Here is a 72,089-nt window from a genome sequence, read left to right as displayed (position 1 = left end):
GGGACTTCAGTGACGTTTTGAACGTCATGGAGCATATGAGATGTTCCAGAAGTTGAAGTTAATATTTCAAGCAAATGCCCGAATTGAGAGATATGAAGTCTCCAATAAGTTCTATAGCTGCAAAATGGAGGAGAATATTTTTGTCAGTGAACACATACTCAGAATGTCTGGGTACCACAACCACTTGACTCAGCTAGGAGTTAATCTTCCTAATGATAGTGTCATTGACAGAGTTCTTCAATCACTGCCACCAAGCTACAAGAGCTTTGTGATGAACTATAATATGCAAGGGATGGATAAGACGATTCCCGAGCTCTTCGCAATGCTAAAGGCTGTGGAGGTAGAAATCAAGAAGGAGCATCAAGTGTTGATGGTCAACAAGACCACCAGTTTCAAAAAAAGGTAAAGGTAAGAAGGGGAACTTCAAGAAGAACGGCAAGCAAGTTGCTGCTCAAGTGAAGAAGCCCAAGTCTGTACCTAAGCCTAAGACTGAGTGCTTCTACTGCAAAGGGACTAGTCACTGGAAGAGGAACTGCCCCAAGTATTTGGTGGAGAAGAAGGATGGCAAAGTGAAAGGTATATTTGATATACATGTTATTGATGTGTGCCTTACTAATGCTCGCAATAGCGCCTGGGTATTTGATAGTGGTTTTGTTGCTAATATTTGCAACTCGAAACAGGGGCTACAGATTAAGCGAAGATTGCCTAAGGATGAGGTGACGATGTGTGTGGGAAATGGTTCCAAAGTCGATGTGATCGCCATCAGCACGCTACCTCTACATCTACCTTCGGGATTAGTTTTAGACCTAAATAATTGTTATTTGGTGCCATCATTGAGCATGAACATTATATCTGGATCTTGTTTTATGCGGGACGGTTATTCATTTAAATCAGAGAATAATGGTTGTTCTATTTATATGAATAATATCTTTTATGGTCATGCACCCTTGATGAATGGTCTGTTTTTACTAAATCTTGATAGTAGTGATACACATGTTCATAGTATTGAAGCCAAAAGATATAAGTTTAATAATGATAGTGCAACTTATTTGTGGCACTGCCATTTAGGTGATATTGGTGTAAAGCGCATGAAGAAACTTCATGCTGATGGACTTTTGGAATCACTTGATTATGAATCATTTGATGCTTGCGAACCATGCCTCATGGGCAAGATGACCAAGACTCCGTTCTCCGGAAAAATGGAGCGAGCAACAGACTTGTTGGAAATAATACATACTGATGTATGTGATCTGATGAGTGTTGATGCTCGCGGAGGGTATCGTTATTTCCTTACCTTCACAGATGATTTGGGCCAATATGGGAATATCTACTTGATGAAACATAAGTCTGAAACATTTGAAAAGTTCAAAGAATTTCAGAGTGAAGTGGAAAATCATCGTAACAATAAAATTAAGTTTCTATGATCTGATCGTGGAGGTGAATATTTGAGTTATGAATTTGGTCTTCATTTGAAACAATGCGGAATAGTTTCGAAACTCACGCCACCTGGAACACCACAACTTAATGGTGTGTCCGAACGTCGTAACCACACTTTATTAGATATGGTGCGATCTATGATGTCTCTCACTGATTTGCTGCTATCGTTTGGGCTATGCTTTAGAGACGGCTGCATTCACGTTAAATAGGGCACTGATACGTCTCCAACGTATCTATAATTTTTGATTGCTCCATGCTATATTATCTACTGTTTTGGACATTATTGGGCTTTATTATCCAATTTTATATTATTTTTCGGACTAACCTATTAACCGGAGGCCCAGCCCAGAATTGCTGTTTTTGCCTATGTTAGGGTTTCAAAGAAAAGGAATATCAAACGGAGTCCAAACGGAATGAAACCTTCGGGAACGTGATTTTCTCACCGAACAAGATCCAGGAGACTTGGACCCTATGTCAAGCAACCAACAGGGAGGCCATGAGGTAGGGGGCCCGCCTACCCCCCCCCCCAGGCGTGCCCTCCACCCTCGTGGGGCCCCTGTTGCTCCACCGACATACTACTTCCTCCTATATATACCTACGTACCCCCAAACGATCAAAGACGGAGCCAAAAACCTAATTCCACCGCCGCAACCTTCTGTATCCACGAGATCCCATCTTGGGGCCTGTTCCGGAGCTCCGCCGAAGGGGGCATCCATCATGGAGGGCTTCTACATCAACACCATAGCCTCTCCGATGAAGTGTGAGTAGTTTACCTCAGACCTTCGGGTCCATAGTTATTAGCTAGATGGCTTCTTCTCTCTTTTTGGATCTCAATACAATGTTCTCCCCCTCTCTTGTGGAGATCTATTCGATGTAGTCTTCTTTTTGCGATGTGTTTGTTGAGACCGATGAATTGTGGGTTTATGATCAAGATCATCTATGAACAATATGTGAATCTTCTCTGAATTCTTTTATGTATGATTGGTTATCTTTGCAAGTCTCTTTGAATTATCGGTTTGGTTTGGCCTACTAGATTGATCTTTCTTGCAATGGGAGAAGTGCTTAGCTTTGGGTTCAATCTTGCGGTGTCCTTTCCAAGTGACAGTAGGGGCAGCAAGGCACGTATTGTATTGTTGCCATCGAGGATAACAAGATGGGGTTTTTATCATATTGCATGAATTTATCCCTCTACATCATGTCATCTTGCTTAAGGCGTTACTCTGTTTTCATGAACTTAATACTCTAGATGCATGCTGGGTAGCGGTCGATGAGTGGAGTAATAGTAGTAGATGCAGGCAGGAGTCGGTCTACTTGTCTCGGACGTGATGCCTATATACATGATCATACCTAGATATACTCATAACTATGCTCAATTCTGTCAATTGTTCAACAGTAATTCGTTCACCCACCGTAAAATACTTATGCTCTTGAGAGAATCCACTAGTGAAACCTATGGCCCCCGGGTTGTAACACTCGAAAAAATTTAATTTGGTTTTTTTTTCAAATTCTTTATTTAAGTGGAAGGAGGTCATTTAAAAAATTCTAAAAGGACTCTCCTTCTCAAAATTTTCATTTGTGACAAGCATTTTTTATGGGTTCTTCCAAATCTTGATCTTTGGTCTTAAGGGTTTTTTTCATCTTATGTTGGCTCAACACAAATAACTTTGGAGGGTTTTTACAAATCATTTCCATTAAAAAGAATTCCTATAAAATTATGGATTATTTCTTTCCTTTTAAAAAAATTCTCTTTTGCCATGGCCTATGTAGAATATTTTTCTTCCAAAACCCACCTCCCCACTCTGGATCAAGCCAAGCATCCTATTGCAGCAAGTCTCAACCTCTTTTAAATTTTATTTCTATTTATTTTCACCTCAAAATCATTTTCTGTCATTTATTTGGACTATGGTGGTTTACAAAGGAACTACCAAATTTCTTTTGAATCTTGATCCCAAATAAACTCCTCTGGCTAGTCCTTAGTACCCTCAACCTAGATCCATCAAGATCTGCTAGTCCATAGTTCAAATTTTTCAAAATTTGCTTGCTGCAAGTTTGGACCAGATTTGCCATTTTTGGTGAAATTCATTCTTTTCTTATTCCTAAAATGCTGAGATAATTCACGCAGTCTCTAAATTCTGAGATAATTCTTAGATAAATTCCTCACCAAGTCCCAGCTCCAGAAAAATTTTCCACATGCCTAAATCATTTTGTCGAATAGCTGGCATGCACTGTTTCTATTCAAATTCAGATTTCAGAGTTTTAGTTTCAGAGTGTCGTTTTCATCAGTCCACGGCGTCAATCTCGCCAGTGCACGCGTTGGCACCTTGCTCCCTGCTCCTCCTTCTTATCCAGTGCGCCGCACGGTCGTTTGGATGGGCGCAAGCATTGGTGGCGACGTGTCTCACCAACGCCGGCATCTTCCACGGTGGCAGAACCGCCCGTGGCGGTCAGCAAGGGCCAGCCCTGCCATACGGCACCGTCCAGCACTGCCCACACCACTAGAAGCCTCCGTGTGGCCGTCCTTTCCCCCTATGTGTGCTGCAGAGCCGTCGCCGTGGCCTGAGAGGCGCAGAGCGCGCTCTCTGCCGCCGACGAGCCCGTGAGGCTGTTCTGTCGAAACCACGAGAGCAGATCAAATCCAACCAAGGTTAGCCGTTGGATGGTGCCAGTGGACCAATCCGCAGCTGCCCAGTCACCTAAACCGCCTGCCCGACCGCTGCCTCGCCATAATCAATCGCCGGAGTAACCCCGTTCTCGGCAACCGCCTTGGACCAGCTATAAATGGAGGCCCCGAGCTCGTTCTCGACCCAGCACCCCCCCCCCCTCCTCGCCTCAGAACCACGCCACGCTCATTAGAGGGCCTCGGGAGAGCCTTCTTCCCCGACTCCGGCCGCCCCGATCCGCTTCGGGCTCTAGCAAGATTCTCTCTGGTGAGAGCACCCTCGCCTCCCAGACTGTGCCAGCAGCCTCCTAGTGCACCCACTCTTCTAACCCGAGCCCCAATTTGACGTTTGCAGCCCTCCTCGGTAGGATCCATCACCGCCCGAACCACAGTCCGCCGGAGTGGAGGCCGCCGTCGACGTGGTGCTCACCGACGACCAACTCCACCACCCACAGACGCGGAAGAGCTCCGTGAGTCCGTAGGTACTTCCCGTTTTCCCTACCTCACCGGGGATCGACGCCGGTGACCACCGCGATCCTCGGGCGCCGGTGTGCTCTGTTCTAAAATTCAAACCTGACGGGTGGGACCCCCTCGTCAGCCTCTCCTCCTTTATTCGAACCGTTTTCTGAAAACGCCTTCGGGCAGAGTACGTGTTTCTTTTGGGTTGGCGTATTTCTAACGGAAGCGTTTTCTGTTTTTCTAAACTAGCCCCTGGATAGTTTCTGTTTCATCACAGATTAGTCCCTGGACTAAAACCTTTATAACTTTTAAACAAAAGATGATTTTGAGTTGATTCTTTTTCTGTCATCTTTATTTTTCTATCTAGTTTTTTATCATATTTATTTGAAAAATATTTGGAATAATTTTATTGCACGCACGGTATTCACGTTAGTATCCGATTTTTTTATACCGTAGATACCGAAGGAGGTGACGGAGCCACAAACTTCGCCGAGCTAGACTCCGACTACTCCGAACCAGGCAAGCATGTTTGAACCTTTGATATGATGAGTGTTTTGCATGTTTTCTTGAGTAGTTTTCTCATGGCATGTTTATATAAGCAATTGTGAATGTTATATTGCATGCAAGGCAAGCTACAAGTGGACTTCGAAATATGATGTGTTCATATGATGGTGATATAACCTGATCATGTGGTGGCATGATAGGTGGTAAGTTGGTATTGTTGAAGCATGCCAGTCTTATGTCAACCGTTTAACTCCGGTATTAACATGGATCAAGTCATGTCCCGTTCGTCCCCTTTTTGTGCCGCCAGATGTCTTCTGCAAAGAATGCGGTCTAATCAGTTGCTAACCTCTTTCCTTGTACACACCAAATAGAGGGGCCGTGATGAGGGTTCCATGGCCCTGGATTAAAGCCCGTCATCCGGTCAGGGGGCATGGGTGTTTCCGGTTGGGACCGAGAGGGGGGGCACCCCTTAGAGCGCGCGAATATAAATTTGATCCCATGCTACTCGAGGTTGTAGCCTCCCCGTCTCAGAGTTTTTCTTGAACGTTTCCTAGGGTGATCCCTGGCAGCAGAATGTGGAATGGGTGTGTACTGGTTAGATGTGTTTCTTCTAAAACACCGTAAACAGAACTAGCCCTTTGTGACTACTGAAATCCGTTGGCTGTGGGTGAAGAGTACAAACTCTGCAGAGCCAAAACCATCCGAGTAACCGTGTCCATGATCAAGGACTTTGATCAACATATTAGTGTCAGTCTCAGTGACAGTCTCCGGAGGATAAACATGAAACTGAGAGTGGTAATCCCCGCTGAAAGTTATTCGCGTGGACGGACTAACCAGTTTATTATTATGTGCTGAGTATTTCTTTGGGATGATTTAAATTCATGAGCTACTTGAATTCAAATGACGAAATATAAGCCCTTTATGTGATGTCGCCCAGACGTCCGACTATGGCATTCTCGTTATTTACTTTTAATATAAGCCCTTTATGTGATGTCGCTCAGACGTCCGATTGTGGCATTCTTGTTATTTACTTTTGATATAAGCCCTTTATGTGATGTCGCACAGACGTCCGACTGTGGCATTCTTGTCATTTACTTTTGATATAAGCCCTTTATGTGATGTCGCTCAGACGTCCGACTGTGGCATCCTTGTTATTTACTTTCATTATAAGCCCTTTTCGAGATGTCGCTTAGACGTCCGACTGTGGCACGCACTGTCATTTACATTTCAGTATAAGCCCTTTATGTGGTGTCGCCTTGACGCCCGACTGTGACATGTTAATTTATTTTTCCTTTCTAGGCGTCGCTTCAGACACCCGATCGGTCTTCAGCTATTTTACTAGGATTTCGGGAGGACTACCGCCCGACTCCCTCTCATTTATCATGCAGTGCAGATTTATTACCTGAGTGTGCATTACTAATCTGCTCATGTGCCTCATGTTTGCATTTGTTATATCTTATGTCCAAACAGTCTTGCGAGTACATTCAAAGTACTCACCTGGCTTGTTGATTTGGCCAGTTGTTGACGAAGGCGATCTTATGGATGAAGAGTACGATAGCGAGTCTGACGCCTAGAGGAGTCCCAGTCAGTCCCGTGCGATCCTGGAGTTGGTCACTTGTATTATATACGCTTCCGCTACCCAAATAAAATCATCAAGCCTCACTCCGACGCTTTACGAGCTATAAGATGTTGGAGTCATGTCTGTGACATTTCCACCACCACTTTTATTATGAGTCAGTAGTTATGCCACCATACCCCTTTGTGTCATATCCGCCTTTATGTATAATATCGGCGTGCTTGTAATAAAATTGTTGAGCAGCCTCAGCTCAACCTTGTATAATATTTAGTACTTCTGGATTTCTGTATCAAGGATTTGTCTACCAGTAAGGAGGATTCTTCTATACTGGTCTGATAAAATGGTCGGTTTTTCAATAAATGTTTTATTGGAAAACCGGTCCTGACACGGGTCTATCTTCATCATATTAATCTTCCAATACTTAGTTATTTCCTTTGCTTTTTACTTTGCTTTTATTTTACTTTGCATCTTTATCACAAAAATACCAAAAATATTATCCTATCATATCTATCAGATCTCACTCTCGTAAGTGACCGTGAAGGGATTGACAACACCTTATTGCGTTGGTTGCGAGGAGTTATTTGTTTTGTGCAGGTACGAGGGACTCGCGCGCAGCCTCCTACTGGATTGATACCTTGGTTCTCAAAAACTGAGGGAAATACTTACGCTACTTTGCTGCATCATCCTTTCCTCTTCAAGGAAATCCAACGCAGTGCTCAAGAGGTAGCAAGAAGATTTCTGGCGCCATTGCCGGGGAGGTTCGCGCAAGTCAAGATTTGACTCCCGACAACGAGCCATTTCTGGCGCCGTTGCCGGGGAGTCTACGCAAAAGTCAACATACCAAGTACCCATCACAACCCTTATCTCCCGCATTACATTATTTGCCATTTGCCTCTCATTTTCCTCTTCCCCACTTCACCCTTGTCATTTTATTCGTCCTCTCTCTCTGTGTCCTCCCTCTCTTTCTCTATTTGCCTCTTTTTCCCGCTTGCTTTTTGTTTGCTCGTGTGTTGGATTGCTTGCTTGTCGTTATGGCAAGTCCTCTATCTTCTCCGTTATCTCCCGAGAATGAAGTTCTAAATTTTAAGCAAAGGGAGGGAGAAAATCTAAAAGACGCTTGGTATAGAATTTGCAATGCTCAAAATAGATCTACCAGGAAGCAATCTACTTCCGTTCTTCTTCGCAATTTTTATGTAGGCACTACTCCTTGGCACAGATATATCCTTGATACCATTACCGGAGGGAACTTATTGGGTAGCCATACTTTTTCTTCTTATAATGCTATGATAGATTTGTTTGGCTCACCACCTCTTTTGGTTAATGGAACTATGTTAACTTTGGAGCATGTAATGCAAAAACTTGAAATTATTGAAAATAAAGTTGCTACCGTTGAGTTAATTGAAAATTTCGATAAAAAGATCCACAACCAAATTACCCAATATGGATCTAAAGTAGGAGTAACATTGAAAAATATTAAAGAGAAGGAACCTATAGTTAATGAAAGAATAAATCATGATTCCACTAGAATCGATAAACTTGAGGGTATCATTACCAACTTGGGGACCGCCTTTTCTTCCATAAAGAATACTCCAAGTCCTCCAACTAAAATTGCCAAGCTTATGTATGTTCCTAAAAATAAAGGTGAATCCTCTAGCAAAGAAACTGCGGATCTCAAATCTATAAGTGTTCATCCTAATATTTTAGCTATCATTAAGGAACCATTTGCTGCTAATGATTTTTTCGATCTTGTGCCTAAAAGTTTGATAATAAGTAAAAAGAAAGAAATTCCTAAGGACGGTAGATGCCTCATTGAAGAATTACCTACCAAAGATGACAATACCTAGATCTATCCTTGCTTTTTATGCCTAGCTAGGGGCGTTAAACGATAGCGCTTGTTGGGAGGCAACCCAATTTTATTTTTATTCCTTGCTTTTTGCTCCTATTTAGTAATAAAAAATTTACCTAGCCTTTGTTTTGGTTATGTTTTTTGTGTTAAATTAGTGTTTGTGCCAAGTAGAACCGTTGGGAAGACTTGGGGAAAGTCTTGTTATCTTGTTGTAAAAAACAGAAACTTTAGCGCTCACGAGAACTGCTGCCATTTTTATTTGCAAAGTGATATTGTGACGCCCCAAGACCGGAGCTTCAGATGCCTTCCAGGGTTTCCGGGTTTCGTCGTGTGTTTTGTTTGGTTCGTTGCATCATGTGCATTGCATCATGTCATCATGCCATCATCTCATAAATCTTTTGCAACTCAACTAAATAAATTGCATGGATCTTCGGTCCATTTAAATCGAGGGAATTCACATGGTGATTCTCTTTATAACATATCCTCCCAATATTAGGGAGCTAAATAAAAATATTCCACTCGTTTGGAATTACCGCAAACACACTTGCAAAATATTCCATGCTTTTCTTACTATATTCCTCGTCTCCAAACTTTGCCCTAAATTCTTTCTTCACTTTCTGGAGGTCTACCAAAAATCTCAACATTTTGGGACCTTTCTAACGCCCACTTCTTATTCGAACTCATTTGAATTTAATTCAAACGAGTTCGAATCCAAACTTTGTACACATGCCCATTTATACTTTTATTGGATCAAGATCTTTATTGCGAGTCCAGTAAAATTATCCCCATGCTCAAAATCCTTCCCTAACCCTCTCTTTCTTTTCCTCTCTCTAATTTCTTTTCTGTTAGAGGATTAAGTTTTAAAGAGGGAGAGGGAGAAGAGAACCCAGGCCCATCTTTTCCCCGCAGTCCAACCAGCCCCTAAGGCCCACCTAACTATACCTCGCGGCCTGACCTAGATGGCCCGAAGCCCAGCTCCCGCATCGCACTTCTCTCCCTCTCGATCCCTCCCTCATGCCGCCAGGAAAGGAGGCCACGCGCTCGACCCCTTCTCTTCCCGATCCCACTTCTCTCCCTCTCGTTCTCTCCTTCTCGATCCTCATCTCCTTTCCCTCGCGCCGCCACTCACTCCTCACGCCACGAGAGCCCCGTGCTCGATCCCTTCTCCTCCCTCGCGCGTCACCACACGCAGGAGAGGGCGCGTCGCCGTCTTCTTCCCCCATCTCCATCGATCCCCACTCAGAGGAGCCCCTCTGCCTCGCCGTTGCTCCTCCACGCGCCGACGAACAGGACCACGTCGCGGCCATGGCATCACCGTCCTCCCAGCGCCCCCTCTCTGTCGGACCAGCGCTCATCCACGCCGGATCCTGCAGCCCCGCGCAGTCCTCTCCTCCGCTCCTTCTTCGTCCTCCCGGGCGAGCTGCTGCGACGCCGCACCCCCACAAGTCTAGCTGCGCATCTCCTCTGCGCCAACACCACGGCCTCGCCGGCCGGCCATCGGAGTTGTCGACCCGACCTGCCCTACCGCGCTCTACCCCTTTCCTGCGTCCCCGTCTCGCCGGAGCGCACCACCACCATCACAGTCCTGCGCCACCTCGCGAGGGACGGCCTCTTGGCTGCCCGTGGGAACCTTGCTCTGCTCTGGCCCCGACCTCCGCTCGTGACAGTTGCTGCTGCCGCGACTCGAGCTGTTGATCCCTGCTTCTCCACTACCGTCGCCTCTTTGCCATGGCCATCGCCGAGTTCCCCCCCAGGACCCCCTGCAGTCATGTACAGAAAAAAAAAAACAAGTCTGAAGACTGACTGTGGACGTGTGCCTGGTGCTACTTGGATTCATCAAGACCGCCTACCTGGCTCGTCAACTACCGTCTCCGGGATTTACCAAGTACCACGACGTACGGTGCCCGAACGTCCACCACAACAGCGCCAAGTTCCACCACCGACGACCATTTTGGATACGTCAAGACCCGGACCGACAAGTACCATGGCACCGAAGACCTTTGATGCGTCAAGTCCCTTTTCGAAAGTGTACCACTACCGCCGTCTTCGGAATCACTAAGAACGACAAGTACCTTGATGCCCGATTCATAGAACAACTACCGTCGCCGACGACCCGAGTACCACTACCGTCGACCCTCGAAGACCCCGTGGACGTCTAGTTCCATGTCGCGACCCCGAACATCTACGGACGCGTACGACTTCCGTGGCCGAAGACCCGTGTACAACTACCGTCGTCGTGTATGACTACCTCCACTACGAACGTCCTGAGAACGTCTACTTCCTCTGCTTTGCACCGAACGAAAACCGTCCCTTTTGCACGCTTCGAAGGTATAACCCCGAGACGATCGTCCGAGAACGTTTGCATGTGTTGTATGAGATGCACTCGTTGTCTGCACCGTGTCCGAGTTGTCACTTGCTCGGTCCTCCTCTTTTGCCGCTAACACGTGGGAACCCGGTTACCGGGAGCACCCCACCGTTCATCACATGACACTCTCCCGTCCCTTTCTTTTGCACCGACGTCTCAATGAGTTGACGGAACCGGAACGTTGCCGTGGCACTGTTTCGTTATCGTCGCCGTGGCACCCCTTTCATTTCCGCCACGATGAAAATGTTTCATAATGCTGTTGTCAACTTTTAATAAAAATTGCATAAACTTGTTCATGTCATCCGCATCATGTAACAACAATTAAAATGTTTAGATTATTGTTGCACCAAATTACTAATGCATATGGGGATTTACCGGATTTGTTGTTTGTTATATCCGGCCCCATTTAAATGGTTTAAATGGTATAGTTTTGTTATGCTTCACCTCTTTCCATGTTAACCAACATTTAAATTTGTTGAGTACCTAACCGGGAGAGAACTAAATAATTAATGTGGTGTTCCGTCAATATGCAGCTCGTTGCATATTGAACTCTACTTAATTTGTAGGATTGTTTGTGCTCTTTGCCATGCCATGCTTCATTAAACCGGACATGCATCATACTTGGTTGCGCATCATGCCATGTTCATGTCGTGGTTGTTTACTATGTTGTTTGCTTTCTTTCCGGTGTACTTCTTCTCGGTAATCCGGTAACGTCGCGTTTGTGAGGACTCGTCCGTCTACGTTCGTTTGTCTTCTTCATGGACTCGTTCTTCTACCTTGCGGGATTTCAGGCAAGATGACCATACCCTCGAAATCACTTCTATCTTTGCTTGCTAGTTGCTCGCTCTTTTGCTATGCCTATGTTGCGATACCTACCACTTGCTTATCATGCCTCCCATATTGTTGAGCCAAGCCTCTAACCCACCTTGTCCTAGCAAACCGTTGTTTGGCTATGTTACTGCTTTGCTCAGCCCCTCTTATAGCGTTGGTAGTTGCAGGTGAAGATTGGAGTTTTGTTCCTTGTTGGAACATGGATATTTTGTTGGGATATCACAATATCTCTTATTTAATTAATGCATCTATATACTTGGTAAAGGGTGGAAGGCTCGGCCTTATGCCTGGTGTTTTGTTCCACTCTTGCCGCCCTAGTTTCCGTCATATCGGTGTTATGTTCCCGGATTTTGCGTTCCTTACGCGGTTGGGTCATAATGGGAACCCCTTGACAGTTCGCCTTGAATAAAACTCCTCCAGCAAGGCCCAACATTGGTTTTACCATTTTCCACCTAGCCTTTTTCTTTCCCTTGGGTTAGGCCAGCCCAGGGGTCATCTTTATTTTTAAACCCCCCAGGCCAGTGCTTGTCTAAGTGTTGGTCCAATCGAGCGATGTCTGGAGCTACCAGGGGCAACTCTGGGCTGGCCCACCCGACGTCTTGCTCATCCGGTGTGCCCTGAGAACGAGATATGTGCAGCTCCTATCAGGATTTGTCGGCACATCTGGGTGGCCTTGCTGGTCTTGTTTACCATTGTCGAAATGTCTTGTAACTGGGATTCCGAGTCTGATCGGGTCTTCCCGCTAGAAGGAATATCCTTCGTTGACCGTGAGAGCTTGTGATGGGCTAAGTTGGGACACCCCTGCAGGGATTTGAACTTTCGAAAGCCATGCCCGCGGTTATGGGCAGATGGGAATTTGTTAACGTCCGGTTGTAGAAAACCTGAAGTTGACCTTAATTAAAATACATCAACTGCGTGTGTAACCGTGATGGTCTCTTCTCAGCGGAGTCCGGGAAGTGAACACGGTGTTGGAGTAATGCTTGACGTAGGTTGTTCTAGGATCACTCCTTGATCATAGTTTCTCGATCGTGCTTTGCCTTCTCTTCTCGCTCTCATTTGCGTATGTTAGCCACCATATATGCTAGCCGCTTGCTGCAGCTCCACCTCATACCACTACCTTACCTTTAAGCTTAAATAGCCTTGATCGCGAGGGGGTGAGATTGCTGAGTCCCTGTGGCTCACAGATACTTCCAAAACCAGCTTGCAGGTGCCGAGGATACCGTGCGGATGACGCAACCAAGCTCAAGGAGGAGCTTGAGGAAGATCTTGTCTTTTATGTGGTGTCGTTCTAGTTGATCAGTAGTGGAGCCCAGTTGGGGTCGACCGGGGATCTGTGTAGCATTTGGGGTAGTCTTCTTTTATTTTGGTTTCGTAGTCGGACCTTGATTGTATATGGATGATGTAATGCTTTATTCATGTATTGTGTGAAGTGGCGATTGTAAGCCAACTATTATCTCTTTCCCTTATGTATTACATGGGTTGTGTGAAGATTACCTCACTTGCGACATTGCTTTCAATGCGGTTATGCCTCTAAGTCGTGCTTCGACACGTGGGAGATATAGCCGCATCGAGGGCGTTACAGATATTTAGTTAATTATTTTTGCAGATGATTAATAGATAAATTCCTCACGTCCAGCAATTTATTTTAGAATTTTTGGGGTTCTAGATCTTGCGCTAGCTACAGATTACTACAGACTGTTCTGTTTTTGACAGATTCTGTTTTTCGTGTGTTGTTTGCTTATTTTGATGAATCTATGGCTAGTAAAATAGTTTATAAACCATAGAGAAGTTGGAAACAGTAGGTTTAACACCAATATAAATAAAGAATGAGTTCGTTACAGTACCTTGAAGTGGTCTTTTTTTTTCTTTCGCTATCGGAGCTCACGAGATTTTCTACTTTAAGTTTTGTGTTGTGAAGTTTTCAAGTTTTGGGTAAAGATTTGATGGATTATGGAACAAGGAGTGGCAAGAGCCTAAGCTTGGGGATGCCCATGGCACCCCCAAGATAGTCTAAGGACACCTAAAAGCCAAAGCTTGGGGATGCCCCGGAAGGCATCCCCTCTTTCGTCTACTTCTATCGGTAACTTTACTTGGAGCTATATTTTTATTCACCACATGATATGTGTTTTGCTTGGAGCGTCTTGTATGATTTGAGTCTTTGCTTTTTATTTTACCACAATCATCCTTGTTGTACACAACTTTTGAGAGAGCCATACATGATTTGGAATTTGTTAGAATACTCTATGTGCTTCGCTTATATCATTTCAGTTATATAGTTTTGCTCGAGTACTTCCCTTATATTTTTTTAGAGCACGGTGGTGGAATTGTTTTATAGAAACTATTGATCTCTCATGCTTCACTTAGATTATTTTGAGAGTCTTAAATAGCATGGTAATTTGCTTAAATAATCCTAATATGCTTGGTATTCAAGAATAGTAAAAACTTTCTCATGAGTGTGTTGAATGCTATGAGAAGTTTGATGCTTGATAATTGTTTTGAGATATGAAGATGGTGATAGTAAAGTTGTGCTAGTTGAGTAGTTTTGAATTTAAGAAATACTTGTGTTAAAGTTTGTGATTCCCATAGCATGCACGTATGGTGAACCGTTAAGTGATGAAGTCAGAGCATGATTTATTTTCTGATTGTCTTCCTTGTGAGTGGCGGTCGGGGACGAGCGATGGTCTTTTCCTACCAATCTATCCCCCTAGGAGCATGCGCGTAATACTTTGCTTTGATAACTTGTAGATTTTTGCAATAAGTATATGAGTTCTTTATGACTAATGTTGAGTCCATGGATTATACGCACTTTTCTTCCTTCCACCATTGCTAGCCTCTCTAATACCGCGCACCTTTCGCCGGTATCATACACCCACCATATACCTTCCCCAAAACAGCCACCATACCTACCTATTATGGCATTTCCATAGCCATTCTGAGATATATTGCCATGCAACTTTCCACCGTTCCGTTCATTATGACACACTCCATCATTGTCATATTGCTTAGCATGATCATGTAGTTGACATCGTATATGTGGCAAAGCCACCATTCATAATTCTTTCATACATGTCACTCTTGATTTATTGCATATCCTAGTACACCGCCAGAGGCATTCATATAGAGTCATATTTTGTTCTAAGTATCGAGTTGTAATTGTTGAGTTGTAAGAAAATAAAAGTGCGATGATCATCATTATTAGAGCATTGTCCCAGTAAGGAAAGGATGATGGAGACTATGATTCCCCCACAAGTCGGGATGAGACTCCGGACGAAGAATAAAAAAAAGGGAAAGAAAAGAGGCCATAAAAAAAGAGAAAAGGCCCAACTAAAAAAATGAGAGAAAAAGAGAGAAGGGACAATGTTACTATCCTTTACCACACTTATGCTTCAAAGTAGCACCATGATATTCATGATAGAGAGTCTCTCATTTCGTCACTTTCATATACTAGTGGGAATTTTTCATTATAGAACTTGGCTTGTATATTCCAATGATGGGCTTCCTCAAAATTCCCTAGGTCTTCATGAGCAAGCAAGTTGGATGCACACCCACTTAGTTTCTTTTGTTGAGCCTTCATATACTTATAGCTCTAGTGCATCCGTTGCATGGCAATCCCTACTCACTCACATTGATATCTATTGATGGGAATCTCCATAGCCTGTTGATACGCCTAGTTGATGTGAGACTATCTTCTCCTTTTTTGTCTTCTCCACAACCACCATTCTATTCCACATATAGTGCTATATCCATGGCTCACGCTCATGTATTGCGTGAAGATTAAAAAAGTTTGAGAATGTCAAAAGTATGAAACAATTGCTTGGCTTGTCATCGGGGTTGTGCATAATTTAAATACTTTGTGTGGTGAAGATAGAGCATAGCCAGACTATATGATTTTGTAGGGATAACTTTCTTTGGCCATGTTATTTTGAGAAGACATGATTGCTTTGTTAGTATGCTTGAAGTGTTATTATTTTTATGTCAATATTAAACTTTTATCTCAAATCTTTCGGATCTTAATATTCATACCACAATTAAGAAGAATTACATTAAAATTATGCCAAGTAGCATTCCACATCAAAAATTCTGTTTTTATCATTTACCTACTCGAGGACGAGCAGGAATTAAGCTTGGGGATGCTTGATACGTCTCCAACGTATCTATAATTTTTGATTGCTCCATGCTATATTATCTACTGTTTTGGACATTATTGGGCTTTATTATCCACTTTTATATTATTTTTGGGACTAACCTATTAACCGGAGGCCCAGCCCAGAATTGCTGTTTTTCTACCTATTTTAGGGTTTCGAACAAAAGGAATATCAAATGGAGTCCAAACGGAATGAAACCTTCGGGAACGTGATTTTCTCGCCGAACAAGATCCAGGAGACTTGGACCCTACATCAAGCAACCAACAGGGAGGCCACGAGGTAGGGGACGCGCCTACCCCCCCCCCCAGGCATGCCCTCCACCCTCGTGGGCCCCCTATTGCTCCACCGACGTACTTCTTCCTCCTATATATACCTACGTACCCCCCAAACGATCAGAGACGGAGCCAAAAACCTAATTCCACCGCCGCAACCTTCTGTATCCACGAGATCCCATCTTGGGGCCTGTTCCGGAGCTCCGTCGGAGGGGGCATCCATCACGGAGGGCTTCCAGATCAACACCATAGCCTCTCCGATGAAGTGTGAGTAGTTTACCTCAGACCTTCGGGTCCATAGTTATTAGCTAGATGGCTTCTTCTCTCTTTTTGGATCTCAATACAATGTTCTCCCCCTCTCTTTTGGAGATCTATTCGATGTAATCTTCTTTTTGCGGTGTGTTTGTTGAGACCGATGAATTGTGGGTTTATGATCAAGATTATCTATGAACAATATTTGTATCTTTTCTAAATTCTTTTATGTATGATTGGTTATCTTTGCAAGTCTCTTCGAATTATCAGTTTGGTTTGGCCTACTAGATTGATCTTTCTTGCAATGGGAGAAGTGCTTAGCTTTGGGTTCAATCTTGCGGTGTCCTTTCCCAGTGACAGTAGGGGCAGCAAGGCACATAATGTATTGTTGCCATCGAGGATAACAAGATGGGGTTTTTATCATATTGCATGAATTTACCCCTCTACATCATGTCATCTTGCTTAAGGCGTTACTCTGTTTTCATGAACTTAATACTCTAGATGCATGCTGGATAGCGGTTGATGAGTGGAGTAATAGTAGTAGATGCAGGCAGGAGTCGGTCTACTTGTCTCGAACGTGATGCCTATATACATGATCATACCTAGATATTCTCATAACTATGCTCAATTGTGTCAATTGCTCAACAGTAATTCGTTCACCCACCGTAAAATACTTATGCTCTTGAGAGAAGCCACTAGTGAAACCTATGGCCCCGGGGTCTATCTTCATCATATTAATCTTCCAATACTTAGTTACTTCCTTTGCTTTTTTACTTTGCTTTTATTTTACTTTGCATCTTTATCACAAAAATACCAAAAATATTATCCTATCATATCTATCAGATCTTACTCTCGTAAGTGACCGTGAAGGGATTGACAACCCCTTATCGCGTTGGTTGCGAGGAGTTATTTGTTTTGTGCAGGTACGAGGGACTCGCGCGCAGCCTCCTACTGGATTGATACCTTGGTTCTCAAAAACTGAGGGAAATACTTACGTTACTTTGATGCATCATCCTTCCTCTTCAAGGAAATCCAACGCAGTGCTCAAGAGGTAGCAGGCACCATGAAAATCCGTTGAGACGGCACGTTATGAACTGTGGTTTGGCAAGAAACCCAAGTTGTCATTTCTTAAAGTTTGGGGCTGCGATGCTTATGTGAAAAAGCTTCAACCTGATAAGCTCGAACCCAAATCGGAGAAATGTGTATTCATAGGATACCCAAAGGAAGCTGTTGGGTACACCTTCTATCACAGATCTGAAGGCAAGATATTCGTTGCTAAGAATGGATCCTTTCTAGAGAAGGAGTTTATCTCGAAAGAAGTGAGTGGGAGGAAAGTAGAACTTGACGAGGTAATTGTACCTACTCCCTTATTGGAAAGTAGTTCATCACAGAAATCAGTTCCAGTGATTCCTACACCAGTAAGTGAGGAAGCTAATGATGATGTGAAGGAAATATGCCCTAGAGGCAATAATAAAGTTATTATTTATTTCCTTATAATCATGATAAATGTTTATTATTCATGCTAGAATTGTATTAACCGGAAACATAATACATGTGTGAATACATAGATAAACAAAGTGTCACTAGTATGCCTCTACTTGACTAGCTCGTTAATCAAAGATGGTTATGTTTCCTAACCATGAGCAATGAGTTGTTATTTGATTAACAGGATCACATCATTAAGAGAATGATCTGATTGACATGACCCATTCCATTAGCTTAGCACCCGATCATTTAGTATGTTGCTATTTCTTTCTTCATGACTTATACATGTTCCTATAACTATGAGATTATGCAACTCCCGTTTACCGGAGGAACACTTTGGGTACTACCAAACGTCACAACGTAACTGGGTGATTATAAAGGAGTACTACAGGTGTCTCCAAAGGTACATGTTGGGTTGGCGTATTTCGAGATTAGGTTTTGTCACTCCGATTGTCGGAGAGGTATCTCTGGGCCCTCTCGGTAATGCACATCACATAAGCCTTGCAAGCATTGCAACTAATGAGTTAGTTGCGAGATGATGTATTACAGAACGAGTAAAGAGACTTGCCGGTAACGAGATTGAACTAGGTATTGGATACCAACGATCGAATCTCGGGCAAGTAACATACCGATGACAAAGGGAACAACGTATGCTGTTATGCGGTCTGACCGATAAAGATCTTCGTAGAATATGTAGGAGCCAATATGGGCATCCAGGTCCCGCTATTGGTTATTGACCGGAGACGTGTCTCGGTCATGTCTACATTGTTCTCGAACCCGTAGGGTCCGCACGCTTAAGGTTATGATGACAGTTATATTATGAGTTTATGCATTTTGATGTACCGAAGGTTGTTCGGAGTCCCGGATATGATCACGGACATGACGAGGAGTCTCGAAATGGTCGAGACGTAAAGATTGATATATTGGAAGCCTATGTTTGGATATCGGAAGTGTTCCGGGTGAAATCGGGATTTTACCGGAGTACCGGGAAGGTTACCGGAACCCCCCGGGAGCTAAATGGGCCATGATGGGCCTTAGTGGAAAAGAGAAGAGGCAGCCCTACATGGGCTGCGCGCCTCCCCCTTCCCCTAGTCCTATTAGGACTAGGAGAGGTGGCCGGCCCCCTCTCTCTCTTTTCCCCCTCCGCGAATCCTATTCCAACTAGGATTGGGGGGAATCCTACTCCCAAAGGGAGTAGGACTCTCCTGGCGCGCCACACCTTGGCCGGCCAGCCTCCCCCCCTCTAGTCCTTTATATACTAAGGCAGAGGCACCCTAGAACACACAAGTTGATCCACGTGATCTATTCCTTAGCCGTGTGCGGTGCCCCAGCCACCATATTCCTCGATAATACTGTAGCGGAGTTTAGGCGAAGCCCTGCTGCTGTAGTGCATCAAGATCGTCACCACGCCGTCGTGCTGACGGAATTCTTCCCCGACACTTTGCTGGATCGGAGTCCGGGGATCGTCATCGAGCTGAACGTGTGCTCGAACTCGGAGGTGCCGTAGTTTCGGTGCTTGATCGGTTGGATCACGAAGACGTACGACTACTTCCTCTATGTTGTGTCAACGCTTCCGCAGTCGGTCTGCGTGGGTACGTAGACAGCACTCTCCCCTCTCGTTGCTATGCATCACCATGATCTTGCGTGTGCGTAGGAAAAATTTTGAAATTACTACGAAACCCAACATGATGATCATGGAACTTCTGATCAAGTTACTACCGAACCTCGTAGTTCAACCAGAATAGGATCCACACCAGAGTGGTACGATAATCCTGTTCTGGAGGTCATGTTACTTGACCATGACGAACCTACGAACTATGAGGAAGCGATGATAAGCCCAGATTCCACAAAATGGCTTGAAGCCATGAAATCTGAGATGGGATCCATGTATGAGAACAAAGTGTGGACTTTGGTTGACTTGCCCGATGATCGGCAGGCCATACAGAATAAATGGATCTTCAAGAAGAAGACTAACGCTGACGGTAATGTTACTGTCTACAAAGCTCGACTTGTTGCAAAAGGATTTTGACAAGTTCAAGGAGTTGACTACGATGAGACCTTCTCACCCGTAGCGATGCTTAAGCCCGTCTGAATCATGTTAGCAATTGCCGCATTTTATGATTATGAATTTGGCAAATGGATGTCAAAACTGCATTCCTTAATGGATATCTTAAAGAAGAGTTGTATATGATGCAACCAGAAGGTTTTGTCGATCCAAAAGGTGCTAATTAAGTGTGCAAGCTCTAGTGATCCATTTATGGACTGGTGCAAGCATCTCAAAGTTTGAATATACGCTTTGATAGTGTGATCAAAGCATATGGTTTTATACAGACTTTTGGAGAAGCATGTATTTACAATAAAGTGAGTGGGAGCTCTGTAGCATTTCTAATATTATATGTGGATGGCATATTGCTGATCGGAAATGATACTGAATTTCTGAATAGCATAAAGGGATACTTGAATAAGAATTTTTCAATGAAAGACCTCGGTGAAGCTGCTTATATATTGGGCATCAAGATCTATAGAGATAGATCAAGACGCTTAATTGGACTTTCACAAAGCACATACCTTGATAAAGTTTTGAAGAAGTTCAAAATGGATCATGCAAAGAAAGGGTTCTTGCCTGTGTTACAAGGTGTGAAGTTGAGTCAGACTCAATGCCCGACCACTGCAGAGAGAAAATGAAAGTCATTCCCTATGCTTCAGCCATAGGTTCTATCATGTATGCAATGTTGTGTACCAGACCTGATGTGTGCCTTGCTATTAGTTTAGCAGGGAGGTACCAAAGTAATCCAGGAGTGGATCACTGGACAGCGGTCAAGAACATCCTGAAATACCTGAAAAGGACTAAGGATATGTTTCTCGTTTATGGGGGTGACAAAGAGCTCGTCGTAAATGGTTACGTCGATGCAAGCTTTGACACTGATCCGGATGACTCTAAGTCACAAACCGGATACGTTTTTTATTGAATGGTGGAGCTGTCAGTTGGTGCAGTTCCAAGCAGAGCGTCGTGGCGGGATCTACATGTGAAGCGGAGTACATAGCTGCTTCGGAAGCAGCAAATGAAGGAGTCTGGATGAAGGAGTTCATATCCAATCTAGGTGTCATACCTAGTGCATCGGGTCCAATGAAAATCTTTTGTGACAATACTGGTGCAATTGCCTTGGCAAAGGAATCCAGATTTCACAAGAGAACCAAGCACATCAAGAGACGCTTCAATTCCATCCGCGATCAAGTCAAGGAGGGAGACATAGAGATTTGCAAGATACATACGAATTTGAATGTTGCAGACCTGTTGACTAAGCCTCTCTCATGAGCAAAACATGATCAGCACCAAGACTCCATGGGTGTTAAAATCATTACAATGTAATCTAGATTATTGACTCCAGTGCAAGTGGGAGACTGAAGGAAATATGCCCTAGAGGCGATAATAAAGTTGTTATTTATATTCCCTTGTATCATGATAATTGTTTATTATTCATGCTAGAATTGTATTAACCGGAAACTTAGTACATGTGTGAATACATAGAAAAACAGAGTATCATTAGTATGCCTCTACTTGACTAGCTCGTTAATCAAAGATGGTTATGTTTCCTAGCCATGGACAAAGAGTTGTCATTTGATGAACGGGATCACATCATTAGAGAATGATGTGATTGACTTGACCCATCTGTTAGCTTAGCACTATGATCGTTTAGTTTATTGCTATTGTTTTCTACATAACTTATACATGTTCCTATGACTATGAGATTATGCAACTCCCGAATACCGGAGGAACACTTAGAGTGCTATCAAACGTCACAATGTAACTGGGTGACTATAAATATGCTCTACAGGTGTCTCCGATGGTGTTTGTTGAGTTAGCATATATCGAGATTAGGATTTGTCACTCCGTGTATCAGAGAGGTATCTCTGGGCCCTCTCGGTAATGCACATCACTATAAGCCTTGCAAGCAATGTGACTAATGAGTTAGTTACGGGATGTTGCATTATGGAACGAGTAAAGAGACTTGCCGGTAACGAGATTGAACTAGGTGTTGAGATACCGACGATCGAATCTCGGGCAAGTAACATACCAATGACAAAGGGAACAATGTATGTTGTTATACGGTTTACCGATAAAGATCTTCGTAGAATATGTAGGAACCAATATGAGCATCCAGGTTCCGCTGTTGGTTATTGACCGGAGATGAGTCTCGGTCATGTCTACATAGTTCTCGAACCCGTAGGGTCCGCACGCTTAACGTTCGATGATGATCGGTATTATGAGTTTATGTGTTTTGATGTTCCGAAGGTAGTTCAGAGTCCCGGATGTGATCACGTACATGACGAGGAGTCTCGAAATGGTTGAGACATAAAGATTGATATATTGGACGGCTATATTCGGACACCGGAAGTGTTCCAGGTGGTTTCGGATAAAACCGGGGTGCCGGAGGGTTACCAGAACCCCCCCCCCCCGGGGGGAACTAATGGGCCTAGATGGGCCTTAGTGGAGAGAGAGAGGGGCGGCCAGGGCAGGCCGCGCGCCCCCTCCCCCTTGAGTCCGAATTGGACTAGGAGGGGGGCGGCGCCCCCCTTTTCCGTCCTCTCTCCCACTCCTTCCTTCCCCCTCCTAGTAGGACTAGGAAAGGATGAATCCTACTCCTACTAGGAGGAGGATTCCTCCTCTCCTTGGGCGCCACAAGGGCCGGCCAGCCTCCCCCTTGCTCCTTTATATACGGGGGCAAGGGGGCACCCTAGAACACACAAGTTGACATTGTTTAGCCGTGTGCCGTGCCCCCTCCACCATAATCCACCTCGGTCATATCCTTGCAGTGCTTAGGCGAAGCCCTGCGCCGTTAGCTTCATTATCACCATCATCACGTCGTCGTACTGACGAAACTCTCCCTCGACACTCAGCTCGATCTAGAGTTCATGGGACGTCACCGAGCTGAACGTGTGCAGATCGCGGAGGTGCCGTACTTTTGGTGCTAGGATCAGTTGGATCGTGAAGACATTCGACTACATCAACCGCATTGTCATAACGCTTCCGCTTACGGTCTACGAGGGTACATGGACAACACTCTTCCCTCTCGTTGCTATGCATCACCTAGATGGATCTTGCGTGTGCGTAGGAATTTTTTTGAAGTTACTGCATTCTCCAACAATGTATTCACACATGTACTAAGTTTCCGGTTAATACAATTCTAGCATGAATAATAAACATTTATCATGATATAAGGAAATATAAATAACAACTTTATTATTGCCTCTAGCGCATATTTCCTTCGGAGTGGTGGTCGGAATAGGGCACAACAACATTTGACGCTGGTGGGAGACTACTCTGCCCTTGATGCCCAATTCGCAAACCATTTTCGCTGGCGCTTTTGGATGCGGAAAAATGTGTTTGATCGCCCTTACAATGGCGTCGGGGACTACGATGGCTACTTCATCTTAAAGAAGGATGTCGTAGGAAGAATTGGATTCTCTGGTTACCAGAAGTGCACTATTTTATTACGGATGCTTGCATATGGAATAACTGCAGATTCCTGGGACAAATACCTCCGGGCATCCGAGAGCACATGCGCATACGCGATGGTCAGATTTGCTACTGCGGTGGTCGAGGTATTTGGACATCAATACTTGAGAGAACCAAGTGTCTTAGACACTGGAAGGCTCATGGCACTCTTGGAAGCAAGTGGATGGACATGTATGCTCGGATCTCTTGATTGCATGTACTGGAGATTGAAGAACTATCCATATGCTCTACAAGGGTAATATCATGGCCATGTTAAGAAGCCCACCGTCATTCTTGAAGCAGTTGCATCACAGGATCTCTCGATTTGACACGTTTTCTTTGGCAATGCCCGAGGCTCTTAACGACATCAATGTGATGTTACGGTTCCTATTGTTTGCGAGGTTAACTGAAGGATAGGATCCTCCGTGCAATTATATTGTCAACGGGCATGACTATAACATGGGCTACTATCTCGTTGACGGTGTCCTCTGTGTGTGTGTGACGTTCGTCAAAATCATCTCTAGGCCAGTTGGTCGAAAAAGAGTTTGCTTTGCCCAAAGACGGAAAGGGACTAAGAAAAATATTGGTCAGAAAAGAGTTCACTTTGTCCAAAGACGGAAAAGGACTAGAAAAGAAGTGGAGAGTGCGTCTAGCGGTTCGGATCTAACTTTGGTCATACTATCCACATAAACGGTTGTCGAATGTTTTTGATTTTTGTGAGATTTTCTATCCAATTTTCTTTTGTCCAGCTAGTCCATCAAATACTTTTAGTCATTACTCCCTCCGTCCCAGTGCGGATTAGGGACATTTACCGTTGTTCCGGCCGAGTGATTAGGAAGCGGATTTAGGACACAAGTGTGGTGTGGGCACTGAGTCCCTCACACATGTTTTTTCTTCTGGCTTTCAATTTTTTAAACGTTTATATCTTTTGAATAGAAAGTTTAAATTAAGTTCTATTTTTATATTTGTGTTTCTCATGATGAGGGCTTTCAAATATGATCCATTTTGAATACTTTTGATCAATTTTGAAAATAAATGTCAATTTCAACTCTTCAAAATTGATACGAATGACTGACAAATCATGATTTTTGTGCCTACGACCAACAAAAAATATCTTAAAATTTTATCTATAAAACTTGGTAAAAATGAGCAAGAAAACTACAAACTTAAAACTGGACATGGCTCAGCAGGTGCGTGCCCCTACGAATTTCCGGAGTGATTATAAAAGCACTCATCCATAGTTCGATCAGTCCGTACATATCAGCGTTTACAAAATGGGGCATCTTATTCTGATATCAACAATCACAAAACTCTATTGGTCATACTCTCATCAATAATCACAAAAACGCTACCAAATGGTCATCTGACCTTGGCGCACTCTGCACACGGGAGGCGGCCTTTAGAACGGCAGTTTGAGCAAGGGACCAAATCAGCTGCCTTGGTTTCAGCTCCAAGAGATTCATAGATGTCCTCAAGCACGCCGAATGTGAAGGTTCCGCCTTTCCTAACAGAGCCTACTCCTTTGCATTGTGAACATGCCACCATCCGAAGATCACCACAGCGCTTGCACATGTTTAAAGAGCTGCAATGCAGTAGCAATTTTTTTAAGTGAAGTAAGGATACTACTTGGGTTTCATAATTTCATTGCACTATGAATTTTCTGATAAGAAATTGTTGGCAAGTTTGTTTATTTAAGTTTAATCCGTGGGTCCAGAGAGTTTTCACTTTACTTAAGTTTAAAGCATGTCATAGAGCATCTCCAACAGCCGCCCAACGGGCGGCGCGCTAAAAAATACTTTGCAGCGCGCCCATCGCCTGATTTGGCGCGGCGGGCAGTGTTCGCTCCAGCAGCCGTGCTAAAATTTAGTGCGCGCTCGCACGAACACTCTAGACTAGGTTGCATACATATTTTTTAGATACAAACGATACATAGTTCATCTCATAAATAAAACGATACATAGATATTTTACACAGTTCATTCATAGCATAGATAGATAAAACTACGGTGCAACTACATAAAAACTACAGTGCAACTACATACTACGGTGCAACTAGATAAACTATGATGCAACTACAACCTACTCCGAGTCGTCCTCATCATCAGCATCATCCTCGCTGGTGTTGTCCGAGGTATCGAGCCAAATGTCCTTCCAATGAAGATCATTATCCCCAAAGATCGACTCTCCACCTGCTTCAACGATATCACACTGCGATATCGCCAGTGCTTTTCGTCGACGCCTGTCCGCCCGCTCCGCGCGGCGCCTTGCCGTCCTTTCCGACCAGTAGGCGCGCTCGTTGGCAACGTCCTTCGGGTGGCGCCAGCGCCACTCCGCCATGGCTCGCTCGTCCTCCTCGACGATGAGGAGGCGGCGCTGCCGCCGACGCTGCTCCGCACGGTCCTGGTCCGTGATAAGACGAGGCGGAGGGGCGATGGCCTGCGCCTGCTCGCACGTGTAGACGTCGCGGAAGTTCATCTACGATGTAGGCCTCTCTAGGCGCCACGCCGCCGCGTCGTACGCGCGAGCGGCCTCGTGCGCGGTCCCGAACGTGTCGAGGCCCAGCCGGACGTCGCCGGACCGATCTCGGCGTAGTAGGTGTCGTCGGGGCGCTCGCGGATGCCGTGGTAGCCAGACGATCCCCAGCGGCGAGGTGGTGGCGGGGCGAGCAAGCGGCAAGCAAGCGGCAGAGAAGCGGCAGAGGGAGTGGGGAGAGCACGCGTGGCAGTGTGGGGGCCGCGTGACGAGCGCCGCAATTTATAGGCGCGCCAAAAGCGGTGCGCCAAATCTAAAGCGCGAGCTGCCTCCTTTTCCTGCGTGCTACTTTCTCGCCATCCTTGGAGCGCGCAAAAACGCCCCGCGCACGCTAAAGTGACAGTTCACCGTGCGGGCGTCTTTTGGCGCCCCTGTTGGAGATGCTCTAAAGTGTTGTGTTGTGAAAGCAAACAAATAATTCTAAAGCACAGCATACAAAAAGAGAGAAGGACAGATACAGTAGCCTATTGTCGTCGAAAGGGGATTCATCTATCTGAGATCTGAAGGAAATACAGTGCCATATGCCTTCAATTATTTTCCGGCTATCTACTCCTACCAGATATTCTGAGGTGTCAGTAATTTTTTGGAACTGCTTGGAAGAACAGATTAAGTGATGATGTATAGTTCATTGCCAAGTTATATGTAGTTTGTATACTAACGAAACAATGCATAGTAGTTCGACTTTTTCTCAGCTGCAATGCTGTTGATGTTCTATCTGCAGGACGTAAATATGACAATGAAGCGGGCAAAGAAGCAAGGAAGCAAGAAGCGGGCAAGGAGGAGCAGGGACCTTCTCTGCGAAGCGGCGACGAAGCCGTCGACCCTCTGCGCGGCGATGCTGGCGCCGAGCAGAAAGGCGCCCACCGCGAAGCCGGCGACCTCGCTCTCCGTCAGCCCCTCCATGCTCGCTGCCTCGCGCTTCGAACGAATCCGCAGAAACAACTGCATGGTTCGGGTAACAAGGGGAGATTCGGATTAGAACGGAACGAACGGCCACAACAGAACAGATCATCCTTAATAATCCAAGCAAAGCTATGATCAATTCGTCACCTGGAGCTGGAAGAATGAAGAATCGATCGGTGCCACGGTCGCGGAGGAGGGCAGCCGCGACTAGGGGAGGAAGAAGCTCTCTGCAGGTGATGCGCTTGGGCGGGAGGATGTTTGGCGGAGAGGCCGCCCGTCGCCAAGGGAAGAAGGAAGAGGATAAGGGAGCTGTCGGCGTGGATTTTTAGAACTGGGTGCACATGTGCCCGATTTAGCAAACACAAATAAATTAAAATAGTAAAAAGAAGTCAAATGTATTTCAATTTTTTTTGCAAAAAACATTTTTAGTGTGTTATTAATACAATGTAAAGTATATTATGATAAAATGTGGTTGGATTGTGGTATCCTCACCCCACCAATGTTCAAATCCTGGTGCTCGCATTTATTCTAAATTTATTTCAGGATTTTCGACGATACGCGTTCAGTGGAAGGAGACGTTCCCGTCGACTACGAGGCGCCTACGGTGACTTCGTAAAATCTTAAGATGACATGCCGGCTCAGTCTTTTGGAGGTGCTCATAAAGATCGGGTGTGCGTGTGTACGTTTATACGGGTGCATGTATGCGCGTATATATGAGTACTTGCATCTGTACTGTGTTAAAGAAAAAAATTCATGACAAATGACTTTTGTCATATTGTTGGCAAAAAGATAAATTTGTAATTACAAAATATGTGAATACAAATAGATAAGCATGTGTGCTTTTTTTTAACGGAGGCAAAAGTTCTGTTTCGTTAACTAATTAAGAAGAAAATAGTTGCCCAATTAATTAACGAAAAACCGGATGAAAATCAATACAAACGGAGCACAGATGAACTACTCACACGACATGAAGCCCCACAACCGCACAGGCAGCCCATCACACTCTCCGAATACACAATATCCACAAATCCTAAGGCACCTCCCAATCCACAATGACAACCCAATCAAGTAGTCTTGTCTTTGGCGACACTCTTGCCTTTACCCACCTTCTTTTGTTTGCCCCTTAATGGTGTCCTCATCAGGAGGCAATCAATTGACCTACCCAAACCAGGTCTAGCAACCTTCATGTTGGCTAGAAAGTCATAAAATTCCTTCACGAAGAGAGCATTTGAATTTGGAGTAGGTGCCAACACAAGTGGCTCAGTGGTCATTCCACTCACAGACATCACGTGCCCGATGGTCAAAGATGAGGGAATGGCGGCAGCATCTAAAACTCCACGCTCCATGACACAAAGAGGTGGGATGTTTGACGTCTGACAAGGCTCCGCATGGGGTGGTGAGGACACCAGGTCCACCTCCGAAGCCTGGAAAGAGTCCAACTTGAGCTGCTCATCGATAAAGGCGAAATAGGTTCGCCACACAACATCTGCAGCTCGGGCATGACCTACAACATCAGAGACACAACCTCGGCGGGGGCCTCACCCTCGGAGTTCGGCAACACATAGGGCGCCGAACTAGACCCAACTGAAGGAAATATGCCCTAGAGGCAATAATAAAGTTATTATTTATTTCCTTATTTCATGATAAATGTTTATTATTCATGCTAGAATTGTATTAACCGGAAACATAATACATGTGTGAATACATAGACAAACAAAGTGTCACTAGTATGCCTCTACTTGACTAGCTCGTTAATCAAAGATGGTTATGTTTCCTAACCATGAGCAATGAGTTGTTATTTGATTAACAGGATCACATCATTAAGAGAATGATCTGATTGACATGACCCATTCCATTAGCTTAGCACCCGATCATTTAGTATGTTGCTATTGCTTTCTTCATGACTTATACATGTTCCTATAACTATGAGATTATGCAACTCCCGTTTACCGGAGGAACACTTTGGGTACTACCAAACGTCACAACGTAACTGGGTGATTATAAAGGAGTACTACAGGTGTCTCCAAAGGTACATGTTGGGTTGGCGTATTTCGAGATTAGGTTTTGTCACTCCGATTGTCGGAGAGGTATCTCTGGGCCCTCTCGGTAATGCACATCACATAAGCCTTGCAAGCATTGCAACTAATGAGTTAGTTGCGAGATGATGTATTACAGAACGAGTAAAGAGACTTGCCGGTAACGAGATTGAACTAGGTATTGGATACCAACGATCGAATCTCGGGCAAGTAACATACCGATGACAAAGGGAACAACGTATGCTGTTATGCGGTCTGACCGATAAAGATCTTCGTAGAATATGTAGGAGCCAATATGAGCATCCAGGTTCCGCTATTGGTTATTGACCGGAGACGTGTCTCAGTCATGTCTACATTGTTCTTGAACCCGTAGGGTCCGCACGCTTAAGGTTTCGATGACAGTTATATTATGAGTTTATGAGTATTGATGTACCGAAGGAGTTCGAAGTCCCGGATGAGATCGGGGACATGACGAGGAGTCTCGAAATGGTCGATACGTAAAGATCGATATATTGGACGACTATATTCGGACATCGGAAAGGTTCCGAGTGGTTCGGGTATTTTTCGGAGTACCGGGGAGTTACGGGAATATGGGAGAAGAAGTATATGGGCCTTATTAGGCTTTAGGGGAGAGGGAGAGGCAGGCCGCGCCCCCCCCCCCAAGGCCTAGTCCAAATTAGACTAGGGGGAGGGGCTGCGCCCCCTCCTTCCTTCTCTTCCCTCTTCCCCTTCCTTGTCTCCTACTCTTACTACATGGAAGGAGTCCTAGTTGGACTAGGAAAGGGGGAATCCTACTCCCGGTGGGAGTAGGACTCCCCTAGGGCGCGCCATAGAGAGGGTCGGCCCTCCCCTCCTCCAGTCCTTTATATACGGGGGCAGGGGGGCACCCCATAGACACACAAGTTGGTCCACGTGATCGTTTTCTTAGCCGTGTGCGGTGCCCCCTTCCACCATAATCCTCGATAATATTATAGCGGTGTTTAGACGAAGCCCTGCGACGGTAGAACATCAAGATCGTCACCACGCCGTCGTGCTGACGGAACTCTCCCCCGACACTTTGCTGGATCGGAGTCCGGGGATCGTCATCGAGCTGAACGTGTGCTAAAACTCGGAGGTGCCGTAGTTTCGATGCTTGATCGGTCGGGCCGTGAAGACGTACGACTACATCAACCGCGTTGTGCTAACGCTTCCGCTGTCGGTCTACAAGGGTACGTAGATCACACTCTCCCCTCTCGTTGCTATGCATCACCATGATCTTGCGTGTGCGTAGGAAATTTTTGAAATTACTACGTTCCCCAACAGTGGTATCAGAGCCTAGGCTTTATGTGTTGATGTTATATGCACGAGTAGAACACAAGTGAGTTGTGGGCGATATAAGTCATACTGCTTACCAGCATGTCATACTTTGGTTCGGCGGTATTGTTGGACGAAGCGGCCCGGACCGACATTACGCGTACGCTTACGCGAGACCGGTTCTCCCGACGTGCTTTGCACAAAGGTGGCTAGCGGGTGTCAGTTTCTCCAACTTTAGTTGAACCGAGTGTGGCTACGCCCGGTCCTTGCGAAGGTTAAAACAGCACCAACTTGACAAACTATCGTTGTGATTTTGATGCGTAGGTAAGATTGGTTCTTACTTAAGCCCGTAGCAGCCACGTAAAACTTGCAACAACAAAGTAGAGGACGTCTAACTTGTTTTTGCAGGGCATGTTGTGATGTGATATGGTCAAGACATGATGCTAAATTTTATTGTATGAGATGATCATGTTTTGTAACCAAGTTATCGGCAACTGGCAGGAGCCATATGGTTGTCGCTTTATTGTATGCAATGTAATCGCGCTGTAATGCTTTACTTTATCACTAAGCGGTAGCGATAGTCGTGGAAGCATAAGATTGGCGAGACGACAACGATGCTACGATGGTGATCAAGGTGTCGCGCCGGTGACGATGGTGATCATGACGATGCTTCGAAGATGGAGATCACAAGCACAAGATGATGATGGCCATATCATATCACTTATATTGATTGCGTGTGATGTTTATCTTTTATGCATCTTATCTTGCTTTGTTTGATGATAGCATTTTAAGATGATCTCTCACTAATTATCAAGAAGTGTTCTCCCTGAGTATGCACCGTTGCGAAAGTTCTTCGTGCTGAGACACCACGTGATGATCGGGTGTGATAGGCTCTACGTTCAAATACAACGGGTGCAAAACTGTTGCACACGCGGAATACTCAGGTTATACTTGACGAGCCGAGCATATACAGATATGGCCTCGGAACACGGAGACCGAAAGGTCGAGCGTGAATCATATAGTAGATATGATCAACATAGTGATGTTCACCAATGAAACTGCTCCATCTCACGTGATGATCGGACATGGTTTAGTTGATTTGGATCACGTGATCACTTAGAGGATTAGAGGGATGTCTATCTAAGTGGGAGTTCTTAAGTAATATGATTAATTGAACTTGAATTTATTATGAACTTAGTCCTGGTAGTATTTTGCAAATTATGTTGTAGATCAATAGCTCGCGTTGTTGCTTTCAAATGTTTATTTTGATATGTTCCTAGAGAAAATTGTCTTGAAAGATATTAGTAGCAATGATGCGGATTGGATCCTTTATCTGAGGTTTATCCTCATTGCTGCACAGAAGAATTATGTCCTTGATGCACCGCTAGGTGACAGACCTATTGTAGGAGCAGATGCAGACATTATGAACGTTTGGCTAGCTCAATATGATGACTACTTGATAGTTTAGTGCACCATGCTTAATGGCTTAGAATCGGGGCTTCAAAGACGTTTTGAACGTCATGGACCATATGAGATGTTCCAGGAGTTGAAGTTAATATTTCAAGCAAATACCCGAGTTGAGAGATATGTAGTATCCAACAAGTTCTATAGCTAAAAGATGGAGGAGAATCGCTCAACTAGTGAGCATGTGCTCAGATTATCTGGGTACTACAATCGCTTGAATCAAGTGGGAGTTAATCTTCCAGATAAGATAGTGATTGACAGAATTCTCTAGTCACCATCACCAAGTTAGTAGAACTTCGTGATGAACTATAATATGCAAGGGATAACGGAAACAACTCCCAAGCTCTTCATGATGCTGAAATCAACGAAGGTAGAAATCAAGAAAAACATCAAGTGTTGATGGTTGACAAGACCACTAGTTTCAAGAAAAGGACAAAGGGAAGAAGGGGAACTTCAAGAAGAACGGCAAGCAAGTTGCTGCTCAAGTAAAGAAGCCCAAGTCTGATCCTAAGCCTGAGACTAAGTGCTTCTACTGCAAAGGGACTGGTCACTGGAAGTGGAACTGCCCCAAGTATTTGGCGGATAAGAAGGATGGCAAGGTAAACAAAGGTATATTGGATATACGTGTTATTGATGTGTACTTTACTAGTGTTTATAGCAACCCCTCGGCATTTGATACCGGTTCAGTTGCTAAGAGTAGTAACTCAAAATGGGAGTTACAGAATAAACAGAAACTACTAAAGGGTGAGGTGACGATGTGTGTTGGAAGTAGTTCCAAGATTGATATGATCATCATCGCACACTCCCTATACTTTCGGGATTAGTGTTGAAACTAAATAAGTGTTATTTGGTGTTTGCGTTGAGCATGAATATGATTTGATCATGTTTATTGCAATACGGTTATTCATTAAAGTCAGAATAATTGTTGTTCTGTTTACATGAATAAAACCTTCGATGGTCATACACCCAATGAAAATAGTTCGTTGGATCTCGATCGTAGTGTTACACATATTCATAATATTGAAGCCAAAAAATGCAAAGTTAATAATGATAGTGCAACTTATTTGTGGCACTGCCGTTTAGGTCATATCAGTGTAAAGCGCATGAAGAAACTCCATACTGATGGGCTTTTGGAATCACTTGATTATGAATCAGTTGATGCTTGCGAACCATGCCTCATGGGCAAGATGACTAAGACTCCGTTTTTCGGAACAATGGAGCGAGCAACAGATTTGTTGGAAATCATACATACTGATGTATGTGGTCCGATGAATATTGAGGCTCGCGACAGGTATCATTATTTTCTGACCTTCACAGATGATTTAAGCAGATATGAGTATATCTACTTTATGAAACATAAGTCTGAAAAGTTCAAAGTATTTCAGAGTGAAGTGGAAAATCATCGTGACAAGAAAATAAAGTTTCTACGATCTGATCGCAGAGACGAATATTTGAGTTACGAGTTTGGTCTTCAATTAAAACAATGTGGAATAGTTTCACAAACTCATGCCACATGGAACACCGCAACATAATGGTGTGTCCGAATGTCATAACCGTACTTTATTGGATATAGTACAATCTATGATGTTTCTTACCGATTTACTAATATTGTTTTGGGATCATGCATTAGAGACAGCTGCATTCACGAAAAAAAGGGGCACCATCTAAATCCTTTGAGACGACACTGTATGAACTGTAGTTTAGCAAGAAACCAAAGTTGTCGCTTCTTAAAGTTTGGGGTTGTAATGCTTATAAGAAAAAGTTTCATCCTGATAAGCTCAAACCCAAATCGGAGAAATGTGTCTTCATAGGATACCCAAAGAAGACAGTTGGGTACACCTTCTATCACAGATCCGAAGGCAAGAAATTCGTTGCTAAGAATGGATCCTTTCTAGAGGAGTTTCTCTCGAAAGAAGTGAGTGGGAGGAAAGTAGAACTTGATGAGGTAACTGTACCTGCTCCCTTATTGGAAAGTAGTTCATCACAGAAAACGGTTTCTGTGACACCTACACCAATTAGTGAGGAAGTTAATGATGATGATCATGAAACTTCAGATCAAGTTATTACTGAACCTCGTAGATCAACCAGAGTAAGATCTGCACCAGAGTGGTACGGTAATCCTGTTCTGGAAATCATGCTACTAGATCATGATGAACCTATGAACTATGAAGAAGCGATGGTGAGCCCAGATTCCGCAAAATGGCTTGAAGCCATGAAATCTGAGATGGGATCCATGTATGAAAACAAAGTATGGACTTTGGTTGACTTGCCCGATGATCGGCAAGCAATTGAAAATAAATGGATCTTCAAGAGGAAGACGGACGCTGGTAGTAGTGTTACTATCTACAAAGCTAGAATTGTCGCAAAAAGGTTTTCGACAAGTTCAAGATGTTGACTACGATGAGAGTTTCTCACTCGTATCTATGCTTAAGTCTGTCTGAATCATGTTAGCAATTGCCGCATTTTATGAAATCTGGCAAATGGATAAACAAAGTTGCGTTCCTTAATGGATTTCTTAAAGAAGAGTTGTATATGATGCAACCAGAAGGTTTTGTCAATCCTAAAAATGTTAACAAAATATGCAATCTCCAGCGATCCATCTATGGACTGGTGCAAGCATCTCAGAGTTGGAATATGCGCTTTGATGAGATGATCAAAGTATATAGTTTTATACAGACTTGTGGTGAAGCCTGTATTTACAAGAAAGTGAGTGGGAGCACTACAGCATTTCTGACAAGTATATGTGAATGACATATTATTGATCGGAAATAATGTAGAATTATTCTGCAAAGCATAAAGGAGTGTTTGAAAGAAGTTTTTCAAAGAAAGACCTCGGCGAAGCTGCTTACATATTAAGCATCAAGATCTATAGAGATAGATCAAGACGCTTGATAAGTTTTTTCAATGAGTACATACCTTGACAATATTTTGAAGTAGTTCAAAATGGAACAATCAAAGAAAAGAGTTCTTGGTTGTGTTACAAGGTGTGAAATTGAGTAAGACTCAAAGCCCGACCACGGCAGAAGATAGAAAGAGAATGAAAGTCATTCCCTATGCCTCAGCCATAGGTTCTATAAAAGTATGCCATGCTGTGTACCAGATCTATTGTATACCCTACATTGTGTTAAGCAAGGGAGTACAATAGTGATCTAGGAGTAGATCACTGGACAGCGGTCAAAATTATCCTTAGTGAAATAAGGATATGTTTCTCGATTATGGAGGTGACAAAAGGTTCGTCGTAAAAGGGTTACGTCGATACAAGTTTTGGCACTGATCCGGATGACTCTTAGTCTCAATCTGGATGCATATTGAAAGTGGGAGCAATTAGCTAGAGTAGCTCCGTGCAGAGCATTGTTGACATAGAAATTTGCAAAATACATAAAGATCTGAATATGGCAGACCCGTTGACTAAACTTCTCTCACAGGCAAAACATGATCACACCTTAGTACTCTTTGGGTGTTAATCACATAGCGATGTGAACTAGATTATTGACTCTAGTAAACCCTTTGAGTGTTGGTCACATAATGATGTGAACTATTGGTGTTAAATCACATGGCAATGTGAACTAGATTATTGACTCTAGTGCAAGTGGGAGACTGAAGGAAATATGCCCTAGAGGCAATAATAAAGTTATTATTTATTTCCTTATTTCATGATAAATGTTTATTATTCATGCTAGAATTGTATTAACCGGAAACATAATACATGTGTGAATACATAGACAAACAGAGTGCTAGTATGCCTCTACTTGACTAGCTCGTTAATCAAAGATGGTTATGTTTCTTAACCATAGACAAAGAGTTGTTATTTGATTAACGGGATCACGTCATTAGGAGAATGATGTGATTGACTTGACCCATTCCATTATCTTAGCACTCGATCGTTTAGTATGTTGCTATTGCTTTCTTCATGACTTATACATGTTCCTATGACTATGAGATTATGCAACTCCCGTTTACCGGAGGAACACTTTGTGTGCTACCAAACGTCACAAGTAACTGGGTGATTATAAAGGAGCTCTATAGGTGTCTCCAAAGGTACATGTTGGGTTGGCGTATTTCGAGATTAGGATTTGTCAGTCCGATTGTCGGAGAGGTATCTCTGGGCCCTCTCGGTAATGCACATCACCTAAGCCTTGCAAGCATTGCAACTAATGAGTTAGTTGCGAGATGATGTATTACGAAACGAGTAAAGAGACTTGCCAGTAACAAGATTGAACTAGGTATTGAGATACCGACGATCGAATCTCGGGCAAGTAACATACCGATGACAAAGGGAACAACGTATGTTGTTATGCGGTCTGACCGATAAAGATCTTCGTAGAATATGTAGGAGCCAATATGAGCATCCAGGTTCCGCTATTGGTTATTGACCGGAGACGTGTCTCGGTCATGTCTACATTGTTCTCGAACCCGTAGGGTCCGCACGCTTAAGGTTTCGATGACAGTTATATTATGAGTTTATGAGTATTGATGTACCAAAGGAGTTCGGAGTCCCGGATGAGATCGGGGACATGACGAGGAGTCTCGAAATGGTCGAGACGTAAAGATTGATATATTGGATCACTATATTTGGACATCGGAAAGGTTCCGAGTGGTTCGGGTATTCTTCGGAGTACCGGGGAGTTACGGGAATACGGGAGAAGAAGTATATGGGCCTTATTGGGCTTTAGGGGAGAGGGAGAGGCAGGCCGCACGCCCCCCCAAGGCCTAGTCCGAATTGGACTAGGGGGAGGGGCTGCGCCCCCTCCTTCCTTCTCTTCCCTCTTCCCCTTCCTTGTCTCCTACTCTTACTACATGGAAGGACTCCTAGTTGGACTAGGAAAGGGGGAATCCAGTCCCGGTGGGAGTAGGACTCCCCTAGGGCGCGCCATAGAGAGGGCCGGACCTCCCCTCCTCCACTCCTTTATATACGGGGGCAGGGGGCACCCCATAGACACACAAGTTGATGCACGTGATCGTTTTCTTAGCCGTGTGCGGTGCCCCCTTCCACCATAATCCTCGATAATATTGTAGCGGTGCTTAGGCGAAGCCCTGCGACGGTAGAACATCAAGATCGTCACCATGCCGTCGTGCTGACGGAACTCTTCCCCAACACTTTGCTGGATCGGAGTCCGGGGATCGTCATCGAGTTGAACGTGTGCTAAAACTCAGAGGTGCCGTCGTTTCGGTGCTTGATCGGTCGGGCCGTGAAGACGTACGACTACATCAACCGCGTTGTGCTAACGCTTCCGCTGTCGGTCTACAAGGGTACGTAGATCACACTCTCCCCTCTCATTGCTATGCATCACCATGATCTTGCGTGTGTGTAGGAAATTTTTGAAATTACTACGTTCCCCAACACCAACATGGGGCGAGAAGCTCGAAGCACGAGCAGTAAAGCATCCGTAGAGATCCACATCTTTGTCGCCCTCGAAGTCAACAACTATCTTAGGCAGAGGAGGGGACATAGGAGGGAGTGGTGCCTCAACCGTCGCAGGAGATAGTCTGCTTAGAGCAACATTTGCACGCTCCAGAAGGCTCCCAGCCTGCAACAACCATCCATGCATTGAATTAACCACATCACGCGGAGGTTGAATCGCCTTCACCATCTATAAGGAAGGCGTGCCTTGCAGCTAAGAGCGTAGCAGCTCGGCTTGCGCAGCAATGACACACTAAAGAGCATGCTGGAATTTAGTCTATTTTGGGCAGCCCAATAACTATTTCAGAAATTCCTAATAAATTCTAGAGGCCCACTTAGCCCATTTGTGCAAGGTAAGGGATACTACTAAAGTTTAGTCCCACATTGCTAGTTTAGTGGGAGTTGGACCTCCTTATAAGGGAGGTTATTTCCCCACTTGTACGAGCATGAGAACAAGAGGGATATCCACGCGCGCTCCTCCTCCGCCGCCCACCTCGCCACGCCACGCCTCACCTTGCCTCGCCACGACGCGACGCGACGCGGGTTGCGGGTATGAGCCGAGCCGATATCTAAATTTTTGCCACGCACTACGGGTATACGAAAGGTCACACGGAAGCTGAAAAGATTTTTGCGAAAGTGGAGTTCGAATGCGAACGGTGCAGCCCTTCAGCTGTTGGCTGTTCGTTTTGCCTCCCGGCGCAGCCTCTCGCATCCTTCTCTTGCGCCTATAAAAGGGAGGTCGCTCCTCTCAGAGAGACGCACCAGAACTTCTTCTTCCTCTCGCCACCGGTTCCAATCTCTGAGCTGCTGTTGTCTTCCTCATCCCGGCTTGCGGTGTGCACTGCAGGTCGGGACAGTAGGCCTCCGAAACCGCGCCTCTTTGAGTCATGTACGGGAGAAGGGTGATAAGGTTTTTGGGGAGCGCTCTGCGCGACTACTGGCTTCTTCATCACGGACTCCGACGACTACTTCCCCGATGTCGACTACCTCAGCAACGACATGGCTGGAGAGGATGTCGACCCCAAGTCCAATGCTTTTGCTGCTACTGTCCCGTATGTGTTCTTCTTCTTTCTGTCAGATGTCCTGCCACAGTTTCTCGTACTAGTACTTGCCCTACATGTGTTAGGTTCTACTCCATATATGCAACATGATCTAGTGTCTGTCCTAGATGTGTCCAGTTCAAGTTCATATATGCAAATGCTATTTACTTTTTCTCCGTCAGGTTGCATGACTTGCTTTATTGCGGATATATTAGTCATGCTTTATCTAATATCTCTGTTAATAAAATCATTTGGTAAATTTCTCATAGTTCCAACAATCCAAAAACCTTATTATAGGCAATTTACCCCAAGTGGTTTTGCCGCTTCCATGAGACCTCCTATGTTTGAGGGTATCCACTATAAGAGGTGGCGCGTGAGAGCAGTCTTATGGTTTCAAACCATGAGTTGCTATGACGTCACTCTTGGCAAACCTGAAGGAGAGCTTGATGCCAACAGGCACAAGCCTTTCAGAAAATGGATACTCTGTTTAAGGCTGCTCTCTTGAGTGTTCTTGGTGAGAACATAGTTGATGCTTATGCGTCAATTGATAATGGATAAGATATGTGGGATGCACTCGAGGCCAAGTTTGGGGTCTCGGATGCTGGCACTAAGCTGTACATCATGAGCAATTCTATGATTACAGGATGACTGAAGAGCGCTCTATGGTTGAGCAAGCTCATGAGATACAATCATTTGCTAGAGAACTTGAGCACTTCGGTTGTATGCTACCGGACAAGTTTGTTGCCGAAGGTATCATCACTAAGCTTCCTCCTTCATGGAGGAACTTTGCTACCTTGCTAAAGCATAAGAGGCAGGAGTTTTCCGTCCCGGATCTCATTGGCACTCTTGATGTGGAAGAAAAGGCGAGAGCAAAGGACACACGTGCTCGAGGTATTGAGGAAGGATCTAGTGCCATACAGAAGCAGAACTTCCAGTCCCACAAGTTCAAGAACAAGGGCAAGTTTGATGGTAAAGCAAAGTTTGATGGGAAGAACAAGGTTGTCCAGCACAAGAACTTCAAGAAGAAGAATGACAAGAAGAAAGGTGTCTGTCATGTGTGTGGGGATCCTGATCATTGGGCTCCTAGTTTCCCTAATCGCTATGACAAGCGTCATCCTGGGAAAGGCGGCAAGACCGCTAATGTTGTCATTGGAGACATTGATATGAAGGATACTGGGTATGGTATATTTCCCACTATTCTTTCAGTATGTCATTCTCCTGATTGGTTGATTGACACGGGTGCTAATGTGCATGTATGCGGTGATATTTCCATGTTTTCGTCTTATCAGACCGCAGGGACTTCAACCGTGTTGATGGGCAATGGTTCAAGTGCTTCTGTTCGTGGTGTTGGCATTGTCGATCTGAAGTTTACTTCGGGGAAGATCATGCGGCTTAAGAACGTGCATTATGTCCCCTCCGTCAATAAAAATCTTGTTAGCGGATCCCTTCTGTGTAGAGATTACTACAAGCTTGTCTTTGAGTCGAATAAATTTGTAATATCCAAGTATGGAACCTTTGTTGGTAAAGGCTATGAGTCAGGAGGCCTGTTTCGTTTATCCTTATCAGATGTTTGCAATAAAGTTGTTAATCATGTTTGCAACAATAGTGACTCAAATGTGTGGCATTCACGTCTTTGTCATGTTAACTTTGGTTGCATGTCGCGACTAGCGAAGTTGAACTTAATCCCTAGTTTCACCACTGTCAGGGGATCTAAGTGTCAAGTGTGTGTGCAAGCTAAGCAACCTCGTAAGTCTCACATGACTGCAGAAACGAGAAATCTTGCACCACTAGAGCTCATACATTCAGATCTATGTGAAATGAATGGTGTTTTGACAAAAGGTGGAAAGAAATATTTCATGACGTTAATTGACGACTCCACTAGATACTGCCATGTGTATCTTCTGAAATCTAAGGATGAGGCTTTGAACTTTTTCAAGATCTATAAAGCTGAAGTGGAAAACCAACTTGATTGGAAAATCAAGAGGTTTAGGTCCGACCGTGGTGGAGAGTATTTTCCAATGAATTTGATGCTTTTTGTGCGGAACATGGTATAATCCATGAGAGGACGCCTCCCTATTCACCTCAGTCAAATGGGGTAGCCGAAAGAAAGAACCGTACTCTAACTGATTTGGTTAACGCCATGTTAGACACATCGGGTCTCTCCAAGGCATGGTGGGGGGAGGCGATATTGACGGCATGTCATGTCCTAAACCGAGTTCCCATAAAGAACAAAGAGATAACTCCATTCGAGGAATGGGATAAGAAAAGGTTAAAACTCTCTTATCTACGAACATGGGGTTGTTTGGCAAAAGTCAATGTTCCGATTCCAAAGAAGCGGAAGCTTGGACCAAAGACTATGGATTGTGTTTTCCTGGGATATGCTTTTCATAGCATTGACTATAGATTCTTGGTTGTAAAATCTGAGGTACCTGACATGCATGTCGGTACGATCATGGGGTCGAATGATGCGACTTTCTTTGAAGATATCTTTCCCATGAAGGATATGGCTACCTCATCTAATCAGGAGATGCCTAGTTCATCGAATCAGGAACCGGTTACAATTACCGAACCTACAATTTCGGTGGAACACTTTGAAAGTCCTGTGGAGGAAAACAATGAAGTTCCTATTAGGAGCAAGAGACAAAGGACTGTAAAGTCCTTTGGTGATGATTTTCTTGTGTACCTCATAGATGACACTCCCAGTTCTATTTCAGAGGCCTATGCATCTGAAGATGCTGACTACTGGAAGGAAGCGGTTCGTAGCGAGATGGATTCCATCTTGGCGAATGAAACTTGGGAGATAACTGATCGTCCTTATGGGTGCAAACCTATAGGATGCAAATGGGTATTCAAGAAGAAGCTTAGGCCTGATGGTACTATTGAAAAGTACAAGGCTCGGCTCGTGGCTAAGGGTTATACCCAAAAGGAAGGTGAAGACTTCTTTGATACTTACTCACCTGTGGCTCGACTGACCACTATTCGAGTTCTACTTTCACTAGCTACCTCACATGGTCTTCTCATTCATCAAATGGATGTTAAGACTGCTTTCCTAAATGGAGAGTTGGACGAGGAAATTTATATGGAACAACCAGATGGGTTTGTACTAGATGGTCAGGAAGGAAAAGTGTGCAAGTTGCTGAAGTCTTTGTATGGACTCAAGCAAGCACCCAAACAGTGGCATGAGAAGTTTGAAAGAACTTTAACAACTGCAGGCTTTGTTGTAAACGAAGCTGACAAATGTGTGTACTATCGCCATGGTGGGGGCGAGGGAGTTATCCTTTGCTTGTATGTTGATGACATACTGATTTTCGGAACAAATCTAAATGTTATTAAGGAGGTTAAAAATTTCATATCTCGTTGTTTTGAGATGAAGGATTTAGGAGTGGCTGATGTCATTCTGAACATCAAGTTGTTGAGATATGATGATGGTGGGATTACATTGCTTCAATCTCACTATGTGGAAAAGATCTTGAGTCGCTTTGGCTACAGTGACTGCAAGCCCTCTCCAACACCATATGATGCTAGTGTGTTGCTTCGAAAGAATCGAAGAATTGCTAGAGACCAATTGAAGTATTCTCAGATTATTGGCCCGCTTATGTACTTAGCCAGTGCTACAAAACCTGACATCTCTTTTGCTGTTAGCAAACTGAGTCGGTTTGTTTCAAAACCAGGAGATGTGCATTGGAAAGCTCTAGAGAGAGTTTTGCATTATTTGAAAGGCACTGCAAATTATGGAATTCACTACACCGGGCACCCAAAGGTGCTTGAAGGGTATAGTGACTCAAACTGGATCTCAGATGCTGATGAGATAAAGGCCACGAGCGGATATGTATTCACTCATGGAGGTGGCGCTGTTTCTTGGAAGTCTTGCAAGCAGATCATCTTAACGAGGTCAACAATGGAAGCAGAACTCACAGCACTAGATACAGCTACGGTCGAAGCAGATTGGCTTTGTCGGCTCTTGAATGACTTGCCGGTTGTTGAGAAACCTGTACTGGGTGTCTTTATGAACTGCGACAATCAAACTGTGATCACGAAAGTGAGCAGCTCAAAGGATAACATGAAGTCATCAAGACACGTTTAGAGAAGGTTAAAGTCTGTCAGGAAAATGAAAAACTCTAGAGTTATTGCATTGGATTATATCTAAATGTCTAAAAATCTGGCAGATCCTTTTACTAAGGGTCTATCATGTAATGTGATAGATAATGCATCTAGGGAGATGGGTATGAGACCCACAATATGAGTTGTTCACAGTGGTAACCTATTCTTTATGATCGGAGATCCCGTGAATTAGATGTGGAAGACAATTGTTGGTCAACTGAGAGGAGAGTATCCTTACTATTCACAATACCACTCCGTGAAGATGCAATACTCTCCTAATCTGCATGACAGGTTGATGTATATCTTAATGTGTTCTAAGTGGCTTATTTAAGCAGAGATGTTATCCTACAGAACATCTTTTGAAGAACACACCTATATGAGTCTGATTGTCAAACGTTGCAATCTATGAGAGTAGGGTTCTCTCTAGTAAACTCATGAAAGGTCACAGAGTATGACGCATAAGCTCCACCCACGGGGAAGACCCACGGTAGCCACGTATCAGTCAAGGCTTTATGTGAAGCTAGATTCGCAGAAAACTTGCAGTTCAAGGCCCAGTCCACTGTTCAAGTTGCTTACTAGTGTAGCATAGAGTTCTAGGTGGAAGTTCAACTTAACAGTCTCCACTGCAGTACCGGTATATAAAACAGTGTTTTGGAACCAAAGGCAAATTTCTGTGTGCCTCTAGGATCTGGTGGGGGATTGGTGGAATTTAGTCTATTTTGGGCAGCCCAATAACTATTTCAGAAATTCCTAATAAATCCTAGAGGCCCACTTAGCCCATTTGTGCAAGGCAAGGGATACTACTAAAGTTTAGTCCCACATTGCTAGTTTAGTGGGAGTTGGACCTCCTTATAAGGGAGGTTCTTTCCTCACTTATACGAGCATGAGAACAAGAGGGATATCCACGCGTGCTCCTCCTCCGCCGCCCGCCTCGCCACGCCACGCCTCGTCATGACGCGACGCGACGCGACGCGGGTTGCGGGAATGAGCCGAGCCGATATCTAAATTTTGCCACGCACTACGGGTATACGAAAGGTCACACGAAAGCTGAAAAGATTTTTGCGAAAGTGGAGTTCGAATGTGAACGGTGTAGCCCTTCGGCTGCTGGCTGTTTGTTTCGCCTCCCGGCGCAGCCTCTCGCCTCCTTCTCTTGCGCCTATAAAAGGGAGGTCGCTCCTCTCAGAGAGACGCACCAGAACTTCTTCTTCCTCTCGCCACCGGTTCCAATCTCTGAGCTGCTGTTGTCTTCCTCATCCCGGCTTGCGGCGTGCACCGCAGGTCGGGACAGTAGGCCTCCGAAACCGCACCTCTTTGAGTCCTGTACGGAAAAAAGGGTGATAAGGTTTTTGGGGAGCGCTCTGCGCGACTACTGGCTTCTTCATCATGGACTCCGATGACTACTTCCCCGACGTCGACTACCTCAGCAACGACATGGCTGGAGAGGATGTCGACCCCAAGTCCAGTGCTTCTGCTGCTGCTGTCCCATATGTGTTCTTCTTCTTTCTGTCAGATGTCCTGCCACAGTTTCTCGTACTAGTACTTGCCCTACATGTGTTAGGTTCTACTCCATATATGCAACATGATCTAGTGTATGTCCTAGATGTGTTCAGTTCAAGTTCATATATGCAAATGCTATTTACTTTTTCTCCGTCAGGTTGCATGACTTGCTTTATTGCGGCTATATTAGTCATGCTTTATCTAATATCTCTGTTAATAAAATCATTTGGTAAATTGCTCATATTTCCAACAGAGCCACCTTAGCCAAGGCTGCAGAACCAGCAGAAGAAGAAACAACTAATGCCCCAGAGTCACATCGGATCACCTTGGAGGAAAGCATGGCAACAGACTGGGCCTGACATGAAGCTGAATGAAGATGATGGATGGTGTCGAGGTGGGACAATGACGAAGCAGTCTACACATGTAACTTTTCAAATGAGCGAGCTAGATGTAGTTTTATGTTAATTATGCCGGATGTTGTAGTTTTTCAGTGTAGCCTGATAAACTATATTTTTCAGTTCAGTCATACATTATTATTTGTCACGTAGTAACATTTCCCCCTTACGCTCTATAGCATAATATGAAACACATAATTAATTTTAGAGGCTCTTAATTTTAGTTTCCAAATGTCTTTCATTCTTTCTTTTTTTGCAAAAATGATCAGATCTATTATAAAGATTCATCGAAAGTACAAAGCACCTCAAACATTCCATTGTGTCCTGAAAATTCAATATGGTTTGCAGGTCCATATGCTTTCATTATTTGGGTCATTCGTTCGAATCTCTCGGGATATGGGACGGAGACATATTGCTGATTGGAACAATTTGACTGACTTGTTTGATTTGGTGTTGTTATAGACACGATGCCTGCTGCGGTTGGATCCTTCCAGCTGGTGTGGGCAAGGGGCGCGAGGTGGAGGCAGCGGCCCGGTGTTGGTCATTGTGATGGGCGTGGGCTACGGCGTGGTGGCCTCATGGTGCTTGGTCGGGCCGGCATTGCGGCGATGGCTGGAGTCAGGTTTGGCGCCTGTTCGTTCGCAGGTGGCCTGTGTGGATGCCCTGTTGGTTGTCTCCGGCTTCGGCTACGGCCGGTCTGGCGATCCCCGCGTAGCTGGGCGGGTGGTCGGTCCTTGCCAGATGCAGATCCAGCTGGGAGCAAAGGTTGGGTGTCAGGGGTGGCGTTTGGAAGAGGTGGTGGGTGTGATAGGTGGCTCTGATGTGGTCGGGCCACCCGTCACTGGCAGGGGTGCTGAGCGTTGACAATGTCCGCTCCCGCTTCACCTCTTCTTAGACCTGGTGGCTCCCTGATCGGTCTGGTCATTCTGGTCACCGGCAGCTCTGCCGGCAGTTGGAGCAAGCCGGTCGGTTCATCGCTCGCAACTTGAAGGACCTATGGGGTGTCTTGTTTCCTGGACGGCGGTCTGGGTGGCGGGAGCTACGGTGCTCGTGGGCTGAGATCGCGGCTCAGGTGTGGGCGGCTAGCAGCCATGGCCGTGGAGGCGCGCGTGGTGGCTGGCGGTTTGATGTTTCGTGGTGGTGTGCCATTAGGGTCTTGTGCCTGGCGGCACCTTGGGCGAAGGCAGAGTATGATTGTCGGGGTGAAAATCCTGCCTGGCATTGGCCGCGCCGACGGAGGCAGCGCCCTGGTCATTGTCATCTTCCTGAAGTCTCCGTTATGGTTGCTCCTTTCCCTTCGTCGTGCTCCGGATGAAAATCTAGATCTTTGGATCGGGCGGTGATGGCGCTTCGGTGTTGTATCCTTCCTGAAGACACTGTCTTGGAGCTCACGGTTCGTCGACTCTCAGCTTCACCTCTTCGTGGTATCTTCACCGTGAAGAGCTCCGGCGGCTCCGTAGTGTTGCTTACAGTCATTGTTTAGTCTACTTCGAGTCGTCCAGTGTGTTGTTGTTGTAGGTCCTTGGCACATATATATGTATCTGGCCTTGGGTGTGTGTTGGTGTGGCGTGTTGTCGTTTGTATCGGCTCGGATGTTGGTGCTTTATATATAAAACGGAGCGAAAGCCTTTTTCATTAAGTCTTTTTCCTAGAATCTGCTACGTGGCATTCATTTTCACAAAGGAAACCAGAAAATATAGTTGGTTTCGGCGCGTTCATATACAAAAATATACTCCCTCCAATCCAAAATAAGTGTCATGGATTTAGTTCAAATTTGAATTAAAACCAAGACAATTGTTTTGGATCGGAGGGAGTATATCATAGTGGCTCAACGAAACCACAGGCGGAACAGATGCATTAAGTCCGTTAGTATCCACGCTTCAGGATAACAATCCCCAATCCCTGCATCTCTGATTAGATACGGTAGACCGACAATCACAGATGTAGCTCCAACGGAAAATACGAACGCGCAGATACTCAAACATCAATGAATACAACAACCCAAAGTAGAGCAGCAGTACAGAAATGACAGCGAGTAGGGACCTAGACAGAGTCCCAAAAAGTTTGAAACAACAGCAAGGAAGACTCAACATCAGGGCATTGATCTTCTTTTTCTTCAGTCATCCTGGTGCTGCTTGAAACGCCAGAAAGGAAATAACAATGGTTAGTTCAACACCAGTATGAGTGTCGGTGTCAAAACCGGCGGATCTCGGGTAGGGGGTCCCGAACTGTGCGTCTAGGCCGGATGGTAACAGGAGACAAGGGACACGATGTTTTTTACCCAGGTTCGGGCCCTCTCGATGGAGGTAATACCCTACTCCTGCTTGATTAATATTGATGATATGGGTAGTACAAGAGTAGATCTACCACGAGATCAAGGAGGCTAAACCCTAGAAGCTAGCCTATGGTATGATTGTTGTGTATGGAGTTGATTGCCTACGGACTACAACCCTCCGGTTTATATAGACACCGGATAGGGTTAGGGTTACACAGAGTCGGTTACAATGGTAGGAGATCTTGAATATCCGCATCACCAAGCTTGTCTTCCACGCCAAGGAAAGTCCCATCCGGACACGGGACGAAGTCTTCAATCTTGTATCTTCATAGTCCAGGAGTCCGGCTGAAGGTATAGTCCGGCTACCCGAACACCCCCTAATCCAGGACTCCCTCAGTAGCCCCTGAACCAGGCTTCAATGACAACGAGTCCGGTGCGCAAATTGTCTTCGGCATTGCAAGGCAGGTTCCTCCTCCAAGTCCTTCATAGAAGATTGTAAACACCAAGAGTAGTGTCCGGCTCTACAAAATAAGTTTCCACATATTGCCATAGAGAGAATAATATTAACACAAATCAAATCCGCTGACGTATTTTGCAGTGCGCCATCACACTACAGCCAAGTCCTTTACTCGAATCGTTTTTACTTTTCCACCTCATCATGTTTTGCGAGGCGGTTTCCTTGGCGCGTCTTGTCAAAGCAGAGATCGTGTGCCCCCCTTTTACGGGATTCTCATCAATACGGACATGGGTAACCCAATCGTGCCCGTTAGCATGCTTTCTCGATTAAAGGCGAGTCCCAAACGGTTACGGGGAGGGCTCCTGGTATTCAACCTCTTATAAAGAGACCAAGGCCTTACTCCTTTCTCCAATCTCAAACGAGTTCGCCCTTCGCCTCGAGTTCCAACACCCTAGGCTCCAGATTCCAGGCACTTCGGACCTTCGACAATGTCCGGTTCCGACCTTCAAGGCCGATGGATGCCCTCCTCCGTCACGGAGGAGGACGTGCTAAAGTTGAGAGAGACTAAGTTCTTAACCGCCGAAATCCCGCATAGGTTGCCTGCTCAAAGGCAGGCTATTCCCAGTCCCCAGCCTGGTGAGAGCGTAGTGTTCATGTCTCACTTCCTTCGGGGGTTAGGCTTCCCGATGGATCCCTTTGTGAGGGGGCTGCTGTTTTATTATGGGCTGGAATTTCATGACTTAGCCCCGGAGTCCATCCTCCACATTTCCTCATTCATCGTTGTGTGTGAAGCGTTCCTCCGTGTTACTCCTCACTTCGGATTATGGCTCAAGACTTTTGGAGTGGAGCCGAAGATGATCGAGGGACGGCACGCAGAGTGTGGAGGTGCTGTCATAAGTAAGAATGCCGATGCTCCATGGCCCGAGGGCTCCTTTCAAGAGGAACTCGGCTTGTGGCAATGAGAGTGGTTCTACATCACCGCTCCCAGGAGCGCCAAGTGGGTGGCGCCTCCTGCCTTTCGCTCGGGTCCCCCACCACGGCTAGCGTCATGGGTCAACAAAGGATTAGATTGGGGGTTATCCAAAGACGTGCCCCTGTTGCAGGGCTGCATTAGGGATCTCTTAGAAGGAGACCTCAACCTGGTCAAGGTGACGCAGGTCATGCTGATTCGCCGAATATTGCCCGGCAAACGTCGCCCCCTTCGCCTGTGGGAGTTTAATCCAGAGGGACCGCGATCTCTCCAAAACTTTATGGGCGCAACGCCCGTGAAGATGTATAGACTGTTCTTCGGATCACAAGAGATGTGTCCGGATTTAACCGAGGACACAGGTCTAAGCCGCAATCGCCCGGATACTCAAGTAAGCAACCTTGTGCCCGGACCTTCTATCCGTATAATTGTCATAAACTTGCCCCTAAAAGAGCCGTCCTTTTAAACAGGAGTGGATAGCGAAGGCAAAGCTGATCAGGTGTCCGGCTCCCCTTCTTGAAACCAGGCCGGATCTCGTGCTGGTCAGGATGCTGGAGATAATGCCTTTGGAGGGGGAGGACAAGGAAGCTATGGCCTCCTCGAAGGAGGCTGCTCCGAAGGGAGGAACCGACAATTCCTCTCCTAAGGGGAAGAAGAGAGCCGCCTCTGACGACCCGGAAACCATGGTCTCGAAACGGGGGAGAAAATCCTTGTCAGAGGGTCTGACGCCGAGGAGTTCCTCGGCCGGACTACGCCCTCAAGGGGATCAGCCCTCCAGCGAGCCGTAAGTGGAGAAAAGATTTTCCTTTTGAGGGATGAGGGAAACCCTTGATTTATATCTGAGAAGATTAACCAAACCTTTATCTTGTAGCTCGGACCTCAGCCCTTCTCAGCAGAGCTCGTCCTCGGGGGATCTCCTTCCAGAGATGATGGAGAGCGGGACGCCTCCCCCTGCCGTGCCGCCTAGCGAGGCGGGCGACCCTGAGGTGTCGTCGCGGAGGGTTTCTCCGAATCCGGCAGGGGCGGAAGGTAGCTATGCGGCCCCCCGAGGTTCCCCGTGTCCGGCCTTCGAAAGAGGTCATGGGACGAGCCCGGCACCATCTGGTGCTCGGCCGGAGGAGCTAAAGATTCTGCTGGGGCAAGCTTCTATCTCAGAGGAGCACCGCGCATTGATGGGCACGGTGATTGAAAGGATTTCATCCGCAGAGAGCGGATTGTATGAGGCCGTCAAAAGTTTACTGACGGGTTTCGAGGTACGTTAGATAATGTACACTTTTGTCAGTTGCGCATAAGTAAGATGCGCCCTGTGTAGATAGTAGCCCCTGAGACTCTGCGCGTTGTCAAGAAATGACGGCACGCAGAGGATCATAATCCCAGGTCTAAGATGTCGCCTTTAAATGTAGGTGGCGAGGTGTTCGGAATCAAGCTGAACTGATGATGTGGCCGAACTAAAGCGGCAACTGGACGTGGCAGATGTTGACATCGCGCTTGTCAACAAGCGGCTTGATGAGGCTCAAGGTATGTAATTCTTCGGGCGGCATTAGGTAAGAGGAGCTTCATGCCAGTGTCTTACAATGTGTGTGCTTGACGCACATGGTACGGCCGTCGTGGAGAATCTTAGGGCAGAACTTGCCTGAGCTAAGGAGCAAGCCAGAAAAAGCGATGCGGCTACCGAGAAGGCCCGTGAAGAGCTGAGAGCCGAACAGGCTGCTCACTGCTGAAGCAAAGAAGAGATGGCCGAGATGGCCGAGAAGTTAAAGAGCGCTGCAGACCGTTGCAAACTTCTTGAGAAAGAAGACCGGGCGAGACAGACGGACTTAGAGAAGGCCGTTGCCGATGCCAAGGACGCTCGCTCTACGATGAGAGCTGCGAAGGAGGAGCTGCGTCAGGCCGAACAAATTGCGGCTGGAAAGCCCTTTATGCTGCGGAGGAAGTTTTGTGATCCGAAGTTTGCTCCGTTGGACCGGATGTGGAGTGTGGAGGACACCTATCTGGATTCGGCAGCAAGTGCTGCTGATGCGACCGAACACTTTCGAGATCTAAAAGATCGCGAAGTGGAAAAGCTTTTCTGGTCACAGTTCCACAATCTAGAGCGTCCACTTGCAGTGGATGATTGTTTGGCTCAATGGGCCGAACTGAATAGGTTTTCTGGACTTGCCATGAAGTACGTCATGGGTCACCTATGGCCGGGGAGTTCGGAGCCGAAGAGTTATTTCAGCTTGGTGCAGCAATTCCTTGACGCGGTGCCGCGTATAAATGCAATGAAGAGGTTAGCATGCATAGAGGGCGCTAGGATGGCTCTAGCCCGTGTTAAGACATACTGGGCAGAGATGGAGACCACCGTTGTTGCGTCCCGAGATTCGGACAAAAGCCGAGTACCCTCCGAGCACTATTTTCAGGAAGTTCTTGAAGGCGCTCGTGTAATAGAGACGCAGTGCCTGAAAGATGCTATGTTATGATAGCATATGTAATTATAAAGTAATATTTTGATAAACTGTAGTGGCCTTTTTTTTATACTTGTGCCTCCAAGTATTGTGAACACCTTCTATGCGGCCGTTTTAAGATATATATATATATATATATACAGAATCTGAAAGATGGCAGTCATTGGCTTCAGCCCCCACGCACATAGTGCGGGGGTGCTCGCAGAAGACGCATTTTCACACTTAACCCAACGTCTTGGTCCTATAAAGGAGGTGATAGCGCAGCGGGCCAGGCAACCGGACTATAATGCTTTAACACTTTCACTTAGCCATAGGAGTTTGATAGTGAGACTATTTAGGTAGCTCCTTGGTGGCAACTGCGCTCGTCCGAGTTCGGGGCACGTATGTGCCTGACCGGGAAGCGGCCCTTCGTTAAAGCGGTGGAATCCTATAGATTCTGATAGGTCATCGAGTGGCTGACCAGTCTCATGCTACATCATGACAGTCAGTTTTCGGCTTTCTCTACTGAGGTGCTCGCCCTGGCCGAACCGGGGGCACAATCGCAGTAGTTCTCTTGGTGCTACCTTAGCCGATAGAGCGGAACGTAAGGTAGCCGAACTCAGGAGCCGGGCAACCCAACATTTGACCAAAGACATGATTCGGAGCTGATGCATATAATGCCAAAACTCGCGACGCCGAACACTCCCTAAGGTGTTCGGCCTTTTATGAGTGTGGGCGAAACAACACTCCTTATTAAAAAAGCCCCTAGTGTCTAGGTACGTGCAAAAATTCTGACGTGGCCACATGCCAAGACGCCAGCCTCCTCCTTGGTTATATCAGAAAGAAAAAACCAGGGGATGTGTAGCAACAAGAGACAGTAAAAAAGGTTTACGCATGATCTTAATCTAAAAAGAATCCTTTAGGACGGGTCCCTACTGCACGTCTGCGCCTGTGTCTCCGTTGTGCCGTATCCTGAACGGGCGCCGCACGACGTTCATCTGTAAAAGAGAGGAACTGAGTTGAAAACGGGTCATGCCGAAAAAGTTTAAAATAAGCAAAGTATAAAGTAAGATATATAAGTTTGAGCTTTATTGTCTCTTACTGTATATACGTGGAGCCCCTAGTGCGGGGGTATATGGCTTCTAGGCCTGCATCCATGATGATTTTGCACCGAACTCGTCTATCCGCGTTCGTGGTCTTGAATGACCTATTTCGAAGTTTTTTGGCCAGTGAGGCCATTTTACTGTGGGGCTGTTAAAGCGGCCGCACTGTCCTCCGCTTGGGGAGGCGCACTTTAGTGCTTCCCCTTCAAAGAGATGGTGCCTCGTGGACCGGGCATCTTAAGTGTAAGAGATGCATAGTGCGGTATTGCGTTGAAGCGAGCGAAAGCTTCGCGTCCCAGTAGTGCTTGATAGCGACTTGAGAACGGGACGATATGGAAGGTCAGCTTTTCGCGGCGGAGGTTATCGGCAGAGCCGAATGTGACTGTGAGCCGGAGAAAACCCGTACAATGAGTGTCCGGACCAGGTATTACCCCTTGAAAGGAGGTTTTGCTGCGGTGGATTCTTGCTGGGTTTATCCCCATGTGCTGGATTGTATCCTGATATATCAGGTTTAGTCCACTGCCGCCGTCCATAAGGACATTTGAAAACTGGAGTCCGCCAATTATTGGATCGAGTATCAAGGTAGTCCAGCCTACATTCTTGATATTCCTAGAATAATCTAGCTGATCGAAGATGGTCGGTTTTGACAACCAGTGGCAGGACCCTTTGGGGATGGGCCGTGTGGTGCGTACCTTTACGGGCGCCGCACGTTTTGTTATGTGAAGTGAGTTCACTGTTTTTACTTCTTGTGGGAAGTTCTTTTGTTTCCTGGTGCTCTGCTTTTGGGGTTCGTCCTCGTCTTCGCTTGGTGTGTTGAGCCCCTTGTGTTCGGCATTGAGTCTGCCGGATTGTTTCAAAACCCAACAGTCTCTGTGGGTATGGTTAGCAGGCTTCCCGGGAGTACTGTGTATCTGACATATCCTGTCCAAGATTTTATTTAGGTTGGATGGGTCGTCCCTGTTATCCTGGGGGGCGATTTTTCCTGATTTCGTCGTGAGCCTTTGAATCCGGCATTGACTGCCGTGCTCTTCGGATTTTTGTCCTTAGTCCAGCGATGGTCCTTGTTGCGTCGCGGTTTTCCGTTTCCATCCCTAGTTTCGTATGTACTTGGGTCGCTGGGGCTGCACCTTGCCAACCAGCTGTCCTCCCTTGCACAACAGCGGGTCATGAGGCTTGTTAGTGCGGCCATTGTTCTTGGCTTTTCTTGGCCGAGGTGTCTGGCGAGCCATTCGTCTAGGACATTATGCCTGAAAGCTGCTAAGGCTTCGGCGTCCGGACAGTCGACTATCTGATTCTTTTTAGTGAGGAATCTATTCCAAAACTGCCGAGCTGATTCTCCGGGTTGTTGAGTTATGTGACTAAGATCGTCTGCATCCGGAGGGCGGACATAGGTCCCTTGGAAGTTTGCTCGGAAAGCATCCTCGAGCTCTTCCCAGCTTCCAATTGTGTTTTCGGGAAGGCTTTTAAGCCAATGCCAGGCTGGCCCTTCTTAAGGGGTAGATATTTAATGGCGTGGAGATCATCTCCTCTAGCCATGTGTATGTGGAGGATATAATCCTCGATCCAAACTCTAGGGTCTGTTGTTCCATCATATGCCTCCATGTTTACGGGTTTGAATCCCTCTGGGAATTCATAGTCCAAGACCTCATCGGTGAAACATAGGGGGTGTGCGGCGCCCCTGTATTTGGGTGTGCCGGATTCTGATGATGGCTTTATAGCGTTGCTTACGAGAGCTTGCTTTCTTGGCCCGTAAATGGACCTGACTGGGCCATGATGCGAATCCTAAAGAGGGTCGCATGACGATTTAGGTGCGGCGCCGCTTTACGGGGTCGTCTATCCGACCGTGTGGCTTTTTCGTTTTTTGAATGCGAGGGCTCTAGGGCCTCTTCGTCGAATTCAGGCAGTAGCTTTCTTTTCGGATAGCTTTTAGTGCGGCGACTGTCGCCGTACTTATCTGTGGCATTGATTACTTTGCTCCATCTGATCCGGAGTGCATCTTCCACTGTTTTTAGCTTCCGCTTCTACTTTTTTAGGCTGCATGCAGTTGCAACGAGCCTCTCATGGAGATTCTTCTGCTCCATAGGTTTATTCGGCGTGAGGTCGTCCGGAATGCCGTTTTCGCCAGAGGAGGGATGTTCGGTTTCTCTATCCGTGTTGCCCTGTTCGGACGGTTGCTCTAAGGCCTGCTCGTCGTCCACCGGCTCGTCCTGCTCTATGGCTGGGTTTTTGTCGAGGCGGGGCTTGGGTCGGTGTTTACGCCGACGCTTTGATTGTTTTTCGGGGGGTCGATCTCCTGTCCCCTCCCCTTTTTCCTCGTTGTTGCTTCCTTTAGGGGTATCCACCATGTACACATCGTGAGATGAGGTGGCTGTCCAATGCCCTATGGGCGTTGGTTCGTCGATATCTCCTGCATCGTCATCCATGCCGTCGATGTCTCCAGAGTCGAAGTTGAGCACGTCGTTTAAATTGTCGACAGTGGCTACCAAGTGGGTGGTGGGTGGGCTTTGAATTTCTTCGTCGTCCGTATCCCATCCTCGCAGACCGTAGTCCGGCTAGGGCTCTCCTGATAAAGAGAGAGACTTAAGAGAATTCAGGATGTCGCAAAAAGGCGAATGCTGAAAGATGTCTGCGGCTGTGAACTCCATCATCGGCGCCCAATCGGATTCGATTGGCAGGGGCGCGGGGGGTTCGGAGTCCGGGGTGGAGTCTGGACCCTTGGAGTCACGGGTTGTGCAGAGTGCGGGGCTAGCGTTCGGCTCGATCGCTTTTAGGATCGCAGCCCCTGAGGTGACGTCCAACCGCTCATCCTCGATTGGCGCAGTAGGCTCCGAATCAATGGTCGGAACCGGTGCATGTGCGTCCTCCAAAGCGTTGTTCGGCGGCAGAGCTATATCATGCCCATCGAGACAGTGCGGCGCGCTTGGCTGTGGCTCGAATCCGTCGAAGATCAAGTCCCCGCGGATGTCAGCCATGTAGTTTAGGTTTCCAAACCTGACCTGATGGCCAGAGGCGTAGCTTTCGATCTGCTCAAGGTGGCCAAGCGAATTGGCCCGCAGTGCGAAGCCGCCGAAGACGAAGATCTGTCCGGGGAGAAAAGTCTCGCCCTGGACCGCGTCGTTGTTGATGATCAAAGGAGCCATCGGGCCTAAAGGCGATGACACAGAGGAACTCTCAATGAAAGCACCAATGTCGGTGTCAAAACCGGCGGATCTCGGGTAGGGGGTCCCGAACTATGCGTCTAGGCCGGATGGTAACAGGAGACAAGGGACACGATGTTTTTTACCCAGGTTCGGGCCCTCTCGATGGAGGTAATACCCTACTCCTGCTTGATTAATATTGATGATATGGGTAGTACAAGAGTAGATCTACCACGAGATCAAGGAGGCTAAACCCTAGAAGCTAGCCTATGGTATGATTGTTGTGTATGGAGTTGATTGCCTACGGACTACAACCCTCCAGTTTATATAGACACCGGATAGGGTTAGGGTTACACAGAGTCGGTTACAAGGGTAGGAGATCTTGAATATCCGCATCGCCAAGCTTGTCTTCCATGCCAAGGAAAGTCCCATCCGGACACGGGACAAAGTCTTCAATCTTGTATCTTCATAGTCCAGGAGTCCGGCTGAAGGTATAGTCCGGCTACCCGAACACCCCCTAATCCAGGACTCCCTCAATGAGTTTAAAAGACAGTAGCCATATACTCCCTCCGCCCGAATTAGTCGTCTTAGCCCTATCTAGACAAATCTAAGACAACTAATTTGGGACTGAGGGAGTATTAAATAATGAAAGTTAGGGTGCAGGGAAGGCGTACCAGCGGCGCGACATGTGGCAACCTTTCCGCTCAAGTTTATTCAGCTCATGCTTGTCTCCCCATGTTCCTCTTCAATTTCACAACCTCCAATACTCCATGTTGGGTCTCCATACCTTCGATTATACTGCTTCGATCAAGCACCATAAGGAAAATGGATACAAAGGCCAGTGAACAAAGCAATGTATTAGTCAATAACACGGAGGTTGAAATGAAGTGATGGGTGCAAGCAACTGTGGCAAAGAACTTACGGATTCGATGAACTTTCCAAAATGCAGACACGGCGATAATCCACCTGGGAGAAGCAAAAGAGTGGGATGCTTGGGAAGCTTCTCGATGGCGGTTTCGAGGCGGCTCGCGACGCATTTGACAGTGACGTCTTCATATAGATCGTAGACACCGTCGGTGTCGCCATAAATATTGATCTCAACCTTGGTGAGGGCGGAGAGGCGGTGGATGCCGAAATCAGAAGCGCCATTCAGGCACTCCATCTTGTGCACGCGGAGCTCAAGCTTGAGTTGATCAAGACTCGGCATCGACCCTGCTTCAAACTCCAGCGAGGTCCCACAGCAGAAGATTTCCAGGTCGAAATACTTCAAGCTTCTGAACCTGGCGACCAAGATCCTCCCATCTGTGCCGAAGTAAGTCCTCAGTTCAAGAAAATGCAAAGATGGAATTGCTCCAAGAACCGCAACATCTTCTGGTCTCACATTGAACATATAAAGGTTTAGTTCCTCGAGGTTTTCAAGCAGGCTCATCCAACCTGGAACCTTGTCAATGTAACAGTACGTGATGTGGAGCTTCCTGAGGACACACGCATCAGTAGGGCACGACGATTCAAGTGACACTGGGTAGCAGTAAGCTGGAAGGCTGGCACCGCCATAACTGTCGAGGAAATAGAGATGATGAAGATTGCATGAAGACAATAAAATTTCCAAGTATCCCTCGATAACCTCAAGATGGCTCCTTTTGGTTGTGTCATGTGACCAACCATTTGCTACTTTCAGTGTCCTCAGCTTACTTAGCTGACTGAACTCTCGCAGACACTTGCCCTGTTCATAGGACAAGACGCCGAAATTCTCCACCTCTTCTAAACTCTGCATCTGCCCAATTACGCCGTCCGGAAACCTAATCATGTGATTAACATGTAGATGTGCCAATCGTTGAAGCCTGGCAATAGTTGGTGGTAGTTCCTGGATCCTGGTACCTCTGATGTCTAGTGTTTCCAAATACCGCAGTTCTCCAATTTTTCCGGGGAGCTCGGTAATTCTAGATTGTCCGAGACGCAGGTACTTGAGATGAAGCAACTTTCCAATATTTGCAAGATGATGGTTTTCTAACTCCCAACATTCTCCCAGGTCTAACACACGAAGGGCGGGGAATGTCGACAAAGATTCTTGCATGCAGTGTCCAAATACAGTAAGTGATCGGACATGGGATAGTATCAAGCTTGTTGGTATGGTAACCTTATTGCTGTTGCGATTCTCGACACAAAGCCGACGAACCCTGTAATCTGAAGCATGTCCATGCTCCACGGAGTTTCTGTTGATGAGGTCATTGAAATAGCCCTCGCCTACTTCATAAGCACTTCGCCCTCGTTCTTCGTGGATGAATCCTTCCGCGACCCATCGACCTACCAAACGCTATTTATAAATCCTATGATCTTCTGGGAATACACTCAAATACAACAAACATGTTCTCATACGGTGAGAAAGATCAAAATAGCTCAAAGACAATATCTTTGTCATGTTCCCAGCATTAGGGCCATTTGTAAGTGCCGAGCCAATAGCTGTTAGCACCCTGTTCGAGTGAATAGCAAAAAACTACCACATTACGGGCTATCGTTCCGAAAAACTACCGCTTTTTTTAATTTTTCAAAAAACTACCACAAAAGTGGCTGGCTGTTCCAAAAAACCCAAGTGGCCGAACGGTTAAGTTTTAACTGGGGTTATGACATGTGGGGCCCGCCCGTCAGGGTTTTGTCGGCCACAGTGCTCACGGCGCGCGGGTGACGACCGTTAGGGCGCACGGGCCGTCCTGACCAGGTCAAACGGATCCGGCCCGCCCCCTCACTCTGTCTTCCCCCTCTCTGTCTCCCTCTCTCTCGTGCGCGCCTCCCTCTTCGATGGTGGCGGCGGCAGCGAAACTAGGCGATGGCGGCCATTCAACGGGTGGAGGTGGAAGGGGGGATGTAGACGGCGAGTTCTCAGAGGTTGATAACTGGTTGGGGAGTGGTAGCTTCGCAACCCAGGTGGCGGTGCCGCCGCCGCAGCGGACACCACATGCTGCAGCTCTGATGCAGGCTCCTACGCCACAGGCTACACCGTCGCCGCCTGATGATTGCCAGTTCTCGCTTGAGTACAGAGCAGCGAGGTCTCTTGCTAGCGCTGTGCAGGCAGATCCGGCCAACTCCCAGCACTGGGCCTCTACATTTGGAGGGGTGGAGTAAGTTTTTTCCTCTTATGAGCTCCTTCAACAGTTTCTGCATTTCTGCTTGTTCATTTCAAACAACATAGCATAATTTAGTTAGTTTTTTGACCAAACCCTAGGTTGATGCTGCTGTGATTCATCTTAGAACATGAACATGCACTGAATAATAGTTGAGCAAACACTCTGTGGCATGTTTTGGATGCAACAGTATCACTTAGCACTGAAGGATTAGTTAGATTTAGTAGAAATGCATGGTGGATTCAGAGAAGCATTTGTTGGATTCAGATTCCTTACTGTACTTTATAGTTAGTGTGCACTGAATTTTTGTAGCAAAAAACACTTAGTTAGTTGGGCTTTTCAAATAACATATTATGTAATGCAGGCTGGATGATGAAATTTGGGAGGTTAGGCTGCATTTCCAGGGCAGAGATAATATGGAAAGGAGGTTTTCTGTTTCAGACATCACATTTCTGAACTTGATAGCACTTACTGAGACTGAAGGCTATGGGTCAGATGACTACATGTATTGGGTAAAAGAACAAGGGATTGGACAGGAAGGTTTATTTCTTCTGGACAGTCAAGATGCAGTTGAAGAAATGATAGACCACTCAGATTTCACAGTGCTCAATATCATTGTTTCCAAGGCAAATGAAGATAGAGATGTTGATTGTAACAGGGCTCACAATGTTTGTGAAGAACAAATTCCAATAGGCAGTCCAGTGGAGGGTCCTGGTTTTGTGTTAAGTCTGTCACAAGATGGAGTGGTCCACCCTCTTGAAGTTAATTTGAACACACAGCAAAGTTGTAACTTCAACATTTCAGAAGCTAATGGTGGAGATGATGATGGACAGGCTGCTGGTCAAGAGGATGATGATATTGACAAATCATCCTCAGACTTTGAGATTGATAGGGGTGACTATAGAGGGATAAAGATGTCTTACGAGGCTTGGAAGAGAGGTGAAGAAAATATTGGAAATGAAGAAGAAAGAGATGTTGTAGAAGACAGACCACAGTTTGAAGGTGAAAGTGATGTTTCAGAGTTTTGGCAGGAGGAGAAAGAGGCTGACAGTGGAGAGGAAATAGTTGTGGAAAAATGCAGGCCTGAGAAACTCAAGCCTATGAGAAGAGCAGCAGCAAATCTAGGTCCAACTTCCAGAGCTCACAGTCAGCCAGAGATCCCAAAGTTTCAAGATTTTGTACCTGAAGCTGATGAGTATTGCTTCCCTGGTGATGTGGGCATTTCTGACTCAGATGGGGAGACTCCAAGACTACCTTCTGGAAGGAAGAGAAGATTGAAGAAGAAGAAAGAGAGGAAATGGTATGACCCAAAGGTACCTGATGCACATGAGTAGCTGTGCAAGGACCTTTGCTTCACCAATGTGTATGAGTTTAGAAAGGCATTGAGAAATTTTCATGTTAGGACTTTGAGAAACTTTCAGTACCATAGGAATGAACCATCAAGGGTTATTGTTTGGTGCCCAGAGAGGAAGAATGAATGTGAATTTTTCATGACTGCATCCAAAGTAGCCCATGAAGATACATTCACAATCAAGAAGTGCCACATGGATCATAGTTGTGGAGCTTGTGGAGAGAGTACAAAGGTTACTACTGAATGGGTTGCAGAAGCTGTGGAGGACACGGTTAGATCAAATGTAAAGGCTGATGTAGAGACAGTTCTCAAATATACTAAGAAGAAGTTTGGGTGCATGTACCTAGGAGTTTGGCATATAGGGCAAGACTGATGGATGTTGATGTTGTGCAAGGTGATCATAGAAAGCAATATCTGAGGTTGAGGGACTACCTACAATGTGTGCTTGACACAAACCCTGGAAGCAGATGCATAGTGACAACTTTTGAGGATCCTTTGAACCCAGCCCCCACACCAAGGTTCAAGTACATGTTCTATTGCCTCCAGGCATCAAAAGATGGATTTCTTGCTGGTTGTAGGCCTTTCATAGGTACAAATCAGTGATTTAATCATGTTAGAAATGTAATCAAGTTATTCAATTTTGCCCTAACTATCTCTGTTTATGTAGGACTTGATGGTTGCTTCATCAAGTTATCCACAGGCCAGCAGATATTGGCAGCAACTGGGAGAGATGGGAATAACAATGTGTTCCCAATTGCTTTTGGGGTGGTTGACAAAGAGGATGGGCCTAGCTGGACCTGGTTTTTAAACCAACTTAGAGTCTGCATTGGCACCAGCAACCAGTTTGGGAACTACACCATCATGTCTGACAGGCAGAAGGTATTTTCTCTGACTCTGTATTATTCTTATGCACATAGCAATGCTGCTATAGTTATCTCATTACTACCTTATGTAATCAAACAACGGGGCCTTCTTAAAGAAATTAATGAAGTATTTCCTCAATCCCCACAAAGATATTGCCTAAGACACATATATGCCAACTTCCAGTCAGCTGGCTCTAGAGCAAAAGAACTTAAGAAATGGGTTGACAAAGCTAGCTATTCCTTCACTGAACATGGTCACAAAGAAGGAATGGTAGGTTTGAAAGCAGCATGTGAACTAGCCTACATGTGGTTGAATGGCATCCCTAAGGAGTGTTGGGCTAGATATGCAATGGATCATGTGTGCAAGACTGACTTGGTAGTGAACAACCTTAGTGAGGTTTTCAACAAAATGATTCTAGATGTTAGGTCAAAACCAATTAAGACCATGTTTGAAGGGTTGAGGACCAAACTAATGGTTAAGTACCAGGGGCATCAGAGAGAAAACAGAGAGCTGTATGTGGGAAATAACCCCACATTACATGGAGAAGCTTGAGGAGAGCAAGAAGTGGGCTAAATACTGTGAAGCAAACATGGCTGGTCCCAACATCTGGCAAGTAACTAGTGGAGAGAACACATATTGTGTGAACCTTGATGTAGGGAGCTGCTCTTGCAGGAGGTGGGACATGACTGGATCACCTTGCCACCATGCAATATCTGCAATGCAGAAGATAAAAGTTCACCCAGAAGATTATGTGCATCCATTCTTTAAGAAGCCAATGTATAAGGTTGCATACCAGCACATCATCTACCCTGTCCCTGGCCCTGAATTCTGGCCCAACACCAACACACCAGACATAGAACCACCAGTTTTTAGGGAGAAGAAAGGCAAGAAGCAGACAGCTAGGAGAAAGGGTGAATTTGAGGTGCCAGCTCCAAAGGATACATCAAGGATGGGCACAATAACATGCAGTAACTGTGGTCTCAAGGCCACAGGTGGACAATGTGTGGAGACAGACTTAAGGCCAAGTTTATAACAAGGAAAAACAACCACCAGGTAACTAAGCCAGTTCAACAAGGAAAATCTGCTACTTGTTTTTAATGCATACATCTTGTGAGCTACAACTTGTTTTTAATTGTAGGAAAACAGGGCATCCTACCCAGCAACTTCAGCACCAACCAGGCCACCTCCAGCTAGGGCCACATCATCAGGTCCAGCTCCAGCTTCAGGTCCAGCTCCAGCTGCAGGTCCTGCTCCAGCTTTAGGACCACTTAGGGGCAGGAAACCAGCAATAGCTTCAACAAGGGCAACCACATCTGCTACAACAAGGGCAACCACATCTACTGCAGTTTCAACAGGTGGATCAAGAAAGAGAAAGAACCCACCACCTGCTTCAGCACCAGCCAACAACACCAGGTCAAGTGCATCATCTCCAGCAAAGAACACCAGGTCAAGTGCAAGAGGTTTCAATGCTCTAAGGGCAGCATCAACATCAGGTCAAGCTGATGTTGGTTCTAAGAGGAAGAGGAAGGCCCCAAGCAAACTTGCTTTGTATTTCACAGCCAGTGGCAACCATTGAATGTGTTGCACTCAACTATGCTTTATGCCTTGAACTCTGCTTGTTAGGCATGCTTGCTATCTGTGTTATTTGCAGTGAACTCTGTTTTCATTTGAACAATTAAGTTATGTGGTCTATGTATGAACTGCTTGGAACAATTAAGTTATATGGTCTGTGTTTGAACTGCTTGGAACAATTAAGTTATCTGCTGTCAAGCTCTATTTTGATTTGATATGTCCTAGGTTATGAATTGTTTCATATGAAATTATTTCTTATGCTGAGCATTGTTATGTAGATCAAGTGATTTATTCTGTTGATAATTGATTGATATGATTAGGTCAATTTGGTCACTTTGGGGGGCAACTTGTCGACCAATCCCAACAGTGGCTAGTTGTCGACCAACCCCAAAGTGGCCACATTTGGCCACTTTGGGGTGGAACTTGTCGACCAACCCTAAAGCCACCCAAATTTGGCCACTTTGGGTGGCTACTTGTCGACCAACCTGTAGGATCGAAAGTATGTCTAGAGGGGGGGTGATTAGACTACTTGACCAAATAAAAACTTAACCTTTTCCCAATTTTAGTTCTTGGCAGATTTTAGCTAATTTAGGACAAGTCAAGCAATCATCACATAATTCAAGCAAGCATGCAAAGAGTATATAGGCAGCGGAAAGTAAAGCATGCAACTTGCAAGAATGTAAAGGGAAGGGTTTGGAGAATTCAAACGCAATTGGAGACACGGATGTTTTTCCCGTGGTTCGGATAGGTGGTGCTATCCTACATCCACGTTGATGGAGACTTCAACCCACGAAGGGTAACGGTTGCGTGAGTCCACACAGGGCTCCACCCAAGGGTAACGGTTGCGCGAGTCCACACAGGGCTCCACCCACGAAGGGTCCACGAAGAAGCAACCACCCACAAAGGGTCCACGAAGAAGCAACCTTGTCTATCCCACCATGGCCATCGCCCACACAGGACTTGCCTCACTAGCGGTAGATCTTCACGAAGTAGGCGATCTCCTTGCCCTTATAAACTCCTTGGTTCAACTCCACAATCTTGTCGGAGGCTCCCAAGTGACACCTAGCCAATCTAGGAGACACCACTCTCCAAGAAGTAACAAATGGTGTGTAGGTAATGAACTCCTTGCTCTTGTGCTTCAAATGATAGTCTCCCCAACACTCAACTCTCTCTCATAGGATTTGGATTTGGTGGAAAGAAGATTTGAGTGGAAAGCAACTTGGGAAGGCTAGAGATCAAGATTCATATGGTAGGAATGGAATGTCTTGGTCTCAACACATGAGTAGGTGGTTCTCTCTCAGAACATATGAGTTGGAATGGTGTGTGTGTTCTGATGGCTCTCTCACAGAATGAGAAGGAGGTGGAGGGGTATATATAGCCTCCACACAAAATCCAACCGTTACACAGTTTTCCAATCTCGGTGGGACCGAATCAATAAGCTCGGTCGGACCGAAAATGTAAACCTAGTGACCGTTAGTGATTTTCGGTGGGACTGACATGCAACTCGGTAGGACCGATATGGTTAGGGTTTGGGCATAACGTAATCTCGGTGAGACCGATTACACAAATTCGGTGAGACCGAATTTGGTAATTAGCTAACCAGAGAGTTGGTCAGGCAAACTCGGTGGGACCGATTTGCTCTTTCAGTGAGACCGAGTGGAACTCGGTGAGACCGAAAAGTTACAAAGGGGAAACACTGAGTTTACATTGCAATCTCGGTGGGACTGATTCGCTCTTTCGGTAAGACCGAAAAGTTACGAAAGGGAAACAGAGAGTTTGCAACCCCATCTCGGTGAGACCGAGATCCTTATCGGTAGAACCGAATTGCTAGGGTTTGGCAGTGGCTAATGACAAGTGAAACTCGGTGGCGCCGGATAGGAAGAATAGGTAGGACCGAGTTTGGCTTAGGGTTTAGGTCATATGTGGATATGGGAAAGTAGTTGAGGGTTTTGGAGCATATCACTAAGCACATGAAGCAAGAGGCTCATTAAGCAACACCTCATCCCTCCTTGATAGTATTGGCTTTTCCTAAAGACTCAATGTGATCTTGGATCACTAAAATATAAAATCAAGAGTCTTGAGCTTTTGAGCTTGAGCCAATCCTTTGTCCTTAGCATTTTGAGGGTTCCACTTTCACATCCATGCCATGCCAATCAGTGAGCTTTCCTGAAATAATCATCTTGGAATAGCATTAGCTCAATGAGCTATATGTTGTTATGAATTACCAAAACCACCTAGGGATAGTTGCACTTTCAATCTCCCCCTTTTTGGTAATTGATGACAACATATAGATCAAAGCTTCGACAAATGATAATAAGCATGAAATATATCGTCGCTTTGAGAAGTATGTGATAAGTAAGAGCTCCCCCTAAATTTGTGCATGTTTAAAATTTGCTTTGGACTACAAATGCACAAAGAGTTGGAGTCATGGGTTACTCTTCCATGTCACATACATCTTGGTGGAGCGCTTAAAATGATAAGAATGAAATACATGCACTCATCACCAAGAATAGTGAATGATCACACAAGATAGATAGTATAATAGCAATAAGCAAGCATTAAGTGTAGCTTATGATCAAACACATGATCATCAATGTCTCACAAATAATGAGTAGTATCTCAAGCACTCAAAAGAAAACAAGTTCAAAAAACCACCAAATAAAGCAAGAGAGAAAAGCAACACTCTCTCTCTCGAAGCCTATGATCTATACATCTTCTCCCCCTTTGGCAACAAGTTACCAAAAAGTTCCTAGAAAATGCATAGCACTAGATCGACGCTCAGGCTTGATCTTCAGGTGGTGGTGGAGTCCGGATCACTCCAAGGATGAAGGCTTCGGTAGATGCTGAAGTAGACGCTAGAGTTGGAGCTGAAGTAGATGCTAGAGCTAGTGGAACTGAGGCTGTGGCTGGTGCTGAGGTGGTGGCTCTTGTGTCAGCAACTGGCACAGCAGACGACCTCGGACCTCTTGGCACTCTGGCAAAGGCATGAGTAGTAGTCCTGCCTCTCCTCTCCTGCATGTCCTCTTGGAGCTGCTCCACTGCAGACTGAACTTCCGTTACTTTGACATCCAAGTCATAGAACTTCTGTTCCACGATTCTCTCTAGGCTCTGCTGATTTTGAGTGAGGGTGGCCAGACTTTGCTCAATCCTCAGCGTGGATGCAATCAAGTAACCAAGCTGCTCTTGTTTAGTCTTCAAGAAATACTCAGATGCCTCCTCTTGAGTTGGCATCTTGGCAGCTTTCTCCTTCCTCGCCTTCTCCTTCTTTGCGTAAGCTTGTGCAGACGATGGCTCGTTCTCAGTCATCACAACTTCATTGTTCTCAAAATCTGGACGGATGGGCAAATGTTCCTTGTCCAATAAATATATGCCCGTGCCCATCTTAGAGTTGATGAGCTCCTGAATCTGAGGGGCATATCCGCAGCTCCTCTTCTGGTCTGTTGCAGTCCTCTTGATTGTTTCCACTATAAGGCTCATCACCTTGAACTTCTGAGGCACATCAAACACATGTAGCAAGTTGATAGCATGGCCTCTGATCATCTTGTGATCTCCAGACTTGGGCAGTAAGGTGTGCCTTAGTATCCAATTGATCGTCGGGAGCCCTGACAGAAGGTAATGTACTGAGCCAAACTTGAAGGTATCAAGTGCTTCATTTGGGATCTCCTTGTACATATTTGACATTGAGTTGTGGTCCATCTTCTTCTTGGCATAGATATCCATGTCATCATCTTGCTCCTCTGGGGCATTAATGATCTGTGCCCACTCAGCAACTGTGGATTGGTACCTTGTACCCTCAGACATCCATGTGATCCTCCCATCTGGATAAAAGTGTGCCGTGGAGTAGAACTGCATGATAAGCTCCTCGTTCCACTTTGTGAGCTTCTGCCCAACAAAGTCAGCTACTCCACAAGCTATGAAGCTGTCTTGCACTCCAGGATAGTGCTCTTCGTTTTCCTTGATATATTCCCAGTCGACCCATCTCATATCACATACAATGAGCTTCTTATCTAGCAGCACAGTCTCATAGAAATCTTGCTGCTCCTTGGTGTGAAACCTGTAGTCCACGGCTGTCCTTCTCCTTGAAGCATATGGGTCTGCTTCTCTCCATTTCCTCAGCCCTGAATCTCTCCTGAGCTTCATGTCCTCAGCCACAGGATGAGCATCGTTGTGGTCTGGGATCTTGGGCTTTAGCTTCCTTAGGACATTCTCTTCCTCTTCTTCAGCTACAGTCTCAGGCACTGGGGCCTTGTTCTTCTCAGCTACAGGGATGCTTCTTGTGTTCCTCTTTGGCTTTGGCTTTGGAGCTGGCTTGGCCTTGGAAGCAGCTCCCCCTGATTTTATGGCATCTCCCATTAGCTTGGGTGCCTTGGGTGCTGGTGCAGCTACTTCTTCTTCCTCCTCCTCTTCCATGATGGAATCTTTGCCAAGCACTCTAGCCACAGTCTTCTTCACCCTTTCCTTCCTTTTCTTGCCCTCAGCTGCAACTGGCTCTATGGGCTTCTCAGTTGACATTCTGGCCTTTGGCATTGGTTGCCTGCCTGTTGGCCTTTTGATTTTCAGACCTGGCTTAGTGCCTTGAGCTGGCTCAACTCTCTTGGAAGTGGCCTCTTCCTCTGCCACATAGTCCTCATCTTCGGAATCTGAAGTCCTCTTCTTCCTTTGTCTCGTGGCAGCCTTTGGCAAATTGCTAGGAGTGCTCCTGCTGCCTTCATCAGATGAACTGGAGGGACTAGTGCCCTCACTCATCACCACTTGCTGTTCTGACAGATTCTGGCTATCACTCTGGTCTGACATGCTGCAAACTGACTGCTGATCCTGTGAATAGTTTATAGAAGAGATAGAGTGGATGAGCATCACAAAATGCAGAGATTTTTGCAAAAGAATGATCCAAAAACTTAGTTTTAGTTTCCCACTGAAATCATCTCGGATCTACCGATTTTCAAACTCGGTGATACCGAAGCAGTTTTGGAACCTAAACTAGTGAACTCGGTAGGACCGAGTCACAGTTCGGTGGCACCGAGACTGCTAGGGTTTCACTGAGTTCAAAAATTGGTCACACCGATAAGTAATTCTCGGTCAGACCGAGTCTCACTTGTGCAATGGCATAAGCCAAATCGGTGGGACCGAGTTTTTCAACTCGGTGGGTCCGAGATAGTTTCGGCGGAAACCTAAACCTAGAATTTTCGAATCAAACCTAATCTATGAGCGTTTTGACTGGATAGGAGTGTTTCAATCGTGGCTAGAATCAATATGATCACAATGTGCTAGGAATCAGATTGAGGAATAGCACAAAGATCAAGTCCATACCCTAGTTCGGCGGGGACTTGCTACGGCGGCAACGGCGGGGCAGAATTCCCGTTGACAGCGACGGAGACCAGCAACTGAAGGCGGCTGGCGGCGAGAAGACGATCCGGAGACCATGAGGGCAGAGCAGGCTATCGCGCGGGCGAAGGGGTTCGGAGAAATTTCCAAATTTTGCCCGTGACTATATATAGCCCGACCCTGTCGGTGTGACCGAGTGGAACAACTCGGTGGCACCGAGATACATAACTGCAAGCAGTTACTGAAACTCGGTGTGACCGAAATGTTCAAATCGGTTGCACCGAGATCGAAAACCTAGATCAACTTAATGATCTCGGTAGGACCGAAGGTGGAGTATCGGTCAGACCGAGAATCATAAAGAGGTTTTGGAAGTTTAAGTCTATGACGAATCGGGAACTCCGAGCGCTCCTCACACAAAGTGGTTCGAATCTGACTTGATCAAATTTTGTGATGCAGCATGAATAGAGTTTGAGACGAGAAAAGCATAGATAGCTAGAGGAGGTTCTTAGGCATTCTTGTCCATCCACTTGGCAAAAGAAGATAAAACCAAACAATCAAAACAACAAGTGGATGTCCTCGAATGAGTAAAATATGCAACCAGCATGCTCACACAATAAGATGGCAAATGAAATATGTGACAAGGCATGCACGACCAATTCTAGCATCTATCAAGCAATTTGCGATGACTAGGTCATCTATATATGAGTATATTGACTTAGGAATCAAGTGAGAACACTTGATCATAGGTCATACTCATCGTTTAAGCTCAAGTGGGGTTACCACTTTTACATAAAGCATTGTTGTGTTCACATCTTTAGAGTTGCTTTAGCTCAAGTCTTAGAGTAAAGCTCCCCCTATATGTGATATCCCCCCTAAGAGGGATGAACTAACCTTGGGTTTTGTCGATGATGACTTCATGTAGATATTGAAGATGTGGATGCTCAATGTTGATGTAGATCTCTTGGAGCTATCCATTTGAGTGAATTGCACTTTCAATACCTACATGGGTTAGTCCCACAAGGAACAAACAAGGATATCCATAGACATAGAGTGATGCACACAAAAGATGATGTCCATGAAAACTTTTAGGTTACCTTGTCCCTTGTCTTACCAACAAGAGGGTTTGTGACTCCTTGAACTAGTGCACGATGTGGAAGTTGATTGCACTTGTTCTTGCCAAAATGATAAGAGTGAAGTATGTTGGCGGAGTCACCCTCAAGAACTCTCTAGTTCTTCTTCTTTTGGATCCACATCATCTTGATGGGAATCCTTGGAGTTGTAGTCGTACTTGATGAAGTGGAACTTGAAGTAGTCTTGGGAATCCACTTGACTAAGGTCTTAGGAGCTTCTTCAAATGCATCAATTTCCTCTTGAAGCTTGTCCTTGCCTTTTTGCTTGTAGTCTTGTGGTGGAAGATCATCTTGAGCTTGTGTCCCCTTGAAAGAAGCATCATACTTCTCTTGTTGAGGGACAAACTTTGTCTTGGGGTATTGATCTTCTTCCCACTCAACTCCATTGGCATTGAACTTTCGTTCAAAACCAACACCTTGATTCTTCCGGTGCATTCCTTGCTTGCGCACGATTTCCTCGAATTGCTTACTCCCGGCAAGGCTTTTGTACGCTCCTTTCTCTATAATTCCCTTCAATAAGCTATTTTCTTGCTCAAGTGTAACTTGGCTAAGAGAATCATTAGTGGAATCAAGAGAACTACTAGAAGCAACAATATTGGATTTAACATGATCATTGTTACTGCTAGAGGAAGAATCTTTCTTGTTACTAGACTTGACTTGAGGCATGTAAGTAGATAAGAGTAAACGCTTGGCAATGTAAGAAGAACTTTTCTTGCGGAGATCATCATTGATTGCCTTTAAGAACTCATGCTCTTGCTCAAGATTGAGCTTTTCAAAGCGTAATTTCTCATGAGCTCTTAAAAGTTCTCGATGATCTTCGAAGATAGTGTCATGAGCTAACTTAAGAGTTTTTAGTTCTTTAGTTAGAGCCTCAATCTTCTCCTTATCATTGTCATTCGTTGTATCTTGATTAGCATGATTAATTGGCCTTTCATCATAGTATTCATCACTAGAGTTGTCAACAAGCAAATCATCACCTAACAAGTCATCTTCATCACTATTGAAATCAACATACTCGGGGTGTGTTACCTTAGGACCTTTGGCCATGAAGCATCTTCCAATTCCTTCATTTGGTGAGTCAAATATGTCGTAGGAGTTGGTTGACACAAGTGCTAGACCGGCAACACCTTCATCTTGAGTATCATCGCCGACACGATCTACAAAGTCATCGATGCAAACCTCGATGTCGTAGGAGAGCTCGCGCACCTTGTCCCGCCATTCCCTCTTGAGAGGGTCGAGCTGCTCCGCGTCGGCGAGAGTTTCCAGCACGGCGTTCATGCTGCTCAGCTCGTCCCTCAGGAAAGTTATCTGACGGCGCACGCCTTTGAGCCTGGAGTATTCGTCCTCCAGCAGCTTGGAGAGCTTGCACAGGAGGGCGTTCATCACCCCCGTGGAGGCATCCACAACCACCATAGCTCTCTCAAGAGAGAGATTATTTGCGAGCTGGACAAGCGTGGCTAGCTGCCGAATTGATGGTGTGAGTTGAGCAACTAGGTGGCATCCCATTTAGCAAGAGATGGAAAGATATGACATTACGATCCGGGCACTGTCATTTTCTTTGGACGCATTCAAGAATTCTAGGTGCCCCGCCTCAATTTTCAAACGAATCTGGGGAAATGGGGAAACTTTTCCCTTGCAAGTTTCCAACTAGCCATGCATTGACAGGAGGAGATGGGATGTGACACTGATGGCCACATGGGGATGGGGCACCTTGTGGGTATCCTATGGAGCAATGCCATGTGAACGTGGTGGTTTCACGATTATTGTCAGCACGGCGTCGGCAGAAAGCACACACGGCTGACACCTCTTCTGAAACTAGTACATGTAACAAGATAAGCAGGCAGGCTCACCGGGACCAACAGAAGGGGCCGGTGGTCGGCCGGAGTCGGAGAAGACGCTTGAACCTCCTCCGCAGATTTCGAAGTAACCTCCCCGTATGCATCAGCGATAGGAGGGGAACTCGGAAGGGGGCTAGGTCGTCCTTGCGAGCCGGGCAGCGGCCTACAAAGCAAGGCAAGGGATGCAGGTGGTGAGTTAGCTAGGAAGGAATGGCGGGTGGTCAAATCAGGACTAAAACCAGTGAGTTACCCGAGGGCGACGGCCGCCGTCACCGCCGCCGAGCCTCCAAGGAGAGGAGAGGAGGTCGCCGTCACCGGGGTGGGAGCCTCCATGGTGGTGGAGTGACAGTGGGCCCGGGATTTTGTGGAAGTATCGGGCCAGCCCACCGGCCCGTGGCACGGTTCAGGCCACATGCGAAAGTCATGCCCACATGGAGAAAATTCTAGTTCTAAAAAAACATGGAGAAAATTCTGAATTTCTTAATAAAATAATGTAGACATTTTTTTAATATTTGAACCTTTTTAGAAGGATGCTGCTACGCGTCTACCGGCTGATGTTTAGATTTTATCCATCGTCTCGACGACCGTTGGATACCTGAATTGATAGCCGTCCGATCCGATGTCCGCGCCCCATATGCCCACTCGTTAGTTCCCGTAACAAACACTGTTGCAGAAACAAGACAGTCTTGACCCGATCCCGACTGAGTTGCGCCCCCGCGTGGTGCCGCCGCCAACCCATCGCAAAATTAGCCTGCCGCCGGCATGTAGGAGCTACTCCAGTTGCGAAACCTCCTCTTCTCTAATTTCCCGCAACAAGAGCTTGGTTGCGAAACTTTCTCATCTCTAATTCTGCAACAAAAGCTTTGTTGCGAAAACTCCTTTTCTCTATTTTTCTGCAACAAGTCCCATGTTGCAAAAACTCTTATTCTCTAATTTTCCGCAACAAGACCCTTGTTGTAAAAATTGAAAAGACATCTCACGCCGCGCCTAATTTTCTGTAACAAGACCCTTGCTACAAGAATTGCAACAACATCTCCGGCCACGTCACACAGTCTTTGATGTCACCGTTCTACAACAACGTTGTTGTTGCAGAAACTTGGAGTGTGCGTGGACATAAGGCGTTGTGATGTGGCTGTGTCTAGTGTTGGTGGTGCCAGGACGGTGGTCGCCCAGAAATGCGGGGGGAATGGGAGGGGGGTCTCCGATCCATACCTGCTGGAGTCGACGTCGGCCACCGCCGAACCCGTCTTCGTCGCCACCACGCTGGATATGCCCCGGTCGCCGAACACCGCCACCCCAGCCGCCCTCCCAAATCCAAAAGCGTCGCCCTCCTAGAGACACGAGTCAACGGAGGCCAGTTGCACGAATGCTTATCCTGAAACAATAGCTATGTTTCAGAAAACGAACGCGTGTGAGGCGGAAAGCGGGGCTGTTCTCGTCTGTCTGATCAACAGGCGATCCAACAGACACGAAGCCGGCGGATGCGCGCGCGAGATCGGTCAGCTGAAGGTAAGCTTTTCCCTTTTTAGAAACAACATGAATGTTAATCAAATTTTTGAAGAAAAAATGGACAGGAAAGAAGTTCAAAAAAAAACTGGTAGATAAAACAATAGAAAAGAAGAAAAAATGAAAAATTGAACAAGAACCTTCCTACAACCGGCAAAACCAGACCCAAACCAGCAAAAATAAGCATGGGTTGCATTTGTGCTGACCCACCAAAGATCAAATTTGAGCACAAGCTCACTAGAGCTCGGGATGAACTGACAATTCCGAAAAATTTCACAAAAATTCCTGATACTTTTGGCAAGAAATATTGATGTCTTTTTCACACGCGTGCAAAATTTCGCAATGAAATCACATTTGTTGAGGTGTGAAAAAATCGATGCCCTAAAATGCTTCAAAAAACACTTTTTGGAGCATTGATTTTGCCCACTCCTTCATGATTGTTATTTCACTGAGAATTTCTGCATGCATGTGTAAAAGTGCATCAATGTTTCTTGCCATACATGGTCAGAATTTTTACTCTTTTTGAAATTTACTGATCATCCGAGCTCGAGTGAGCTCGAGCTCACATACTCCATGTCCCATTTGAGCGACAATTTGTCACAAAGTAAGTAGGGTCCCACACTACATTGACATAAGTCGCTGAATTCATACGAGTATATATAAGAGATTCTTATATATACCTCATCCACAGCATTCCGTAGATGGGCCAGACTTAGCCCGTGGCAGGAGAGATATGTCTATCGCCGGCCGAGCGTGTATTTTTTTTCTCACATTTTTTCCCTTGTGTATTTTCACGCAGCTAAAAAGTGTGCGTCTATTTTTTTTTAAACGTCCATAATTTTTTTAAATGTATCACACATTTGGAAAAGGCTTTTCATGAAAAACAATATGCATTTTAATATTAAAAATGGCATTTAAAAAAATGGTCATACATTTGCAAAAATGTTCATGACATTTAAAATGTTTGTACAATTCAACAAAAATATTCACGAATTTAAAACATTGTTCATGAAATCTAAAAAAATGTTCAGGAAAT

At 45.7% G+C, this 72,089-nt stretch overlaps 1 protein-coding gene and 2 pseudogenes across 1 annotated transcript; all 3 read right to left on the bottom strand.

The window, feature by feature from the left end:
• Positions 1 to 24,544: 24,544 nt before the first annotated feature.
• Positions 24,545 to 27,092, bottom strand: LOC125542665 (chaperone). Its single transcript, XM_048705797.2, has 3 exons — positions 26,910 to 27,092; positions 26,650 to 26,801; positions 24,545 to 24,910 (listed from the first exon to the last, which is right to left on the bottom strand). The coding sequence occupies exons 2-3, from the start codon at positions 26,760 to 26,762 to the stop codon at positions 24,688 to 24,690; spliced, it is 336 nt and encodes a 111-aa protein (XP_048561754.2). The 5' UTR covers positions 26,763 to 26,801; positions 26,910 to 27,092; the 3' UTR covers positions 24,545 to 24,687.
• Positions 24,917 to 26,203, bottom strand: LOC147978375 (uncharacterized; annotated as a pseudogene).
• Positions 27,093 to 27,826: 734 nt separating the features above from the next.
• On the bottom strand, positions 27,827 to 56,425 carry LOC125547865 (disease resistance protein RGA5-like; annotated as a pseudogene).
• Between the last annotated feature and the right edge of the window lie 15,664 nt (positions 56,426 to 72,089).

The sequence above is a fragment of the Triticum urartu genome, chromosome 3A, assembly GCF_056163025.1.
Source record: "Triticum urartu cultivar PI428250 chromosome 3A, HENAU_Tu73, whole genome shotgun sequence".
Taxonomy (NCBI): Eukaryota; Viridiplantae; Streptophyta; class Magnoliopsida; order Poales; family Poaceae; genus Triticum; species Triticum urartu.
Note: the sequence above shows the minus strand (reverse complement) of the source record. Positions and strands in the feature narration are given on the sequence as shown.

What these genes read in the sequence shown, in the direction of transcription:
- LOC125542665 (XM_048705797.2), bottom strand. Translation starts at nt 26,762, where the DNA reads ATGGAGGGGCTGACGGAGAGCGAGGTCGCCGGCTTCGCGGTGGGCGCC. An exon ending in GTCGCCGCTTCGCAGAGAAG is followed by an intron (nt 24,911 to 26,649) that starts GTCCCTGCTCCT and finishes ACTGCATTGCAG; the next exon opens with CTCTTTAAACATGTGCAAGC.